This window comes from Lycium ferocissimum, chromosome 6, assembly GCF_029784015.1.
Source record: "Lycium ferocissimum isolate CSIRO_LF1 chromosome 6, AGI_CSIRO_Lferr_CH_V1, whole genome shotgun sequence".
NCBI lineage: Eukaryota > Viridiplantae > Streptophyta > Magnoliopsida > Solanales > Solanaceae > Lycium > Lycium ferocissimum.
The window spans coordinates 55972436-56044524 of NC_081347.1; the positions used below are offsets into that span (position 1 = coordinate 55972436).

Here is a 72089-nt window from a genome sequence, read left to right on the forward strand (position 1 = left end):
GGCCGCGTTGATGCGAGAAGGCAAGTTTATCACTTATGCTTCTAGGAAGCTGAAGCTTCATGAGAAGAACTACCCTACTCATGATTTGGAGTTGGCAGCGGTAGTCTTCGCTTTAGAGATTTGGAGGCATTACTTCTATGGGGTTCGATGTGAGGTATTCACCGATCAACGCAGTCTACAGTATGTGTTCACCCAGAGGGATCTCAATTCTAGAAAGCGTAGATGGATGGAGCTGCTTAAGGATTATAATATCACCATTCTATACCACCCGGGCAAAGCTAGTGTGGTAGCTGATGCATTGAGCCGAAAGGCAGTAAGTACGGGCATTTTAGCTCAGTTGATTACTACGGAGCGTCCTTTAGTCATGGAGGTTCAAACTCTGGCTAACAGTTTCATGCGACTCGATATTTCGGATCCAGGTAGGGTTTTAGCTTGTGTGGAGGTGAGGTCATCTCTGTTGGACCAGATCAAGGCACAAAAGTTTTATGATGCTAAGTTGTGTAGGATTTGAGATAAAATGTTGAGTGGTAAGGCCAAAGAGGCTATGCTTGATGATGAGGGAATCTTGAGGATAATGGGACGCGTGTGCGTTCCTCGTGTGGGTGGTCTCATTCGTTTGATATTGGAGGAGGCTCATAGTTCCATATATTCTATTTATTCGGGTACGACTAAGAAGTATCGTGATTTGAGACAGCACTACTGGTGGGGTAGGATGAAGAGAGACATTGCAGGTTCCATTGGTCTGTGTTTAAATTGTCAACAAGTTAAGTATGAGCACCAGAGACCTGGCAGTATGCTTCAGATGATGTCTATTCCCGAGTAGAAGTGGAAGAGCATAGTCATGGATTTCGTTGTGGGTCTTTCGAAGACTTTGGGCAAGTATGATTCGATTTGGGTCATTGTGGATAGGTTGACTAAGTCTGCACATTTCATTCCAGTCCAGATTACTTATAATGTAGAGAAGTTGGCCGGGATTACATACGAGAGATTGTACGATTACATGGGGTTTCTATTTCCATTATTTCAGACCGAGTCAGTTTACCTCCCATTTCTGGAAGACTTTGCAGAAAGAGTTGAGTACTCAGTTGGATCTTAGCACCGCGTTTCATCCATAGACCGATTGTCAGTCTGAGAGGGCTATTCAAGTGCTTGAGGATATGTTGAGGACTTGTGTTATTGATTTTGATGGTCATTGGGACCAATTCTTACCATTGGTAGAGTTTTCGTATAACAACAGCTACATTCGAATATTGATATGGCGTCGTTCGAGGCTTTATATAGTAGGAGATCTTTGTTCTCCGGTAAGGTGGTTTGATGTTTTCGCGGTGAGACCTTGCGGTATGGATTTACTAAAAGAGTCCTTGGACAAGGTGAAGCTGATTCAAGAGAAGCTTCTGGCAGCTCAGAGCAGGCAAAAGGTGTATGCGGACCGGAAGGTTCGAGATTTGGAGTTTATGAAGGGTGAGCAGGTTTTAACTATTTCACCCATGAAGGGTGTTATGCAATTTGGGAAGAAGGGAAAGTTGAGCCCGAGGTACATTGGCCTATATGAGACTCTCTGTCGTGTGAGTGCAATGGCTTATAAGTTAGCTTTACCACCAGGCTTGTTCGGTGTTCATCTGATATTTCATGTTTCCATGCTGAAGAGGTACCATTCAGACGATTCTTTTATCATTCGTTAGGACTCCGTGTTGATTGATGAGAATCTTCCTTATGAGGAAGAGCCTATAGCGATCTTGGATAGGCAAGTCAGAAAGTTGAGATCAAAAGAGATAGCTTCAGTTAAAGTGCAATGGAAGCACCGTCCAGTTGAGGAGCTCACATGGGAGACCGAGTCTGATATGCGTACCAGATATCCCCAGTTGTCTACTCATTCAGCTACTTTTCCTCCGTTCCTTCCTTTTGTCGTTCGAGGACGAACGATTGTTTAATTGGTATCTAATGTAATGATCTATTTTGTTGTTATTGCACTTTTGACCCATCCCCGTTGACCATCCCTGATTCTTGTTAGTATAATTTTGACCCGCGAGGATAGGCAACACATTTCCCGAGGTAATCGGGCGAGTTTTATTGTGAGTTATGAGAATTAGAGCCTTAAAGTGAAAAACCTTTGACCGATAGTTGACTTTTGGGTATATGGACCTTTTTCAGAAATCCTTCGATTTCATGAGGTCCAGAGGGTCGGTTATGACTTGGTGGGGTATACAATTCGGTCCTCGGGACATTCTGGAGCTTTTTGTACTAATGGTTGAAAAGTTGGTTTTTGGCCGTTGAGGATTGACCAGATCAAATAGACCTCCAATGGGAATTCTGAGACCATGAGTGAGTTCATAGCGTATTTTTACATATGTGTGCATATTTGTTTTGTATCTGAGAGGTCTTGGGTGGATGTCGAGATTTGGGGTGAACTTGGTGAAAAACGTAATTATACTGGTTTCTGGCCCCAGCGAGACTGGGTGTGTAACGATCTGTTTAGTCATTATCGTAAAAATTCTGAAATATTCATAACCGTGTCATCCTGGACATTTTCGTTCGCTAAGTAATTCCGACAGACATCTAGACTAGCGGGACGCATTGTGCAGGAAGGAATCAATCATCGAAATTCGGGTCGGGGACCCAGTTAGACCGCCCCAGCGTTGGGCTGAGCGCTACAGTGGTCACGCTCCATCGTCCATGACCCCGCTGAAGCGCTGGTGTTGTGGTGGCATCAGGCCGCTGAAGCGGCTATGTGAGCGCTGAAGCGGCAGGTCAACCGCTGAAGCATTGACGTGCAGTTAAATTCTCTATTTAAAAAATCATTTTGAGAATTGGTCCCATTTTCTCACAACCCTAAATTCCAGCCGCCCCCATGTTTTTTTGGGAAGCCTAAAATCAAATTTGTTGGACATGAAAATCCTTTTAACACCTTCTAACTTCTTCTTTCACCTAGTAAGTGACTCCTAAAAGTCTTCACCTAGAGAACCATCAAATGGGTATTGCAAATCCCTAGAGTTGGAGGAATGTTGGGTTAGCTTATCTTTCACATGGATTCCATTAATTAATCTTCCATGTTCTTCACTTAGATGGGTTAATAACCTAGATTCTTACCTTCTTCTTTCTTAAAAATGAGTTTTTCCATGAATCTTGGAAATGGGTCTTTTTCAAGGATAAGCTTAAAAATGGTAACTTTACCTAGTTAATGGCTTAAATAGTTGACCTTATTCATGGAAGGAGATTGATAAATCACCTAGTGTTGTTATGAATGAAATCTAGAGGTAGGTTAAGTTCCCAAACCTTTCTTATTAATTCGAAATCTCTTATAAGGGTTCTAATGATGAATTCTATTCTTGGGCTTGTTTTTCTCAAGTTCCTTCGTGCGGATTACGACGTGATGATCGAATTGAAGAATCAATGGATGTTCGTGGCACCCACTCGGCTTTGAGATAGGTTACGGCTTTCCTTTTGGTAGACTCCAGTTAGTTTCCCATATTCATGTATTAGAAGGAACGGAGAATGCATGTATAGGAATTGGAGATTTGGGATGGAACCATAGGATGGTATTGTTGTGTGATTTGTATGTTCGGGCTTGTGGCTTGTAGATTACCTAGGATTCTTGAATTGGTTTTCTTGAGTATCAGTGGATTTTATGCGATTTGGAAGTAATGGGTGGTACCTATTTTTCTATGCCTCATGATGAGAGCTTCCGTAAGATGCAACTAATTGTGCTATGCCATTAATAGTGAATTCATTTGATAATTGGGTGAATGAAATGTACCAATGATTGTGAATTTGTTCTAGACTGAGTAGTAGTGAATGTCTTGTGATTAGTAGGTGAAGTTACTTGTATTAAGCTAGATAGGCTAATAAAGGGAGAGCGGTAATAATGGGTTGTGACTTGATTGGTGTATTGTGTTGGTTTGATGCCACGTGTTGTTAATAGATATTGAGAACTGTTGTCACATCTTGATTGTGATACAGTGGTATCTTACTTTGACGTTGATACCAGGATAGAGTTCTATATGACTTGTGTAGTCTTTCATAATATTATTAGCGTACCATTTGTTGGTACTTGTGTTATTGACCTGATTATTACTGTTGATACATGCATTGCACGCACTCTCATCCTTCATGGTATACTGTTGAGACACTGTTGGTACTTGATGAAACACTGTGATAAGCTGGGCTCGGTTCTTAAATGAGAGTGACATGAGAGTCCGATATCCGATGTTAGTTCCGAAATCATGGATTGAGTGAGTGCATGGACTCCGCGGGTCCCCCAGGGTGGTGCCGGTGAGAACCCCCGTGGGCAAAGATCTGGGGTCTCGTCTATTTGTTGGGCAAAGATCCGGGACGAGTGGCACTTAGACTTCGCGAGTCACCTTGGGTTGTGCTACCGAGATGTCGATATTTTCGTCTGTAGTACATGTGTACACAACATTTGCATGGCATTGCATTGCATTCATACATTATTGCATTGCATTGCATTATGGCTTATTCTGTGATGACTTGATGCTTACTTGTGGTATTGGTTTCGGATTGGGTACTTTGGAACATTGGCATATTTAGGTTTAGACGTACTACCTAGGCGATGACGTGTACTTGGCTATGATTATGTTTGCCTTATACTTGCTAATTTATTTCTTAGATCGTTCGCGAGATCCGTTATATGTTTGGCTTATAAAAGGATGTAGGAAAGGAATACCCTAATGATGAGTGGACTCTTGTACGGAGGACGAATGGCATCATGATAGATTACTAGCGTAAAATTGTTGTGAAATGGAATGGTGGTCATTAGAGGAGAGTTTACATGATTTAAGAGTCTTGATGTTACAGCATGTGATAAATAGAGGTATGGCATTGATCTAGTTGCTTATCCTGCTTATTCGTGAATTCTTGTACTGATATGTGTTTCTAACCATTGTCGGCCTATGATACTTACTCAGTACGCGTTGATTGTACTGATACTGCTCTTGCTACACCCTCTTGGGGTGTAGAGTGTTTCAGGTGATTGATTTTGACATGTTCGGAAATGCGAAGTGCCTATCTTGAAGGCCTCCACCCACTTCATTTCAGGATGGAGGTTGGGTCTTAGAGTGTTGTTGTAATCTGTATCATTTAGTCGCTCTTGTACTAGTCTAGACCAGGTCGTAGGAAGTCGGAATGAGTCTTGCAATTATTTAATTGTTGTAATCATTTTGAAATCTTGGGTTAATAAAAAAATTAATTGATTCCGCTGTTAATATTCCGCTGTTAATCATACATCCATCAGATTTAATGAATTGTCTTCATTGATTGACATGTTATTTAATCGAGGGTTCGCCTACCAAGAAAGGAAAGGTAGGTGCCCGCACGATCCTAAATTGGGTCGTGACAGGGTGCGCCTCAGCGGACCCGCCTCAGCGAGGCTTGGTCCAGAGGCGCAAAAGTCCTGCTATTGTGCTGAGATCCGCTGAGGCGAGTCCGCGAAAGCGGAAATCGCTGAACCAGAATCATTAAATGCCCTAATTCGAACCATTCATTTCTCATTCCCAAAATTAATTCTCCAAGTAACTCTAGGGTGATTTGAAGTGTATCCAAAGTTGATTCATCTTAGGGTAAGTCTTCTTCACCTTGTTCTTATTATTTACCTTCCTAAACTAGAAATCTATGGTGGAATCTAGAAAAACGAGTTGGAGAAGATGAGTCTTAACCTTAAGTTTGTTAATTGAATTTTAGGCTATGAAAGTGAGTTTAATTGATGGATTTGGCTAATCTAAGCATGTAATTTCATTAATAAGCTTGAATCTCCAATTTGTGGTTAATGATTTGATTATGGAAATACTAAGGTTTATGCCTAATTTGGGGGTTTTGTTTTGAATGATGGAATTGATCAACAATTGAGCTTCATTATCAATTAGAGAGTAAAATTGAACTTCTAGAACGTTGGCTTACCAATTCCACTCTTGAAATACCCGTCTTACCCTTGTGGGTCTGATTTCCCTCTTTTCTAAGTTGATTTTCGATTCGAACGAATGTATAGCAATATGGGTACGATAATCCCTATTTCTAACTTAGATTTCGATAATGACTAGACTTTGATTATTTGGAGGCTCTTCGGAAAGGCAAGGCTCACGCTTGACGGTTCGTGGCACCAACTCGGCATCGAGGTAGGTTACGGCTTACCTTTCGATTAGGCTGCAGTTAGCGAAGCATATGTAGAAGTTAATTATTGACGAAGAAAGCATGTTAAGCCTTCGGGTATGAACTTGGGATGCATATTCTTAGGTTGGTATTGTTGATGACTTTGTGAGCTTGTCGCCTCATTTATTGTGATTTGGGATGTTTCCATGTGTGTGGTGTTGGGCTTGTTGCTCATTTGCTATGTTTTGGCTCTAATACGTTCGTCTCTCACTTATCTTTTCATTTATCATGTTGATACCAAATTTTTGACCTCCCATAATTTATTTAATTACCCAGAGTCCTTGAATAGCTAACGGAGTGAAATGTACATTTTTTTTGAAAGCCAAAATGATTTTATAATTTACTTAGATAATATTTTAGTCATTATGTTTGGTAAAATGTTTTCTATAATATTATAAATAATTTAGAAATTCATTTGCATATTTTATCACTAATATGAAACATTTTACTAAATTGCAATCAAGAAGATGATTTAAAACAATTATTTATTTAATCGTCAAATTACCAAAAAATCAATTAGCAAGCATTTTACTCCGTTAAATTCGAGAAATCTGATTAATTAAATGAATTAATAATTTTACCCCTCAACTCTTAATTTTGCATATTTAATGTGCATTAGTACAATTTATTAGAGTTAACCATAATTAATTAAATGTGTAATTGTGGTTAATTCCATAAATTGTTTATTACGTGGCTAATAGTGGTTACAATTGAAATAATAAATTGTTGGCTAATTCTGGCCTTAGTTGAAATAGCCAATTCCCATGGTTTAAAACAATGGGGTTCATTTTCGCAAAGTTAGTTTTTAATTAGTCGATTAAATCAAATATGACCATAATTGAAACAATCAAATTCATTGGTTTAAATCAGTTAAGGCCATTGTTGCAAATTAGTTTTAATTGTTCTAATTGGGCCAAAAATGGCCATAATTGGAACAACCAATTTCATGGTTTAAAGTCAAAAGAGGCTATATTTGCAACTTGAGTCCCTTTGCTTAATTAATCATTGTTTAATTGGTTTGTTAGCCTTGTTTGACCATGATTAAGGGGTTTAAATTAATTGATTTTTTTCTTACTTATGGTCATTTATTAAAATGGGTGTCAAATTCTCATGTATATATACATATATATACACGGATATACATGTATATCACGTGTATATACATGTATATAGTGGCCAACCCCTTTTATTTCTTTTAAGTTTGGCCGAGCCCAGTCCAACAGGACCAAGACCCGGCCCACTTCGGTGATTAAAGGGGTAATACCCCATTTTCTCTTCATTTACGCACCAAACGAACCCTTAAGGGTTCTCTCCCAAAGAAGAGGTAAACCCTAGCGCCGCCTCACTTTGTTTTTCTCTCTCCTGCATCAAGCAACGTCGGAAATGGCAAAGATAAGGGCCCGCTTGGTTTCTTTTTGCTGTGGCATGGCCGAGAATGGCAAGAGCATTAATTGCTCTGCCAATTCTCAACCATTTCCGCCCAATACCCACCCCAAACACGGTATACTTCTCCTTTATCTTCATTTTTCCTGCAAATCAAACAGTCCTGTATGGGTTATGTGTATACTAGTTTGTAGTTATGTTGTTTAGTTAAATGTTGTTGTTAATCCATATGTGATTAGTATATATTAGTCTGTTATCCTTCTTTAAGTATGAAATGTGATTATGTTCGGTCTATACCCCTGTATACTAGTTCACTGCTTTAAATTTGATTATATAAGCTATTAAGGGTACTATTAGTTTAGATTAAGTGTATACCTATTAAGTACTAGTCCTGTATGGGTTATGTGTTCTTATTTGATAGGATTAATCGTGATTAAAAATTCTTAATCACTGTTTATGTGTTCGTAGTTGGCTCAAGCTCTTTTTGGTCAAGATTCAGCATGTTAACTGGTAGTTTAATTGATACTATGCCTACTTTAGCTCTTGCTTAGTACATTGATTAGCTCAAATCCTGTGTGATTGCATCTTTGTGATATTTGTTTGGTGAATCTATCCCTACCATGTTAAGAACACAGCATCAATGACTCTTAAACCATGTTTTAGCTACTTGTCTTGATTAACTCTATTTGTGGTTATCATACATCTTAGTACAAACTATGTTGAATGCCTAATGATCAATAGTAGTGTATATATTGATGGTAACTTATGTAGAATGGATTAATGTTGATTGAAAGGGGTTATGAGTCATCATGTGATTAATGTAGGATTTGTTTTGCTAAGGGGGTTTGTGGGTCATGGGAAATGTGCAATGTTTTTGTTTGGTTTAAGCTCAACTTGAAGTTCTGTTGGTTGGCAGTGGTACATAGCATGCTTAAAAAAAACTGAGAACATGATCCCATAAACTCATATGTTAGTAGGTCCTAGGTCATCCAGATTTAGTCTGAATGTTGTACTATGTGCTATTTGAATCATGTGTGTGAATATCTAAGGCAGTTATGTGGTCATCTTGGAGTTTCAATGACCATTTGATTCTCAGTCATGTATGTTGATTGAGTATAAACCTGAAGTCTGTGGGTCATGTCTAAATGATTGATGAACGTTTAGGTCACATATGTGCTTAATCTTAATCAAACTTGAATCTATGATAGGTCTGTTGATCTTAAATGACACTTTGTTTACCTTACATGCTAAGTCATATGTTTGAACAAATCTACCTGTCAACTGCATGTTAAAATATGTATACCCTGATGAATTTGAACCTTTTACTAGCCTATTCGATTGTCTTTATTTTGGGCCAGCCTTTGTGTTGTATTGACTTATATGGTTAAGTATGTGATTGCATATATGTGTATATATAATTATGATCAGTTTCTCATTTTAGTTTAGCATACAAATCTTGAACATCTCCTAATCCTTATCTTCTTTATGTCCTATGTGATTGCATATCGAGCCATTTTCGGCCACTCCTTTGCATTTGAAACTTGTTGGGCCTGAGGCTCAACCTCGCTATTCTTGATCAAGTCCGTTTATAAGGGAAGCTAATATTTGCATTTGAAGGCCCAGTCATCGGTGAAATGATTTGTGCACTTGAAGGCCCAACTATGGATGAAAATAGTAACTGGTGGGCTTAGGTAGGCCCACCAGCCTAACTCTTCCTCATTTTTCTTACAATATGTACAATGTATTTGTGAAAAACATGTATAAACATTGAAACCCCTATGTATGCTTAGAATCTAGGAAAACTTAGTATTATTAGGAGAGTCGTCAAAACTAGGCTAATTCTTAACTTTGCATGAAATTGGTACTTAACTCAATTTTTAGAAACTTAAAACCAAAAATGGGCTAAGTATAGATTTTTGGGCCCTCCGTCCTTTAACGAAATCTGTAAATAAATGACTTAAAAGATTTGGGCCTCAAGTCCGCTGAGGAAACCATTTCTATGAAAAATATGCCACTTGTTTTATCTTTTTGGGCGTCAACATGAGACTGGACAGATTTAAAAACTGATGAAAAAATGATTTTTGGACTATTTTTTAGATTCTTTTAAAACTTGGACTAAATTTTGGCAATAAGAGATCAAAGACTAAGAAAAGATTTCCAGAAAATCAAAAGGATTTTATGGTCTGGACTTGGATTCCTTTTCGGAAAAGAAATTGGGAGTGTTGGGCCAAAAGCCCAAACTTTATGGAACAAAACAAAGAGAATTATACCTGGACAGAATTCAAGGATAAGATGGCTTTGGATATGAATATGAGTTGACTTATATGAGCTTCAAGATGGACAAAAATGGACTTAGGCCGTTTGGATGAACATAAGTTTCATAAAAAACTTTTTTTTGAACTTTTTGAATTTTGGCCAAATTTAAAAACATTTATTGTCTTAAAATAAACTCAAAAAATTAATTGGGTTTGTTTGTTTAATTTATCTAAAGTAGTTTATAAATTTGAAAACAACTACAAGCCAAAAAAAAAAAAAAAATTGAACTACATCAACTTTTTTTTTTTTTTTTTTTTTACTTAAATGTTTTAACATAATGTTCGTTTTTTAAGCCCATCCAAACAGGTTCTTAAATAAACTTTCATTTCTTATATATATATATATATAAAAGTACTAAATTCATTTTATTATGACTAAAATAGTAGCGACTTCTGGGGGGAGAAATCCCGAATGTGTCTTAGTCCGGTAATAAAGTGAGTTGAACACTTATACGGATTTTTTGAAATTAAAACCCCCTTATTTTAAGAGAGATATTTTGCCGAAATTTTGAATTTTATGATAAAAGAAATGACAATTTTGTGGAAAATTAGACTTAAGCAAATAAATACAATAATCACACATTCGTTTCGTACGTCAACCGTATGTTACCGATCCTAAACACTAGGGTGCTTAAAACCTTCTCTAGGGGATCACCAGAACCCTTACCTCGAACTCTGGTCCAAAAAGGATTTTCCTCCTGTTTGATAAATCCTTGTAAACCCGATTTTCCTAATTTCCCTTGGTTGGTACTGGTGATGATAAGTGAGAAAGGAACATCCGAGATTATGGACAGACTTGATATGAAAGCCATCTCTTGGCGGTGTACGATGTTTAGTGTTGTGAAAATCATAGCGGGCTGGGTGCGGGGATCGATACATGGACTTCGTGGGTCCTCTATGGGTCATGACTATCGAGATGTGGAGGATATCCGTCTGTAGCATGTGTGTACGGAGACGGATGGTTGGCCAGTGCATCTCATTGCGTTGCATATTGCACTCATTTACTTCATTCGTCTATATCATTGATTCTGCCTTGGTATTTATATCACGTGTGTTGTTTTGATCTTGGATTGTGTTGTGATTGTACTTGACTGCTTGTATGCCTATCTTGCAGTTTCTTTCTTATATATATGTGTTGACACCTGATTTTTGACCTCCCGTAATTTGCTTTATTTACTCAGGGTCCTTGGATAACAAAAAAGACAATTTTGCACACCCGCAGAGGTTTCAGAATAATTTTAAACAATTATTCGGGTTAACATTTTTCTTCCGTAAATTAATGATGACACTTTCAAAGCTTTATTAATTTCAAAAATTTAACTGCATTTTACAATACTTTCTATAATTTCCCCGGCAGCCAATGTGATTTCAAATAATTGTTCCTTTAATTCAGCAAAAAAAATTTAGAAAAAAGTAAGGTAAAAGGCATCTTCATTTATTTTATCCAAGGGACTTGAGTAATTAAGAGAATTCGCTACTTTTACCTCTCGAGCTTGAATTATTGTTGTATAGGTATATTTGGGCCACTTGTAGCAAAATTATTTTTTAATTATGATTTTTAGCCCAGTTACTATTATTGTGCATTAGTGACCGCCTCGTGGTTAACCAACTCATGGTTCAATACAGCTGGGGTCATTTTGCAAATTTTTGAATTCCGGATGGCCTTAATTGAAATGTCCAAGTCATGGGCGGATTAATTAAGGACGTTGATGCAAATTAGTCTTAATTGGTTAAATTTAAATACCAAAATAAGGCTACGCTTGCAAATAATTGATTGCAAGGACGTTTGTGCAGTTAATTACAACGATTGACCGTAATTGCAATCTTTATTACTAAAAGACCAATTTAAGGTTATCGTCTACAAAATGGGTTTCAAAACTCTTTTTAATTTCGTTACGTCTTCAGTCGCCCTCATTTTAATTATTTCTTTTTATGATTGCATACTTTAAGTAGCAACCTATTTTATTGGACTATTTGTTTTTTTCTTACGAGTGTGTATACACTCGATATATGCGCGTATACGTGCGTAATATACGAAAGGGTTCAGTTTTAAGAAAAAACAAATAGGGCCAGGTCCAGCCCACAAAGGGGCTGACCCGGCCCAAGCAGTGATACAATACTCCCTCTGTATAACGATCAGCAAGAGGGGGGGCCTATATGTTATTTTCAACGAAGCGGCTAGGGATAAACCCTAGCCGCCTCCCTACTCCCCACCCCTTCTACCCCTCTCGTCTGGTCAAATCGCTGCTACTGTGCGCCACCAGTGCTGTTAGAACTTTGAATCTGAGCCCTTCCTTTGCGATTTGGGCTTGAATTTATGGCTTCCCACACCGTTGTTGTAAGTTTGATATGCATCAACCCCCCTTCCACGAGTAAGAGGTCGGGACTTGAAAAGAGTTAAGAAATTTGAGATTTGAAAGTTCTCAAAAGTTGAAATTTTAGTTTCTCTTAAGGTTATTTCGATTTGCTCGAACACCTAGTCTAAATCCTTGTTCTTTATTTTGTTTTTCTTTGCTAGGCTTGTGTTTGGAGAGGGAATTCCTTTCAAATCCCCATTTGGTCTTGGCCATGCCCAAGAAAGGTAATACTCTTTTTATTTATTACTTTTCCTTTTAATTCCTGTCAAATTTGCTTGCATTTCCTTATTGTTGAATGATTTCTTGTTAGTGATAAGTAGTTATTTTCCAGCTTTCTTTTGATTATTATGGCAATTTTTAGTTCATGTTTGGTGATAGATATAAACAAAATCTGAATGCTGTTGGTTCTACTAGAACATGCTCTCATTTGGTCTTGAATGGTCTGTTGTTAACACTTGAATGGTTTCCTTTAGTGGTTATGGTAATGGCCTTGGGCTGAATCCTTGGTAATGATGAGTGTAAACAGGCTTTGTTGTTGTTGTTTTGACTGAGTCAAGTCACTACTAAAAAACTGCTAAAAATCGACGGATCAAAAATCGACGCACCGGGGTCGTTTAAAAAAACCGACGGAAACCGACTCACGAGTCGGTTTTTTGTATTTTTAATTATTTTAAATTATTTTTTAAAACCGACGGACAACATCGGTTTTTTTGCGAAATTTTGAAAATATAATTCGCTTAAAATAAACCGACGTCCCGCGTCGGTTTAATTAAAAAAAAAATTAATATAAACCGACGTCGTACGTCGGTTTTATTTTTAAAAAATATTATAAATAATATACAATTCATTTTGTTTTTTAAAAAAATAATAAACATTTTTTTTTGAAGAAACAGAACGGACTTAATGTCGGTTTCGTTTTTTTTTTTAAATTTTTGGGGTCAAAATCCGGTCAAATGTGCGGAAAAAATCGACGGACGAGTCGGTTTTGTCCGTCGGTTTTCCTATATATTGGCGTAGCGATGATTCTTTCCCATTTCAGCTATCCTCTTCAAAATTAAACCCGCCCTCCCCAAACCCTAGCCGCCGCCCCCCTCCCCCGACGCCGCCTCCCATTTCGCCGCCGCCCAACGCCGGCTGCTCGCGTGGCTCCTTCCCCCTACCCCAAACCCATTTTGAAGGTTAGTTTCTCTTAAATTAGGTAAGATTAAAATTCTTTTAATCTTAGTTTTATTTGTAGATTTTAGGCCTAATGCTCGTCTATTTAGCTTTGTTCAACATCATTTGCAATGTTATTAATGTTGAATTTGTGAAAAAAAAAAAAAGTAAACTTTATTTGCCTAGTTTAATTTACTTGTCATTTTTTTTTTTTTTTGGGTTGAGATTGTGCTATATTTCATATTCTTTGTCAATGTATTTGTGTTAGCTTAGTTATCATTCTTTGTAATATTGTTGATGTTGAATATGTGCAAAAATATATACTTTAATTATTTGACTAGTTTTTTTGTTGTTGTTGGATTGTGCTTTTTGTTAGAAACCCATAAGTTATTAGAATTGTTATTGATCATTCTAAATTAGAATGGATTGAGATTGTGCTTTTCAAAGTTAGAATTGTTAAGTTATAGTATTTCTATAACCTCAATACTAAAATGTAGATTTTATTTCTCTAGATTTACTTTTCAATTTTTAGAATTGGTTGGAATTGTGCTTTTCAAATTAAGTTAGAATTATTAAGTTATGTTAGAATTATTAAGTTATAATATTTCTATAACCTCAAAACTAAAATGTAGATTTTATTTGACTAGATTTACTTTTCAATTTTTAGAATTAAAGTTAGAATCCATAAGTTATTAAAGTTAGAATTGTTATTGAGAATTCAAAGTTAGAATTAGTTGGGATTGTGCTTTTCAAAATTATATTAAAGTTAGAATTTATAAATTATTAAAGTTAAAATTTATAAATTATTAAAGTTAGAATTGTTATTGAGAATCCAAAGTTAGAAATGGTTGGGATTGTTTTCTTAAGTTATATTTTAAGTCAGAATTCTTAAGTTATAATATATTTCTATAACCTCAATAATTTGTGGGTATATTTTTGTAGATGGATCGTATGTGGATGTATAATATGAATAATAGTAATCGTGTGGGTGTACATGATGAATTTGTTGAAGGTATTGATGGGTTTATCAAACATGCAATGACACTTTACCCTTTTCAAAATGAAGGGGTAATTAGGTGTCCTTGTTCATTCATAGGTGTATGAAGTATTTGAAACGGAAGCGGTTAGGGTTCATTTATATAGTCGTGGGTTTAGCGAAATATTATGTTTGGACCGATCATGGAGAGACCGATGGGGTCAATGGTATATTTTACAATATTGTTGTCGGTGAAAGTAGTGTGTCGCGCAGAATATAGTCACGTCCAATATGATAGAGTTAATGATATGGTTAATGATGCGTTTGGCGTACGATCGGGTTTGAACCTGAGCAAAATTTTGAGGAACCTCCTAATGAAGAAGCAATGCGCTTCTATCAAGAATTAGAAGAGGCTAGTCATCCACTTTGGGTAGGGAGTCAGCATCCACTTTGATGTGTTTTATTATTACTTAGGATGATTTTATGTGTTGTAGCTCTTTTAGAATTGATTTGGAGCATTTTAATCTAGTTTTGAGCAGCTTTTGTTATTGGTTTCTGAGCAGATTTTGGTACTGGTTTTTGTGCAGTGTGGTTGCAGAAAATGCATGATTTGCATGCGAAAATTTTCCGTAAAACCGACGGAAAATCGACTCGTCCGTCGGTTTTTCGGAAATTAATTTTGCGATTTTCCAGAAAACCGACTACGTCCGTCGGTTTTGCGGAATTAATGCTTATATTTTACAAAAAAACCGACTCGCTGTGTCGGTTTTATAATTAAAAATAAAAAAATTATATAAAAAAACCGATGAGGCGTCGTTTTTTCATAAAATATATTATTTATATATAAGATAAAAAATCCGAATTTAATAAAACCGACCCCCGTCCGTCGGTTTTTTAATTTTTTTTTAATTTTTAAAAATATTTGAATAAAACCCGACGGACAACGTAACCGATCTTGTCCGTCGGTAAAAACCGACGTTGTCCGTCATTTTTCTGAAAGCGAGGCTATTAAAACCGACGGACGTTAAAATGTCGGTTTCCCGTCGGTTTGGTTAAAAAAACCGACGCTAGACGTCGGTTTTTGTCAACGATTTTTTTTCGTTTTTTTAGTAGTGAGTCAAGATTTGTTCTGCCTTAATAAAGTCCAACTATGTGGTTAGAAAGGGTCTGTTTTGTTGAACTTAGGATCAAATAATGAATTGGCTTGGCTTGAGATAGTGGCTGAGTCTTTGTTTGATAATGGTATGGGTAGGTAACACAATAGTTAAGAGGAGGAAAAGAGTGGCTAGTGTGAACACCTAATTTTTGACCGAACATAAGTTTTTACACCATTTTTAGCGTTTAAATATTTCTTTTAGGTTTAATTAAATATTTTAATTTTTAATTCATTTTTAGTAAGTCTTACTTTTAAAAGATCAAAAGCTACAAATATAGAGTCACATTTTAGGATAAGTTTTGTTTTAAAAAAAGAAAGAAAGTTTACAAAATATGTTTTCTTATAATTTAAGTTTTGATAAATAAGCTAGTGGTTTTAGTATTTCGCTTAGTTACATTTTCTTTATTTTGGACTAGCTATTTAACTATTCTATATTTTTATTACTCTAAAAGTGATTAGTTAGCTTTTTTATCTTTTAAAAAAAGTATCCATACTCACCTAAACAAACTAATCTGTTACAAATTCAAATCCTCCTAAGTCCCATTTCCTTTCCGTCTTTCTACCATAATCCTTATTCTACCATAATCCTTATCCCAAAACCAATCCTCCCAATTCTTTTAAACCCCTCACCCCTTTAAACTCTCTCCAAACATTATCCTCTAACCTTCCACTCCCACACGTCCCTTTAATTATGCAGAACACCCACACACATACACTATAAATAAGGCAACACACGCACAGTCAAAGACGAACATACACAGTAAAAAAATTACACAGAGCACAAAAACACACAGAAAGAGAAAGAGAGAAATACAAAAGCAACAAACAGCAAACAAAAAACAAAGGTTTTTTTTTTTTGAAAATTAAGTTCGAGTTCGAGGTTTTCGTTCGCGGTTTCGGGTTTGTGGACCTGAAAGTTAGCTTTTGTTAACTTTGGAAATCAGTAGATTGTAGTCGTTTCCTAGTTGTGAATTAATCTTCGCAAAAGGTAACACTCAACCTTTCATGTATAGTTTTAATGTCACGATTATATGAGACCTGATTCAAATATTACATAGTTCACTTGCAGATCGTATGTTCATGAAAGTGTGTTTAATGGCTGAAAGTTAAATGTTTAGTGATTAATATTTCGTTGGATTTATCTGCATATGTTTGTTTGGTTTGCCATTTTAATAATGAGGATAAACTAATGTATAAACTGATATAAATCTTTTAATCATTACTATTTAAATGTTTCAAAAGTGAGTTGAGAACTCTAACTGCTAGTACACTTTTAGTTATGAAATTAAGAAAGAGAAGTTTATGTTTGATAAGTTATATGATACAGACAACTGAAACAGTTAAATGGAGGTCTGATTTTTATTACTAATGTGTTAAAGGAAACAAATAATTTATGTATTTTAAGTGCTTTGTTGCGGTGCTCCATTTCAATACTAAAAAGTAAAAATCTAAATTTATTTGTCTTTAATCATTATTATCATAACATGGAAATGCCCTTCATATTTTGGGTTTTGGATCTCTATCGTTGAAATAATTTGCATGAGTATGAATATTTTATTTAATGCTCAAATATTGAATCTTTGTAGGTCGAGTCCAGTTCTTGCATCTTTTCTTTAAAAATTTATTTTACTCGTCTCTTTATCTCAAATTATTAGGGAGCACTCTTAGGTTGATAACATTTTTTAAATGGCAAAATATTAGTCTAAGCATAACCGTGCTTAAATTATTAATGATGTGTTCGGTTACAATATTATCAAAGAGTGAAAAGGGGACAAAATAATTGTTTTGGATTAGTTACACGTTTTGTACTAAGAATTTAAACAAAGATAGTCATCACTGTTTAAGTAATGCGAGTATGCTCAAAATTCTAGGTACGATACACAAGCTGAGGTCGCGTTTACGCGTCTTGACCGATGTATGTCGAGGTTGAGGTCGCAACTACGCGTCTTAGGTAAGACTAATAAAAGTTCAACAATATTTTAAGTGAATCATAGGCATAGCTAATAAATACATTTTATCCAAAATAATTTAAGCCAAACATATAAGTTGATAAAGCGACCCTACTAGAACCACGGGACTCGAGGGGTGCCTCACACCTTCCCCTCGGTCAATAGAATTCCTTACCCGGACTTTTGTTTTCGCAAACCAATAATAAATAAGAGTCAACTTTCCTTTTGATTAGGGATTCAATAAGGTGACTTGGAACACCAAAACTCAATTCCAAATGGCGACTCTGTAACAAATAAAATAATCCCTTTTCAAAACGTCACTTCAATTGGAAAAAACTCTTTTTAAATCCTCTTAAGCAGGGTGAAAAAAAAGGGTGTGACAGCTAGTTTCTTGTTTTGGATAAATGGAAGGAAAAATGAAGTTAATAAGATTTAAATGGTCAGGGAAGGGTGTATGTTTCAATCTGATGTTGGTATGTGTCTTTAGTGTATGTCCTACTTGCCATTGCCAGGGGAAGTGTTATTTGAATGAGGGTGATCCTGGAAAGCAAGGTGTGGCATATCCCATCTGGTTTGTTTTATCTATTTTTGTGTGAATCATGTGAGTCTTTCTCCTCAAAAATTTGATCACTTGCATCTATGTGTTACCCCCCCCCCCCACCCCGATCTGGAAATTTCTGCTTGTTTGCTTGAGTTGTCCTCATCCTGTATATCATGGTTGCCTGTTTGATCCCTTATGAGAGTGTAGACCAGACCTCCTCTTCTCCTTCTGAGCAAGTGTGTTTGGCCTAGAGTAGTTCACCTTCCTTGTGATGAATGAACCCTGCATATTCTCCCTTTTTTTTCTCTTCCTGTGTCGTTGCTTGTTTTCTCTCAACTTGTTCTCTCTCTCTCTCTGAATTTGTGTGAACTAGAGTAGGTCACATACTTTGGCACTCCCTATGTTGGACTTAAATCACATACATGTATAACCCTGCTTCAAACTCTGAATTGTCTCTTAACCCGGACCCTGTTTGATTGATGCCTTGAATGCCATTTCTTAAGAGGATAAAACTGTAATAGTTCCTTCTTTTCATTACAACTTGGAACATGAATGAACTAGGACCCATGAGACCTTTCCTATCCTTCTAGTCACCCATCTATTCCAAATAGACCAATATAGCTAACTTAGCATGCCAACTTGCCTCCCTAGTGTTACCTGTACACCATGACTCATATTCCTTGCTTGGCTGATTGTACTCTTGCCCTGTGAGGATCTGTATTGCCCTGCTAATCTCAAGATCAGCCCATAGTTGAACTTTAGGATCCACGCTCATGTATTTTAGCCCTGCCATGCATTTGTAGGTCATACTATCATTAGCATTTCCTCCACATATTTGGTCTCCACCTGCACTAGCTTATTAGTTCATCACCCATGTCTGTTCTCAGCAGCATCATGACTAGTCTATCCTCCTTAATCACCATGAAAGCGATATTTGCATCCCATGCATACCCCTCCTGCTTGAAATCAGTTCTGCCGTCTCCTTGAACTGCCACCTTACTTGTAGGATTTTTGTATATCTGGCTTACTTATTGCTGCATTAAGTGTGTGATCATCCATGTCTTGTGTGTCTCTCCATGTCTCTGTCACTTGTCAATAGAAACATCCATACCTCAAGACCATTGAGTGATTGCCCAGGCAGCTTAAGTATATAATCTCCCTCCTGCCACTTCACCATAGAGCCTTGCCCACCACATCTCTGCCTACCTCACCTTGTTTAGTGTATGCCCATGTTAGTCCAGGCCTGCCTGTTTCTCTTTTTCTCTCTTTGCTTGTTCTTTTCCTTTTATTTCCTTGCTTGGTGTTGACATCTAGGGACCTTCCTGTTTCTCTTAACATGCTTGTTCCCTACCCCTGCTTCTTTTGCTTGGCTACACCATTTTGTTGGCTTTGCCTCACCTAGTCATGAAGTCCTAGGTGCCAACTTTACCCACTCCTTGTACATTGCTAAAATCTGCTCCCAATTATGTGCTATAAATATAGAGTTCAGTCCTTGCAGCATTTATATGTCTTATGATGAACTTAGGATCATGTTGCATCCCTTTGTTAGCACTGAACCTGTCTGCTAAGCTTTCTTATATTGCCTTGTCTTGTTCTATGGCCTCCCCCATCTCTGTTCATACATGTCTTGTCCAGCTTGCCCTGATAATATGATCATTAACTTCTTTGTCTGAGTATGCTTGACGTTGCTTGGCCGCGTGGGCTAATCGCCAAAGAATAGTCCTGCATACTCCTTAATTCTATAAGGACTTGACCTAAAAAATGGGCCTAGTTAACTCTTCTTCTTGGACTGATCTTGCTTCAGTTGTGTTTACTATATTGTTAATAACCTTTGCTCTCCTTCAAACTTGATATAAAATGCTGATAATACTCTCATGCTATATCTCGACCAAGCTGCTGAACCTCATCAAATTATTTCATAATCTTACTTGCTTTCCTTGTTCCTGGGGAGTGTTGTTGTTTTGGTATATGTAAGCTTAATTGATTTTATTTAATCTCATAGTCTTATGCTCTCTACTGTCCCTTTTGGGATTTATTAGTTTTGAAACAAGTTATGGTAGTTAGGGTTGTCCAAACCTTTCCCAGTGTTAGCCATGCCTAGGGTCCTTAGATACCTCTTGGAACTTGTGCGACATCGCGTATATAGGGGCAAAGACCTAGTCCCCATACCATGTCAAGTTTCAAACAAATAAAATCCCATTTTGGGATTAGTACGGGGTAAGCATAAAACTTCATATGTCTTGTTTGATATGTATGTAGATACATAAGTATAGTTTATTATTATTATAGTAATAAGTTCAGCGATTATAAACTAACCGGGGTTTTCCCCCCCCCCCCCCCCCCTCTCTCCTATTAAGTGGTCGGGGTCAAAAATGCATAAACCACCCTCTTGGGCCTAAGCCCCAAGTAGGAATGCTACTTCAAAAAATAGAGTCCAAGAGACAAAGAAGATAGTGAGGGGCGCAAAAGGCCCAGCCATGGGTGAAACTGGCCAACTAGGGGCTTGATACGCCCCTAGTCTAACCTAATCTCTTTACACTTCGTTCAAAATTTGTTTCTATTTTGATGTGCTTGTACAAATGTATTCAAAACTCATAATTATAGTGGAAATCCTTATGATTGGAATTAGACGTCTTAGGGCAACGGTTCTGGATTATCTTTGTTTAGTCGACTTTAGGTCCCCGTACGCGATTTTTCTAAAAAACCACGGACTTAGCATAATTTCTATTTTTTTGTATATATATATATAACCAATTACCAAAGCAAGGCTTTAAATTACTTTCCCCCCAAAAAACAGATGGCCATTTTCGGGTTTAAAGTAAACAAATCATGTCTTATAATAAAAAATGAGCTTATCAATAGAATTCCTACTCCCAAATCAAATTTCAAAAAAAAATCAGTTGTAATTGGGCAGACTTAATAAAATGGACTTAATCTATATATGACCGATCTTTGATTAAATATTGGGCCGATTTTTTAGACAAAGGTCAGACTTTGTCAAAGCCATAAAATTTGTCTTTGAAAGAATAATGAACAAAATTGGAAGTTTTAGTGTGAACGTTGTTTTTTGGCCCAAAGTTGGCCCAAATTAACTTCTCATTTTAGACGGGATATACTTGTTAAAACGTAAAATACCTTTACAAAAGATCGTAAGAACCTCCGCATAATATAGAGTTCCGGATAAGACTGAAACGTATCAATACGAGTCAACTCGGGCCTTGGTGTATGAGTATAAAAATAAACAAAACTTCTTTATAGCTCACATTCTTTATAAAGGGAAACTATTTACACACGGATAATATAAATCTGAAACTATGATACCCCTATAAATAAAGGGAAATGTACTCTTTTCAAAACATATGATATGCATGACAGTTCACTTTTGCGGGAAAATAAACACAAAATAAGCAATTCAAACAAATACTCATACACCGGGATTCGAAGGTCAACCGTATAGTACGGATCCTTAATACTAGGGTGCCTAACATCTTCCTCAGGGCATCATCAGAACCCTTACCTAGAACTCTGGATTACGAAGGTTTTTTCACAGCGTTTGAATAAACCCTTCAAAACTGGTTTTCCTAATTTCCTAAAAAATTAGGTGGCGACTGTTTTTCAAACAAGTCCGAAAGAGCACCAACGATTTCGAAGTAGCTTTTTCGAGCGCTAACCCCGCCCGCGAAAATGCGAACCGTTACAATATGTTATCTAATTGTTGTCGACCTATGATACCTACCGGTATATGGTGTTTGTACTGATACTACCTTGTTATACTCTTTTTTCTGAGTGCAGAGTTCGTACTAAGTTCCTCCTCCGCACCTCGTGAGTGATCCCAAGGCTCAGCTTATAGAGTGTCCAGGGTTAGCTTCTGATGGATCCCGCTGCCCGGAGACTCCTCTATCCTATTATCTTTATTTCATATTCCGAGACAGATTTGTTATTTCAGACTTGTATTTCCAGACTTATGTATTAGTAGCTCTTGTACTATTCAGACCAGATTCCGAGGATTTATGTATTAGTATTCTGCATGTTTAGTTATTTATGATTTGAGACTATTCTATTCTTTTATTTACTTTCTTATGTTTTGAATTGGTCGATGAATAAGGAAAGAATTCCCCCACCAGAGGGGTTAGTGTGGGTGCCCGCTCGACCCACGAGTTGGGTCATGACAAAAATTTTACCTATGACAACTACAAGATCAATTTATTAGTGTGCTATTCTGGGTTTTTTTAAAAAAAAAAAAAAAACATTTTAATTCTTTTTTGGTTTCTCTAGTTTAATATGGGGACTAACATTCACAGATCTTCCTTATGAAGTATTTGATTTATAGGTGGAGCCAAATTGTGTCTTATGAAATTCATTTGAGATAAAGGTCAAAACCCAAACCTAAACTATCACTTTTTTTTTTCGAGTTTCACACCCAAAATATCAATTGTTCCCTTTTTTCCTACCTGAACTATCACTATCTATGTATTAAAACACGCGTGGGTGATAATTTAGGTAGGAAAAGGGAACAACTGATAGTTGGCCTAACCAGCTTCGAGGTGTTTTAATACATAGATAGTGATAGTTCAGATAGGAAGAGGGAACAACTAATAATTGGGGTGTGAAATTCGCGAAAAAATAATAGTTTAGGTGTGTTTTTGACGATGAAAAAAAAAATGGTGTTTTTTTTTTTCCATTAACTCAATTCATTTTACCACCATCTTCGGAAAATTCTACCTATATTGTTAGTGAATATCATGAGAGACTTAGAAGGCAGTTGTATTACCTTTTCCATGTAAAATCGTTAAATTAGTAGTTTTCAAAGAGAGAAAAAATAGAAGGAAAAACGAGAACGATATTTTCCCTCAGGAAGAGCTTTAAATTGGGAACCTCAAGTGCTAGATACAAGAGTTATCCCTGTACATTATATCCGTTTGAATTACAAACTAGTTTAGACCCCGTTCATTTTTATTTTTTTTGCGCGGATTGTCCTTCTTTTGGGGTGGTCTTTAATTTTTTCCCCAAATTGCTGATCTTTAATTTTTATCCTTCGCTTAAAAAAGTAGCCAAAACTACCCCGAGGTTCTGGGTTCGAACCCCACTCAGTCAAAAAAAAAAAATGTAAGAAAGGCTTTGGGAAAAGTCTGCCTTATGCGGCATAGGTTGCCTTAAGGCATAACTAAAGTTATGCCGGATCCGGCATAGGTTGCCTTATAAGGCAGACTTTTAGTTATGCCTTAAGGCAACCTATGTCGTCTCCAGCAGAGGTTGCCTTGACATAACTAAAAGTCTGCCTTATAAGGCAACTTCTGCCGGATCCAGCAGAACTTTTAATTATGCCTTAAGGCAACCTATGCCGCATAAGGCAGACTTTTTCCAAAAGTCTTGCCTTGCGAATTTTTTTTTTAATTTTATGCCTGAATCGGGATTCGAACCCAGAACCTCAAGATATTCTAGGCGAAGGGCAAAAATTTAAGACCAGCAATTTGAGGAGCAAAAATTAAAGACCACCTCGAACAAGGTGTATTCCTCCGAATTGCCCGACTACGTTTAAATATTAGTGTACTCTATCCTATTTGTTGGAAACTATATGTATATATAGGAGTTTTCATCCCCTCCATATATTATAAAATTCTATTCTAGTCCACCTCCAGCTATAACTCTTATATGGTATCACAATAATCCCATTAGGGTGTCATAGGAAAATGAGAAGAAAATAAGAAATTTTTGGTCCCTCATTTATTGATTTTGATTTATATATATATAAGCTAAGCACATTAAGCATTCGATTAATTAAATTGTGCATTGTTTTATCCCTTCGCTTGTGAACATTCACAAATATTTTTGTCTTCGTTTTCCTACTATGTACGCTCTAGAGTAGTTTCTCGATTTCTATAGTGAGGGTTAAAATATAAATCCGTAACTGGAATTTGATAGTTTAAGTTATGTAGCTTTTCAGAAAGAGCACAATGATCTACTATGAAGGATTACACCCGTTTGTATTAGGGGTGTACATGGACCGGGTTAGTTCGAATTTTTTAAAGACCAAACCAAACCAATTGCATCGGGTTTTTAAATCTATACACCAAACCAAACCAACAAAAGTCAGGTTTTTCAACCTCGGGTTTTCTCGGTTTTTTCGGGTTGCTCGGGTTTTTCGGGTTTTTCCTGGTAAAGTCTTCATACAAAACATATAACTTGTACTTCAAATATTTCTTTAGTCCTAGTAAGATACGACTATCTAATTAAGATATTTATTTAGAAAATAACACAAAACGTGATGAGAGATGACATTGTACTAAAATATTCAATGAAAAAAATTAATGAAATTGCATAAAATAAAATTTTCATAATCTAAAAGTATTAAGTCATGCTACAATAAATACAACTAATTTATAAGGCATATAGAAAATGATCATAATCTTAGGGGTCGTTTGGTTCAAAAACAAATTACGCTGGGATAAGTTATCTTTGGGATTAATTACGTTGGGAAAGTTATGCTAGGATTAGTTATTCTGGAGTTATTTTTTATTGACTGTTTGGTATGTTGGACTAAAAGTATTATACATTGGATAATTTCCAAAAAGAAGAAGTTTCTTTCTTATCCCGGGATAACTTATCCTGGGATAACTTATTCCACCCTGTGGCAGGTATAAGTTATCCCAACACTAATTTTACTCCTGGGATAACTTATCCCATGATTACTAACCAAACGAGGGATAAGAAATTGCTAAATTCTTATCCCAAAACTATTTATGTTTATCCTTCATACCAAACGACCCCTTAAAGTACTAAGTCATGCTAAAATAAGTATGGCTAATAAGTATTAATTACATGACTAGATATTAATGAAAAAATAAAATTAAGTTATGTATTTTCACTTTCTAAACTAATATAAAACTAAAGAATAGATATCAAAATTATTATCATTCCAGTGTTAGATATGAATTTCTTCTGTTAGCATTGGTATTGATTTGATTTTTGTTGAGTTTTATTTGAGTTACTAATATCATTGAGCTATAAAACTTATTAAACCATTCAAAATTCTAATTCCAAGCTTGAAATAATATGTTAAAAGACAAAAAACTATGAAAAAGTTAAAGAAACATTTATAAATTACATTATAAATAAATATTTCTATGTATAAAATATGTTTGAAATTTTATAAATGTAATGTGGGGTTGGTTTGATTCGGTTTGACTTTTTTTAGCTAAAATCAAACCAAACCAATAGTGTTCGGGTTTTTCTTTTTAAAACTAAACTAAGTCAAACCAACCACTAGTCGAGTTTTTTTCGCGGTTTGGTTCGAATTATCGGTTTGGTGCGGTTTGTCGGTTTGCTTTGTACACCCCTAGTTTGTATGAAAGGTTAGGTTGGGGCGCGAAAGGTTTTTTTTTATTTCTCCCTTTGTCCCAATTTATATGATACACTTTTCTTTTAAGTCTGTCTCAAAAAAAAATGATACATTTCTATATTTAGAGATAATGTAACTTGAAACTTCTCATTTTACCCTTGATGAAATGATTTACAACCATAAAAACATTTATGGCTTGTTTTAGACTATAAGTTTCAAAAGTCTTGTTTTCTTTCTTAAACTCCGTACTTAGTCAAACAATATCACATAAATTGAAACTGAGGGAGTAGTACACATATGTATGTGGGTGAGCAAAGTCATTTTCATTCTTTTATATCAATAAATTCACTTATTTTTTGTTATTTAACTCAAAAGATCAATTTTCTTTCCTTTTATATAAGATCACTTACATTTTGCTATTTCACTCAAAAGATCAATTTTCTTTTCTTTTATATAAGATCACTTACCTTTGCTATTTCACTCAAAAGGTAACTCAAGTTGGAAAGTGTTACATCCAGACACTTTTAAATGACGTGGCACCTGATTTTTAAGTCAAAAATAGAAAATATTACTATCTTAAAGATTGTTTAAGCCGAACCGAACTAGTTTGAAAGTGAGACGGAGTAGATCAATTACACAATGTCCAATACAATCAAATTGCCCCGCAATAGTGCATTGCTAGCAAAGGAGGAGATTAGTAGTTAATTGCCAAACATCCATTTACTCTTTGGCACATTCTTTTATCATACTAAGACATTCGTAATCCAGGATGTGCAATAACCAGAAGTTTAGATGACATTACAGGGTAGAACAAAGGTTTTGAGTTGAAGTGTTGATCAAAGAGATGCACTAGGTCCGTCATTCATTCCTTCCATTATTTAATTTTTAATAAAGAAGACGAGGTTAACTTTTTCTTAACATATTGGTTCTTCCTTTTCACTTTTCAATCAAGTAACAATAACTTATATCAAATCTAGAAATTCTAATTGCTGTAAGCAGCCATTTTAAGATCCCTTCTTGGATCCATACTTTGCATAAAAACATGCTATCAATAGATTTCTAAAGTTGCAAGTCTATATAAACTTATGCGGGGTCAAAACCAGTTGAACTTCAGCAGCGACAATCCATCAAAGAAGAGCATATGCAATAGAAGAGCAGAAACAATATCCCGCAACAATACAAAGTTAGACAACTCTTCATAAGATAAAATCTGAAGATACTGGCATTGAAACAGTAAATAAGCACAACATGCTAAGATACAGGCCAAGTAATAAGAAGGTGCAAATTGCTCATCTATACATGCATAACGAGTACCTCAAACTTCTATCTGATGAATGCCAAAAAAGGGAACCTGTTGCCATTGAAATGACTAACTAGCATTCTGTTTCAAAACCTCAGCTTCAGCCATTGCCATGGGGTCGTTTTTCGTCTCCGTTTCTTCATCCTTTTCACCTTCTCTATCCTCAGCCATCTTTTTTCTATGCAAGTCTTCTGCCACCTGCATTGCAGCCTTCTGCTCTTCTTGAAGCCGCTTCATTTCCTCTTCTTGCTGTTGCCTCTCGAACCATGTGTCAGCATCCGCCCAAACTGAAGTTTAAATAAAAACATTAGCAGTCAAAAGAACACAATCAACTCTAAATTATAACTGGCAAATAATTAACTCTTTTCTTCCTTATATCACCCATAAAGATAGTTGACAAAAGACATCAAGAGAAGTATCATGTGGCTCTCTGAGAATTAATCTGTGACATAGCTGGAAAATATAATATACGAAAGGAAAGAAGACAAACTATAAGCATGCTACTTCCAAGGACACGTGATGACACACAGGAAGTCTTGACAAGTGCCCAACAAAAGAATACACCTAACATGATAATACATTTATTTATTTATGGTGAAACAGTCAAGGTTCGAACTCGTTACATGCACCCTACCACACATCACGTGCTGTACTATATTCGTCACTGAACAAAGGCCCTGGGCTAGAAGACAATACACTTATCCTGGGCATAATGTATTATCATGTATCAGAGGGTTCAAACTAAGCAACTGATTTTAAGTTGCACAAACAGAAGATCAGAAGAATAACCAAATATAAGCAGCAAATTACTCAAAGAGCAAATGGAAAGGCCTAAATGAGACACCAACCACAACGCAAAAATCAAGTCTTAAAGACTTAAACCAACTAGATAATTCATGTAGGAGGGCATAAGATATGGCTACCAGGCAGATTGATATTGCCTAGTCTCTGCTAAATGACAGGTAATGAAAAGCTTCCCTACTACTATCTCAACCCGGCAGCTCCTTTGCGATGCCAAAAGTTGACCGACTGAGTACTAGTGCAAACAAGCTCTATTAAGTAATCAGATTTCCTTTAGCATTTATCCATGGTGTTGAGAATCAGACACCACACATATTAAGAAGATAGAGAATTTTCATCAAAGTAATCAGATTAAATTTCTTTTAGCACTTCTGCATGACTTTGATGATGAATCAGACAGCATGCATAAGGAGAATGAGAGCCCGTTTGGATTGGCTTATAGCTTAAAGCTGTTTGCAGCTTATAAGCTGAAAAAAATAAGTTAGGGTAGTCCAACTTATTTTTTTTGGCTTATAAGCTGTTTTCAACTTATAAGCTGCTTTAGATAAACTAAGTTAAATGGGTCCAATTATTTTTTGAGCTTATTTTAAGCACAAAATGACTTTAAGCTGGCCAGCCAAACACTCAAAAAAGCTGAAAACAGCTTATAAGCCAACTTATAAGCCAATCCAAACGGGCTCTGACTCAATTTAACTTGCCATGCAGATGACCACTATGAAAAGGTTTCTGCCTCAAATTCAGATTTTAATCCTTATTCCAACGGTACGTAAATTCAGGCATGGTTTGAGAGGGAATGCCAGCTTATGGCTAAGGCAGTAAAGGAGGTTTCCTCACCAGAAAATATCACAAGCATGATTTAGGTATTTTCACTGATATTTATTTTTCCCCTTAGGAAAACACCTTTCAGGGAAATTTGAAGGAGGAATGTGAAGAGAGACGAGATACCCCCCAAAAAATTATCAAAATTAAGGATCTTTAGCTCCTTAATCTTGCTCCCAATATTCTTAAGGAGACCAACTAAGGAGAAGACAAGCTTTGTTCACTAACACATTTTAAAATGGACACATTTGCATACTATAAAGGCGAAATAAGAATACAGATAGCTTACAGATATACTAGGTTGGGGTAAAACTTACTTTAAACAGTACTGCCATTATGTTTTACAGACTTCAACAGAAGAGAGATGTAATTAACAAAAAGAGCTTTTCACCTATATAACAGATCATTCACAAAATCAGGATAGTAGAATACCTCTCTTCACATCACATTGACAAAACTACAGTAGTAGTAGGGTACTTAGTGCATATAGAAACTTCACTTTCTCGGGAGAGAAAAAGAAGGGTAGAGGGGCAGGCCCATTATCCCTGAATTTCAAAGGCTGTGGTTGGTCCTAAAGGTTGTCCCCAGAGGGATTTTTAGGTCTTTAAGAAAAACAAAAGAAACATCTAACATTTTGTCTTCTAGTTCTTTTTCCAATTTTTTTCTAAAAGCTTTAGCGGATAGACTTGAGTAGTGGCATAGAAGTCACCAATTTTGGATTCCAACTGCTGAGCACCTTCTTTTCAGGATGGACATTACAATTAGGAATCGGCATGTTTAAATGTCCAATGATAGCTTTGGAATAAGTGACACATAGTTTCTCATATATCCAACTCAGTGCCCAATCTCTCTTTAAACTACACTCTTGATTCAGAAACGGAAGCCCGTGATATTTCTGCATTACTTTTTTTTTTTTTTTTTTTACAAGAATAAACAGCACTCCCACTAAAAGAGGAAAACGAAAAGGAACAGAAAAAAGGAAACCTTTATCCACTATCATCTAACCAATGTCTTTAGCATCTGACATCAAGCCTATAAATCCATCTGCAAGTGAAACCTCGTAGGGGCAAAATGATTTGCGCTTGTCCTCTAAGAGCACCAGAAAAGATGCCTTTGATATATCTTATCAAAGTTGTCTTGCATCTATCAAATTTACACATATTATACTAGATTATTCAATTTAACCAATATAAGTATAACCACCCACCCAATAAACCCATGTTTGAGCAGGTGGGATTGAAATAAATTTTGATGGGACAATCTGGGCACAAACCAGACCCGAGTCAACCAATCTAAAAGATAGGGTCAAATTGTGCTACCATCATAAGAAAATTTTGTTGAAAGTAGAAACAAAATATCTGTTGGTTTGATTTGTATTTATGTACTATCTCTCCGTAAGAAAGAAAAGTTATATTGAGAATTAAACAAATTAAGAAAATAAAAATGAACAAATGAAAAATGGTTTTTAATTTGGTTAAGTTGGGTTATCACTCTTTGTTTAGCCCTAACTTGGCCCTACCCTTCTTAAACTAAGAAACTTTGAGCGAATTGAACCATGATCAGTTCATTCCCTCAAACCATTTCAACCCGTCCAAATTTAATCCAACCCACCCTTTCGACAGCCATATATCATAGCAGGTGCCTTGTACAAGGGCCAGCTATGGAGACAGGCACCCTAAAGGGATAAGAGGAACAACAGAAATATAGGATTGGCAATCCAATATGGAGATCAAGAGCTTTCTTCTTCTTTTTTTTTGGGGGGGGGATAGTTTTTCCCTTTTTAAAAAAGTTGTTTTATCTGCAGAAGTAACACCTTAATGTATTGCACTTATTTGTGGAACTATCTACGTGCATAATAAACTACATTGGCATGTCACAAGGGAAGGATAAATACTAAACAGAAGTTTTGGAACAGGTTATCGTGCTATTGTTCATCAGCAAGTCAGTTAAATTATTCCATAAACCCCACAACCCCTCATAATCAGTAAAAACCAGTTTAAAAGCCAATTCTTCAATCAATCAATCTATTAACTATGCCTCAATCCCATATTAATTGGGTTCAGATATAAACCCTCTGTATACTCCTCTCTATTCAGATCCATTTCATTCCAGAAGTAAGTAATTTGTTTTTAAAAAATAAAATAGGGGTTTTCAGCTCTTTAAGTTGCATGCTTCTTCAGCTGTCAAAATCAGCTCCCAGAGTGTGTTTGGTACGTTGTAAAACATTTTCCACATTTTCCAGAAAATGTTTTCCAATTTTCCCATGTTTGGCTGGTCAAAATATTTTCCCAAAAACAAGTTTCGTAAGTGACATTCCAAGTTCATTGTCTCTTAGACCGACTACGTTGTAAGAGTCGAAGTGTTGGCCAGTTAAGAAAGGTCATGCTCAGAAGAGGAAGGCAGCAGAGATGCGGATGGTGAGATGGATGTGCAGGCATACCAAGAGAGATATGATTCAGAATGAAGTGATTCAGGAGAAGGTGGGAATGGCCCCCGCGGTGGACAAGATGCGGGAAGGAAGGTTAAGATAGTAAAGTCATGTGCAGAGGCGTCATGTGCAGAGGAGATCCGCTGATGCTCCAGTGAGGAGGTGTGGGAGGTTGGCAGTGGAGTGGTGGGCTTGAGGAGAGGGAAAGGCAGGTCAAAGAAGTCTTGCGAGAGGTGATTAGGCAGGATATGGAGCAGCTTCAGCTTATCGAGGACATGATCCTTGATAGAAGGGTATGGAGGTCAAGTATCAGGGTAGATGGCTAGTAGGTTGCCACGAGGATTTCTTTTCCGTACTAGGTGTATTATTATCTTTGTGCATTTGCTTTTTTTTTTTTTTTTTAGATCTCTAATACAACTTGATTGTATCTTTCACTTCATTTATCTTATTATATTGTTGCTAGTACTGCCTAATATTATTGTTGTATTGTTTTCCTTGCATCTTTTCTTGAGCCGAGGATATATCGGAAACAGCCTCCTTACCTTCACAAGGTAGGGGTAAAGTCTGCGTACACTCTACCCTCCCAGACCCCCACCTAATGGGATTATACTGGGTATATTGTTGTTGTTGTACTCTTGGGACAATATTTTTTTTGCTTACTTAACAAACACTAGAAAATAAGTAAGAAACTCACATGTTTTCCACGGAAAACATTTTCTTCATATCAAACATAACCTAAACAGAATTCCCATAACTATGTTGGCAATCATTGGGCCCAAAATAACAAGAACAGAGACGAAGAACCCTAATTTCTTTTTTAGCTTAAACTTTTAGGGTAAGAGCAAGGAACTTACTTGGCTGAGCAGCCCAACCCTGTTCACCACCCTTAATCTTCTCAGGCAAAGCATAATTAACAGTTAAGACACGTCCATAAAGCTCAGCACCGTCCATATTATCCATGGCTGCAGAAGCATCTTCTCTTTCAAGAAAGGTAACAAACCCGAAAGAACGATGTTTTTGGGTGGCATGATCCAATGGGGTCTTCACATCCTTAATATCTCCGAAAGGTATGAATGCAGCATGTAGTATTGATTCATTCACCTCCTCTGCTAATCCACCTGTTAATAATGGTAAATAACATTGATTGAAAACATAAAGATGTACAAATAATGTTTGGGTTTTGGGGGGTTTAAGGATTTACCTACGTACAGAGTGTTTTTCTGTACTGGTTGGTTCATAGCAGCTTCTTGATTATTGATTCTTGATTCTTCTCAAGGTTTTGGCCCTTATTTGTTAATGCTCTGTTGTTAGTGAAGGGGGAAAAAATGGCGTAAGTTTTGAAGTGCTTATTGGACTGGATATTAGTCTGCCGTCATAGAGGCCCAGTCTTCCTGGGTTCAGGGCGCACAGAAATTTTGGTGGGCTATTTCTTCTTGGGGAAAGGACATAATTGGCCGGCCAGGTGAAACTAACTCCACCTGGTGACCAAAGTTCATCAACCCAAATGATACCCACTAAACTAATCCCATCCATTAGTCAATACTTTATAAACTGTATCATTCTTATATATAAATATCATACGTCTAGACAATGTATCATACATATACAATATATAAACTGTATCATTCTTGTATAGAAACTGTATATATAATTCCAGCATATGTATATAAATTGTATCATTCTTGTATAGAAAGTGTATCATACATATACGTATAGAAACCTTATCATTTTTGTATATAACATGTATCACTACTGTATATGTGTAGAAAATATATCATATGTATAGAAACTGTATCATTATTGTATAATATGTGTATAATTAATGTATAATTTATGTATAATAAATGTATAATTAACTCCAGCATATGTAGATAAAGTGTATCATTCTCGTATAGAAAGTATATATATAATTCCAGCATATGTATATATCGTATCATTCTTGTATATACTTAATAAATATACACATATTATACATGTTTTGGGATTATTTGAATAAAAAGCCCAAAACACAAGGAAAGGGGAAGAGGCAGAAAATCTGGTTGTTGCCTGAAGCTGGGCTGGCCAGCGCTTGGCATTATTTTCGACCGGCCAGCCGGCTGGCGATATTAGGCTCAAATGTTGGCCAAATGTGGCATTACTTTGGGCCGTTGGACACATAGTGTCCTTTTCCCTTTTCGACAACTGTTTAATAAATGATTTTTTATTTTATTTTCTTTTTGTAATTTATGAACCTTGTAAACACAATCTAAAATTTTATTTTGAGCATTCTGAAAAATTCTATGAAAAACCGCTAAACCACGATCTAAAGTATTATAGACGTTAGATGACAGTATAATAGTTTATCAGTTTCAATGGATGTATTGCACAACTTTTAAATTTAAAGACAAAATCAAAATGATAGCCTAAAAAGGACATTTCCTATAATAATCATGCGTAGATAGCAAACTTTTGGACCTAATTAAGGCATAACTGAAGTTTATAAAATTTTGTAAATATAGTCGCTTAAAAATCAATTTCAAACCTATGAAACTGAAGTTTAAAATTAACTTCAAAACCATGAGACTAAAATTCAAATTCAAATTTAACTTCAGGATAGTATCTTGGAATTTCTTGTTAGAGACTTGATTGTTACATAAGCAAAGAAAATCACATCTATTAAGAAGAACAAGAAAGATAGAATTGAGGATCAACTATAACATATGATTGTTTGGGTGACTTTTCGAAGTCCGGCATTTTTACTGGAGTCTCCGATATTTTTTTCTTAATTTTTAGTATTTTTTTAACTCCAACATATTTTCATGAACTCCAACACAATGTATTAGTTTTACTTTTAAAAAATTCAAACTCCGGTACATTATGCTGAAGTTTTTCTACATTTTAGTGAGGGTAACTTTATCCAGATATTCTGCATTAATAACTATTTATTAATTACTTTACAAACTCAGGGTATTTTCCAATTACATGCCCGAAAAAATGTGTAGTCCACCCCATTTTTACCTCTAACTTTTTAATCTCATTAATTAAATTAATGGAATTTAATTTAATTCCATTATGTCTGTTTCTAGCATCTAAACAGATTTAAGTCATCGACAAGGCGTTATTGATTTACACAGATAATCACCATACATATACAGTCAAACCTCTCTATAACAGCATCGTTGAGTTCGAAATTTTTTTGTTGTAATAGAGAATTGTTGTTATACACCTATAATAGCATTGACGTTTAAATAATATTTCGTTGTTATAGGCAAAAATATGGTATATAATTTAGTTTTTCATTTTTAATTGCCAAATTCTAAGTTTAATCACATTTGTATAACCAAGAAAAATCTTTTAATGATAAAAATATATATATATTCATTTGATATTTTTTTTTGTCATAAATAGTGTATTAAATGATTAAATATTTGGTCAAAATCTCTACACTTGTTATTGGTAATCATAGATATTCTATTTTTATAAAGATGGTTAATTATTATATTACCAAAAAAAAAAAAAAGATAGTTGTTATATGGGGGTAATTTTACAAAGAGTGTATTGTTATAAAGTTGGTTGTTGCTGTTATAGGTGAAATGCTGTTATAGAGAAGTAAAATATAACATAAAAAATCGGTTCCGAAAAAACTTAGCTGTTATAGAGAGATGTTATTATATGTGGATGCCGATATAGAGAGGTCTGACTGTATAGCAAATAATGCACAAAAATAGCATTCAAGTAATCTCATTAGCCAATCGGTGCTCATCACTCCATATATACGTTATCCTTGCACATACTATACACTCAGAACATTATTAATTTGGAAAAAAAATTCCTATAGAGGTTAAGGTCTCAATTGGTCTGATTACAAGTAAACGCTTTAACACTGCTTGTCCACGCTCCAAAAGCATCTAAACGGCTTAACTCTAGCCAAAAGAATACTTAACGAAGTCAAACAATGCTATTGAACTCAAGTATATAATTTAATATGTGATCTTAGTCAAGGTCAATCACAAGTCAATCCAAAAACCATGCATTTTTTTGTGCAGATTGCCCTTCAAAGGCACTAGTCTTTAATTTTTGCCCTTTGCCTAATACTATGAGGTTTGAGGTTCGAACCTCGGCTTAGTAAAAAAAAAAAAAACATCGCAAGGCAAAGTTTCGTAGAAAAATTAGGCGTTAAGGCAGAGTTTTACAAAATTCCAACTAAGTAAAAAAAAAAAAAAAAAAATTGCCTTAATGCAAACCTCTACCTTAAGGTAGAGTTTTGACTTATGCCAATGCCTGAAGGCAACACTCGACCTTAAGTAGAGTTTGCAGTCAAACTCTACCTGATCAAGCAAAGTTTGACACTGCAAACTCTATTTAAGGCAGAGTTTCCTTGGGAATCCAAACTTTACCTTGTGAATTTTTTTAAATTTTTGACTGAGCGGGGTTCAAACCCAGAACCGAGGAGTTTTTACCGAAGGGCAAAAATTAAAGACCACCAATTTGAGAGGCAAAAATTAAAGAGCACCCCCGAATAAGGACAATCGTGCAAATTTTGCCAAAACCATGAGCACGCATGGTCAAACTTCGAAATAATATGTACATTTTTCAATAACCCATAACCCCATGAGTCCAAATCTATAATTTGAGTTTATTTACATGCTTAAACATCAATTTATCAATTCTATGGCGTAATCCAAGTATCTCCAAATTTCACTTCTAAATTCATGCTTAATGGCTAAAATTCATAGGTAATCAAGATATAATTATAGGAGAGTGTTTAAATCACTTACCCCCAACTTATGTTCGAATTTCTTATAAAATAACCTTAGACCGAGCTCAAAATATCCAAAATGATGAAATAACGATAACAATCCAGAAAATCAATATTTTTACACCGCAGATGATTGTCGCATTTCGAACCGGACCGGACCGGTAACCGGTTAACAAACCGGCCGGTTTCCGGTTTAAAAACCGGCCGGCCCTGCAGTTCCGCTTAACCGATTCGGTTCCGGTTAAATAACCGAAACCGCACCTCATCCGTTCAAAAGTGTCCAAAACCTCTTTTTTTTTTTTTTTTTTGTATAGTATATATATATTATAGTATTTATTAGTATATTGTAGGTATATTTACATATGTTATATAAGTTTATAAGTAAAGTTTATATATTTACTGACTAACAACAATACAGCATATACGTATATATATATATATTAAGTTATATGCTTAAGTTATATATATATACCTAAAATATACTAAGAATATACTTATATATATCAATATACTTAGGTTTATATATATATATATATATATATATATATATATATATATGTTTAAGTTATATGTATACTATATATACTTATATATTATAACTTAAGTTATTTATAGCTTAATTTTTTTCTAAGTTTATAAATTCGTATTTTATAAATTAAGTATATTTATATTATAAGTATATTCTTATATATTTTAGTTATTTTTCAAGTATATAACTTTCTAGTTTTTAATTTAAGTAGATGTATATTATAAGTATATTCTTAGTATATTTTTAGGTATATTCCTAACTTAATATAAGTAAAAATATGAACACAAGTAAATAGAAGAAAGCTCAATAGCCACATATTTTATTCATTGGATAACATTTATTTGCAAGTTAGTTTTTTTTAACTTGCAAATAATACATGAGTTGCAAAGAAATAGTAGAATAATAAAATCACCAATTCTCAATCATTTGGTTAATTTCCCCCATATCATATTCGGCCATGGAGATATCTTCAAAGTCTTTCATTTGGTCCGCTCCACTTGCTATCAAATCTTCAATCTCTTCGCCTTCCACCGCTTCTAAATTTTGGTTGCGTCGCTCCGATCTAATCCAATCGCGAATGCACACTAGTACTTGCAAGCTAAATCCGATAATAGTGTCTATTCTCCAATTTGTTGTCTTTCTTGGCTAAATGCACTCTCCGAAGCCCGATTGATACTTCGAACCGTAAGGATATCTCGAGCCTATTCTCGAGAGTATCGATGACTTGCCTTATATTTCTTCCACCATGCTGACGTCCAAATCATCTAGTTCCTTGATATCCACATTTGGTCGCATCAAATAAAAGTGATATTCATCAAAGTTTGCATTATAAGAAGGAGTTGGATGTGAATGTAAAACGCCTCTCTAACTTTTTGAATAGAATCGTCAAAACACACAAGACCATCTTTAACAATTAAGTTTAAAATGTGACAACTACATCTCACATGAAAAATATTTTTTAGCGGAGGGTTTAATTCTCTTTTTAAAAGACCAATTGCCTTTGTATTATTAGAAGCATTATCTAAAGCAATACAAAGTGTTTTTCTATAAATGTTAAAAAATCTCATAATAGTAGACATTGAATCCGCTAAAAAATTCCATCGTGACGACCTTTCCTTCATCATATAAAAACTATAATTCTTTTTTTGCATAACCCAATTATCATCAACCCAATGACATGTAATAGCAAAAAATCTAACTTGTTAAGACTAAGATCCAAATCAAATGAAGAGAAACATTACAATTTAAAGAATTACATGACGCAAATAAAATTTATATTTTTTATACAAATCTATAACATCCGCTCTACAAGTACTTCTAGGAATACCCTCAAATAACGGATTGTAACAACGTTGAATGTAAGTACCAAACCCGAAGGAAAGGAAAATGGTAAACAATCATAAGCTACCATTATAGCTATTTCTACACGCTCTTTTTTCTTGTCATACTTAAAATTTTTACCGGTTCGTGAGTCTATCATCATTTGAATACCCCCCACGTTTGAACCCCTTGTTTCCCCCAAACATCCGTATGTTTCTTTCTCATACGACCATTTGGTGTACCCGTTCCACCATCCTTACTAGTTCGTCCAAAAGCAAATACTTGTCCATATATGTTACATTTATCGTTTTGGCTTTCCTTATCCTTAGTCATATGTTTTCAAATTTTAGCGGTTGGCTTATGAGTTCTAGGCGTTTGTCTTCAGGTACGCGATCGGGACATACGTATCTCTATGGGATTTTCGGGCTTGTGTTTCATCATCATCATCATCAATTTCATTAAAAGTGTCATATAATGTTGTTGCATTGCCTCATGATCTAAAAGTGGATTATTTCCACCAACATCAATACCTAAATTAGGTGTTTCTTCCACAAATGTTTCCTCATTAAACCCACCCCTAACAATACCACTACTACCGCACCACGTCTAAATCTCTTCGCCATTATTAAATAGAATTAATTTAAATCACACTCAAATAAATCACAAGAAAATAAATTGCAACAAATTAAATTGCGTAAATTAAATTGCAAAAAATAAAGATAGAGTCGAACGAAGGTACCAAATTGCCGGACTAATTTCCAACAAAGTGGCGCTAGAATTGCAAATCCACCAAAGCTACTTCTTTTGATTGTTGTAAAATCACCAACTCCACCAACAATATTATAATTGCAAAATTAATAATTCGAAACTATAATAAGACTTTATAATATTTAATTGAGAGAAATTTAAAGTGGCTAATTGTTGCAAAAAGTAACTATAATTGAGAGATTGAGAGAAAGAGAGAGAGTGAATTGGTGTGGATTAAAATGGAAATGGAGGGTTTATATAGGGGTGGAGGATGGGTTAAAGTGTTAAAAAAAAAAAGTTTGGGAGGTTGGGGCCAAAATATGGGTTTGGGACTGGTTTGGCAATGGCTATTTTTGCAAATGAATGGTTCAACGCGGTTAAACCAAGCGACCAATCGACCACATTTAAAAAAAAAAAAAATTAATTCGACGGTTTCTTGCATTATTGAACCGGTCGGGTTCCCGATTTTACCGATTTAACCGATTAGGTTGAAAAAAAATCAAACCGGATCGGTATTTAATAAGCAGTTAGCACCCGGAACAGGTCTTTGCCCTTGCTCCGATTTTACCGGTCCCATTCATCGGTTTTAACCGGTTGACGGGCTTATGAGACACCATCACCGTAATGCGGCAAACACTCTGCAAATGTGAACCTAGATATAGCCTAGCCCATTGCAAAGGTAAGACAATCACACTTGCAACCGCTCAATCGCAAAAGGACACTTACTGCCAGCTCAGCTTCCACAAATGCGACTTGGGTCCAGCATTTCTGACGTACCAGGTTCAGAATTATAACAACAACGATTTTTAAGTTTAAAATGTGTTAAAACGCATTGAGTTCCCTCACCATGATTATAAGTCCCAAATGATACTATTGGCCCATACCATGTCTCAAAGCATGAAATGGGGTGTTAAAACTCAAAATGAAGGTTGAGTTTCTGCATTAATATACCAATAGACACATAAAAGAGTAAAGGCTATATGTTCACACGCTCAATATATGTGACATTTATGTTACATGTCATGTCAACAACATGTACTTAATAAACATAATTAGAACACATATCAAGCGTTTAATAAGTCATAATTATACTTTAGGTGGCTAGGTGTAGTGTCAGAGCTAGTTTGTACATATTAAGGGGTTTAAATAAATCATGTTCGCCAGAAAATTATATTATATATATAAGGTTAGATATTTATTTATGAAAAGGGGTCAAATATACCCCTGTACTATCAGAATAGTTTAGATAATACTTTCGGTCTAAATATATTTCTCCCGTTATATTTTCGATATATTTTGGCACAAATTTTCCCTTAATTTTAATGGAGGACACACGTGTCAAGCTCAAAACTAAATGACCCACCCCAATTTTAAATATCTTATTCCTTTGAGAAACTCCCCTTTATTAAAGTCTTTCTTAAACATATTATTTCTTTATTTAATAATATGTATTTTGTAAAATGAACCTTAGTACGTCTTTTTCATAATTTGACACGGGAAAGCACTTTTTCAAAAGATTAGTCAAACACAATCATTTTATCAAATACTAGAAAAAGTATTTCTCAAATGAATTACCCAAACACAAACTGCTTCTCTCTAAAAATATTTTCCAGAAAATTATTTTGACAAAGTCTGTGAAAATATGGAACAAGTTCATATCACCAAAGGAGATTGTTGCTATGAATACCAAGTCAATGCTTGAATGGCTTGATGATATTATACACAATGTCTGGCAACCCTCCTGTAGTGCTACACTTTTTTTTTTTCTTTCCAATTATGTGTTATGTATTGAAAGAACAATAGAAATTAATTTAATTGAAATGAATTGTCTATATCTGTTGAACTTATATGCAAACAAATTAGTGATTATGCCCCGGAAATCGATGGTGCATTTCCTCGTCAGACTTTTCTATCTAAACAAGTCAAACTAATAACTCAGTTTTCCCCTTGTGTAGGAAAGATTATACTCCATCCATCACAATTTATGTAATATAGTTTGACTAGGCACTGAGTTTAAGAAAAAAAGGAAGACTTTTGAAATTTGTGGTCTAAAACAAGTCATAGATATTTATGTGGCTGTAAATCATTTCATTAACGGTAAAAGGGGAAGTTTCAAGTTAAATTATTTCTAAATATAGAAATGTATCACTCTTTTTGGGACAGATTAAAAAAAAAGTGTATCACATAATAAATTGGGACAAAGAGAGTACTAAATATTTATGACAGTGTATCAGTGTCAACCCTCAAACTTGAGATGTTGTTTTTGAAAGGATCTTTCGAGATGATCAAGGTAAGTTGTTGCTGGGGTAGTAGCCTACTTCAAACCTCATTACAAAATTATGGAGTATCAGACAAGAACTCAGATTAGTAAAAGACAAAGGTTATAAAGAACTGAAAGTTTAAATCGATCGTTATTTGTTGTCAAGCTTATCACCGGGGAGGACATGCAATTTCATTCTCTCAAAGCTTTTATTGAATATTGCAAATATCTGTTGGAAACTAACCAAACCATTATTACACATATTTTAAGGGAGGCAATCAATGTGCAGATTTTCTCGCAAATGAAGATCACCCACATGTTGAAGATTTACTAATTTAGGAAGATGCATTTAAGGACATGGAGTTTTTTCTCCTGACAAATTTGAATCATGTAGCTTATGAAAGAATTTAAGATGTTTATGTATTAATCTTTTTCAATGTACAGAAAAGCAATTTTAAAATGCTTGGCCTTAGTGACAAAAATGTACAAAAATTGCTTTGGGTTACATATCAAATTCTATGTATGACATGTTAGTGCGTTCGCGAATCCCTTTATATAAATCTATGGCTCTATCATTGGCTAGGTGTAAGATCTGAACAAGTTTAAATGTTTATTTATGTACTCCGTCCGTTCAGTTTTATTTGTTCATTTTTGACTATGCACATTCTTAAAAAATAATAAATGAAGTGCATAATTTATCAATGTACCCATATTAATTGGTGCATATTTTTATTGGATTTAAAAAACGATTTGAAGAGAGTATTTAATACTATGGATAAAAAAGGAAAAAAGAAATTGCCTTATTTGGATATTGTAAAAGTGACAAGCAAAAGTAAAAATCTATTTTTAAAATAATGAACAAGTAAAAGTGAAGAGAGAGTATATGCCTTTAGACAATAAATATCCTTTCCCTCCTATCTCAAAAAATCCAGTCTATGGCAGATGACTTTATAAATACAATGTATATTTGATATTTTTACCATTTATTGTAACAAGTCTGTGATCTCCAACCCTAAAATGAAATCACGACAGATATTAATAAATCCAAGATTTTTTTTTTTTTTTTTTAAACCGTCCTATTCTATATTTGGCTTTCCCTCTATATATGATCCAAACGACTTGTAAAGCACTTCATGGCATGTGAGTGCATGTTACGACGACCAGGCAGAAGATGCGCAATTAGCTGTGGAATGAACATGGGTAATACTCCTCTAATATTTAAAATTTAACATTTAACATTTCATTTTTCCATTTACAAATGAGATATTTCTACATTTGTTGTGAAGCCACGTTATCTTGGATTTGCTTATTCTTGCCCCACCCATACTCCAAAGGCTTTCAATTACTTCGATAGTGTAAACAAAGAATTTCCCTATCAATATAGTTTAATCCATGTAGTTGGTTAGTTACGATTTTAATAGGTTACAGATTACAGCATAAAATTTTACATGTAATTATCTTAACCTGACAATGTAATCGTCTTTGTTTGCTATACTTCAACCAATATCTGTATATGTAAAAATTAAAGAAGAGCTATGAGTATGAAGTATGAACACAGTAATGGGTACTGTTTATGAACTATACTCTAAAATCTTCAAAAAGTTACTATCTGAAATGTAATAGAGCAAATAAAAATACGAGCATATATGCACATGACAGTGCGATGAACTGATGACATTCTTGCATACTTGTGAAATGTACCATAAAGTCGTTAAAAATTAGTACTAGCATTATTGCTTACTAGTCGAAGTAGTTTCTTTTTATGCTAGGTAATTGTTTATTACAACGAAGAGTGTGATGTACTATGATTACTGCTTTAATTCAAATCTGATAGTCCCACATGTCACTTGTAAATTCAAAGAGAGTGATATATAAATGCATGACAGTGGTGTATCGACTGTCTAGACTGTGTCTCCTACGAAAATGCCACACATATCTTGGAATCTTCTCATTATTATCTCTTTTTCCTTGTTTCTTCCCTGTCTCATTTTGTTTTTTTTATAGTTCCTCCAATTACCAAGTTACTTCTTATGTCTTTTTTTAATTTAATTTATTGTGTCTACTAACTACTCTTGGAATTGCAATAAACCATTTTGTTTTCTTTTCTTTCTAGTTAGGGACTTTAATTTTCAGCTTATAACAAAAGTAAGTGATTTCTGGGAGATAACAGTTGCCGCTCAAACACACATACTAACAGCAAATCACTTTCAATGTAACTCAACTTTGTTGGTAGGATCGTAATAACGGGACGTCATGCGGAAACTAACCAAAAAAATCTTAAAAGGCTATAAATCAGATATAAAGAAAAGTATGCTAAAATATGCATTAAAACATGATTTGACCAATTGACCTACATATAATAAAACTAATATAAATGAAAGTGTAAGAACTTTTGATAGAAAAATCTCTCCCTAACTAAGACTTTCTAATAACTACATTGTAGATGCTATTATTTTATTTTTATCTCAAAAAAATAATTTTTTATTTATAAAAGTCCAAAACTTCTCATACAAATAAAAGAATAGATATGATAGAGTCCTTTTTCCACAAAAAAAAAAACTTTTTCTATTGGGAAATCTTAACAAATCTTGGAATCTTCTCATTATCTCTTTCCCCTTATTTCTTCGTGTCTCATTTTGTTTTTTATAGTTCCTCCAATTACCAAGTTACCTCTTATGTCTTTTTTTAATTTAATTTATGGTGTCTACTAACTACTCTTGGAATTGCAATAAACCATTTTTCTTTTCTTTTCTTTCTAGTTAGGGACTTTAATTTTCAGCTTATAACAAAAGTAAGTGATTTCTGGGAGATAACAGTTGCCGCTGAAACACACACACTAAAAGCTAATCACTTTAAATGTAACTCAACATTTTTTGGGAAATTTTCAAAAATTATACAGCCCAACATAAAATATTACGCCACATGGCTATATTTTCAGTTTCTACAATATTATACAACACTATATATGAGAAAAGCATTATACATTATATATCAACCTTATTTGAAAGTGTATAATAGTATATAAAAGGTGTTTATATACAAATATGAACTAAACAAGCTCAAAATATGGACTACAGTCAAACCTCTCTATAATTGTCATTCGTTATAACAGCATTTCACTATAATGGCCTGATTTTCTCCGGAATCGATTTTTTAAGTTATATTTTACTTCTCTATAACAGTATTCTACCTATAACAACAATGACATTCATACTAGCTGTACACTCTTTGTAGAATTACCTCTCTATAACAGTCATACTCAAATATTGTGTAATCATATTTTGTAAGAAATATAATATTATGTATAAAAATAAAAAGATATTGTTAGAGTCAACTGTTACTTGAGGTGAGATAGAAAAATCGATTGAGATAGAAGAGTCAATTGTTAAGCTCTTAGACAGTCTTCAAGGGAAAGCTATTGAATTCCCTTTTACTGAAAGTTTGGACAAAATTTTTCGTCAATTCAAGCGTAATATTATCATTAGGAGACTGGAATTTACGAAATAACCTACAATTATAAAGTTCTTAAGTCAAACTTGAAATATTTAAATTCTCAATTAATTTCAAATGCATATGTTCCTTAGATTTTTTTTTTATCGGTATGGTACAAGTATGATTTATGAGTAATTTATTAGTGTTTTTAATTTTTTAATTAATGTGATATGAAAATCAGTGGGATTTTAAAATTAACAAATATATTATTTTCGTTTATATGTAACACATAAAGTACATAAAAATAATTATTTGCATACTTTTGTTTATAACAGCTAAATGAGATATAAACATCAAATGTCAGTATACATACATAACAGCACATCCCTATAGCAGTCATGAAATTTGCAGACAAACGCTGTCATTATAGAGAGATTTGACTGTGTATGGCGTAAATATTTTCTCTCAGTAGGCATAGAGCGTAATTTCCCCAACTTTATTGTTTCTCCTCTCATTTTTTAAACAAAATCAAAGAAAATTAAAGGGCACCGCTAAACTTGGTAAGTGATGTCTCTACACGTGTCGCTTTTAGATTACTTGCACGCTGAAGGGATGACATTATTAGGGTTAAATGGAAACATACCCTATTATTTTGAGTTGGTGAATGAGAAATTCAATTGCACTTAATAATAGTACTAGTATACTCGATATCTTAAATGTTTACACTATATTCATAGCTCCGAGTTAAAGGTAGTCGGTGCCAGATCTGTTTTCTAAAACCTGAGAATTGAATTTGCGTTAATGAAAGTATAATCGAAATTTTATCTGTCTCGTTTGGTATGATGAATAAGAAAAAATAGTCCTGGGATAAAATTTAGTGCCGCCTTATCTCACGTTTGGTTTGAATAAAAACTCGGGATAACTAATACCGGGATTATAGTATTTTTTTTTATTCCACCTTGAGGGTGGAATAAATAATCCCGGGATAAGTTGTTTCCAACCAAACGAGCCCTAAAAACTTAAAAGAACTTGGAAAACTTCTAAACATGTTTTCCAAACTGCAAATTTCATATTTTATAATAAAGCTAAAATTATGGCAAATTTGATAAACATACACCTATTTGAAATAACCACTAATTAAGGGTCACTCAGTTTGAGAGATAAGGGATTACAATCTCGACCTTGAATTGAACATTAGTTTATCTTGCGATTAGTTGGATTTTCAGTTTCGAAATTAACAATTTCGGGATTAGTTGTATCACAATTAATTATTTTTAATCCATGTTGAGGCTGGAATAATAATTCCGAAATTATTAATCCCAGGATAAAAGAACAAAATGCTCATTTGCTTTTCTCCAAAGCTTTTCTCCCAAACTTTTTAAACAAATGCAAGGTTAATACTATTAGTAGTAATAGTGATGTATACTCCTTATCTTAAATGTTTACACTATATTCATAACTCCGAGTTAAAGGGAGTCGGTGCCAGATCTGTTTCCTAAAACCTGAGAATTGACTTTGCGTTTAAGAAAGTATAACTGAAAATATCTATGTGAAAACTTAAGGGCCTGTTTGGAAAGCCACCAGATAATTGGAATTGGATGTAATACACAGTTTGGCCTGAATTACTTGGTTAGGTGGGAATTGGGAGTAATTGAGAGGAGGTAATTACACTCTTCAATTCTCAAGGGGGCAGAGAATTGGGTGTAACTACACCCTGTAATTACAGGGTTCCTTTTTTCTTTTTTAATTCATTTTTATTTCTATTATTTAATTTCTTTTTTGTTTTCACTTTTTTATTATTTGTATTTTTAAAAATATATTTTTCTTTCATTTCCTTTCTTCTCATTCACAGCGTTTACTTCTTGTGGTTCCATGTAATTGCTCGTATTTTTTTTTTATTCTTTTAGCATAAATGTGTTATTATTCTAATTTTTGAAACTACACCTCTTAGTATTAGAAAGAATGAATCATTAACAACTTGACATATAATAGGTGATGTTATTAAAGTAGAATTTCGTTGTGAATGAGGTTATAGACTTATATTTTCCCTTTCTTTTGAAATATATTTACTTAAGTTATGTTGGAATTACTTATGTTATGTTGGAATTTCACATAAGAGTATTATGTTAAACTTTTTCTTTTTCTTTTGAATTTAGTTTATATTTTTATTTTTATTTATTTACTTTAGTATTATTGACTTGTTATTTCACATTCCATGCTGTTAATTGATAAATTTTTTTGGTCAAACATTTAAATAATGTTATGGCATTATATTTATAAATATTAATTTTTTTTGTCAAACATCCCATCCATGATGTTCTCACAAAAAAGTCTGCATTTAATTTTTATAATTAATTAAAATTAAAATATTATTAATTTAATAAAAATATATATCAATTATTTTTTTACAATATTAGTTACAAATATAGGATTATTAATTAATATATTTTCAAGAAACAATATGTTGTTAAATATCTAATCTAATATCATTTATAAAGGCAAATATTTTTCAAATGTTAATTTTTAATTTTTGATTATTAAAATTTTATTTTTAAATTAAATTAACTGTGTAATTATACTTGTGCAACCAAACAGCACGCTTGTAATCACACAGTAATTACATTATGACAAACAGACCGTTATAATTACAATACTGTATAATTACTAGGCTGTGTAATTACTACCCTGGTAATTACACCAATTCCAATTACCAGGTGGCTTTCCAAACAGACTAAAAGAACTTGGAAAACTTCTAAACATGTTTTCCAAACTGCAAATTTCATATTTTAAAATTAAAGTTAAAATTATGGATGAATTTGATAAACATGCACTTATTTGAAATAATCTCTAAGGGGTCGTCTGGTTGAGCGATAAGGGATTAGAATCATGGGATTAAGTACGAGGTTAGTTTATCTCATGTTTGTTTAAAATTTTTATTGCGGGGACTAACAATCCCGGAATTAGTTATACCATAATTTTGTATTATTTTTATCCCAAATTAAGAGAGCGAAATTACAATTTTGGTATTACTAATCCCGGGATAAAAGAACAAAATATCATATTCGCACTTCTCCAAAGTTTTTCTCTCAAACTTTTTACACAAAAACGAGGTTAAAACTGAAAATAAAAGTTTATCCCAATTTATTTACTTTAAATCAAACACATGTTTTATATTATATCCTATATATTTCATTTTTAGTATGATCAACTAAATATTTACCAATAAAAATATATCAATTAAACAATCTCGATATTACAATCAGGGGCGGATCTAGCCTATTAAGTGGGGGTTCAATTGAAACCCCAACTTTCGACACGGAATATAATTTTATGTGTAAAAAATTATTAAAATTATATATATAGTAGATATAAACCCATAACTTTTAAAATATAATTAGTTCAATACTAAAATTTTTAAGATTGAACCCACAGAATCTAAATCCTGAATCCGCCTCTGATTACAATCCTACTATTATTATTCCCGAAATAACTTATTTTCCAACCAAAGGAACCCTAAATACTATTTCAAAGTTTTGAAGCGAGATCTACGGACAATGTTTCTCCAATCTGTTGAATGGCAAAACATGCCAAAATAAGAAGAAGAGGTCCATAATAGAAGTCTACTTTACCCCTTTTGTAAGTCGTTGGCAGCTGTAGAAATTTCAATGAAAAATGAAGAAATTAAACGCGTTGTCCAAAAATGTCTGACCAAGTCAAAACCTTCTATTTTTCTTTGGTGGCTCATCACTCATACTCCCTCCCAATAAAAAAGAATGTCGTACTTAATTATTTGTGTAATCCTTAAAAAATACTAATTCTTAAAAAAAAAAAAGGTAATTTGACTAAATTATTCTAATTAAATAGATATTGAGATTTGATCACATAACTCTTGTATCCCAAGATAAAAAAAAAGTTAATTTTTCTCGATTTGATAATTGACACTCTTTTGGACCCAAAAAAAATTAAGTAGAACTTTCTTTTTGATCGGAGGGAGTATTTTGCAAAAAAAATCGGCTGATTCTACTTCCTTAGTTCTATTTTTATTACAATAACAGTATCTTAACTTGTTTGGGATTAAGATCATAGTAATAAATGCCGTTTACATGAATTTATATGATTATTTTTGAGTAAATCGCTCAAATATTTTGTGGTACAACACTTCTGTCTTACTACTTAACTTAATATGAACTAGCAAATTGTAGAAACTTTAGCAAATTAGGTTAACACAAAGTCACACAAGCTTCAACATATTATTCGTCACATAATGACCCATGGAAGAGTAATAATATATCATGTTAAGTAAATTCCATATAAAGGGCTCCTAATATTAAATTTTGGGGAAACTTCTTAGATATGTTCTCTTAGATTTCAAATTCAAATACTTAGCTTTTCTACGTAACGACAAATGTATACATATTTATAGCGTGTGGTATTTTCAGGTGCAGTATAAAAGATTTTGGAATAAATCAATCAAATCTATAATTAGTCATATCAGAGGAGTGTTTATCATAATCAGATCTTCAATTTTTCAAAAGCAAAATTTTATTTTTTGAAAAATAATATTCCGTATTCTGAATTTATTTATTTCTAATGACATAACACTACCCGAAACAAGACATTAAAGAGCCCAATTTGAAGTTCCAAAATATTTCTCTTAAAAAGTAGATAATTTTTCTTTCTTTCTTTTATTATATAAATTTTACACTTCTTTTCACAATCTTCAATATTGTTTAAAAGAAAATAAAATAATAAAATTCATTCTTAAAAGTTTTGGGGGCTCAAAAATTTGGGAGCCTAAACCGATAGCTTTACTGGCCTAACACTTGAACCAACCCTGACCCATAATTAGAAACTTTATTATCAGTTTCAACACTTTCATTTAAACATATATAAGCTTCCTCCTTTCGTTTCAAAATAAGTGTCGTCTTAGTTTTTTTCACGTCCACTAAGAAAAATAATAAATACAAGATGTAATTTACTAAATTACCCTTATTCATTAGATTTTTTTTTATTTTTTTAGAATTGAACAATATTAAAGAGGACTACTTTTTTTTAATGTTAAGGGCATAGTTAAAAAATACATGCCAACTTTCGTCTTTAATTTCTAAAGTGATTTATATTTTGAGATAAATTTTTTAAGCTAAAACGACACCTATTTGAGACAGATGGAGTATTTAAAATTAACTAATCAAAACGAATTTTATAAGTAGTCATATTATAGGAGTGTTTAACTGTTTATCATAATCAAGTCTTTAAATTTTCAAAAATAACTTTAGTTTAAATTTTTGAAAAGGTATTTGAAAAAAATACACATACTCCGTATTTTGTCTGTCGGTAGAAGATTGTTGTACTAATATTCTCTTAACAGTTGACACGTTTCTATGGTAATAAAACACTGAAATCTCGCCAAAATATTAGGCATTACACAGTGTGAAGTCAACAATACTACAAGCTCTCTTTCTATATAAACTACAACAAATCTCCACAATTTCATTACCACTTCAAAGAACCTTATTTTTCTCATACTTTCTTCAGATCCAATAGTAACAATGGCAGCAGCAACACCATTGTTGAAAGATGAGCTAGATATAGTCATACCAACAATTAGAAACCTTGATTTCTTGGAGATGTGGAGACCATTTTTTCAACCATATCATCTTATTATTGTTCAAGATGGTGACCCTTCTAAGAAAATTCATGTACCTGAAGGATTTGATTATGAGTTATATAATAGGAATGATATTAACAGGATTCTTGGTCCTAAAGCTTCTTGTATATCATTTAAGGATTCTGCTTGTAGGTGTTTTGGTTATATGGTGTCTAAGAAGAAGTATATCTACACCATTGATGATGATTGCTTCGTAAGTATATTGTAAATTTTTTACCTTTTTTTGTTTGTCATTACTTAGTTTTGTTTTGTGGGGGTCAATAAAAATTGGATCTTGGTGAATATTTTTTGTGAGTACTCAGTTTTAATTTGTGGGTGTCAAGAAAAACTGGATCTTGGTGAGTTTTTGGGGGTTTTAAGTGTCAATTTTTGTGTGCTGTTTGGTACTCACTTGGGGTTTTGACTAGAGTGTTATTGTTAAATCCTCTTAGCTGAATTTTACCCCCTTTTTTTTTTATTGTGATTGAAAAATTGGATCTTGGTGAATTTTTTGGGGGGTTTCAAGTGTAAACCTTTGTGTTTTACTTGGTGAATTTTACCTTTCTTCTTTGTGATTAATCAGTTTTTGTTTTGTGGGTGTCAAGAAAAATTGGATCTTGCTGAGTTTTTGGGAGTTTCAAGTGTCAATTTTTGTGTTTTGTTTGATACTCACTTAGGGTTTTGACTAGGGGTTTGAAAGAAAGTGTTAAATTATCTGAGCAGCTTTATAATTTATATGGATCTCTTCAATAAAGTTAGGTTTGGGCATTATTTTATTTGGACCTAGGAGATCTAATTAAAAACCTGCTGATCTGCAAGTATATGGTGTTTGCAAATCCCTTGACAGCATAAATCTCTTCTTTTGGTTAATTTTTATGTGGTTGTACATTTTATGCTACTCTCTCTCTATATGGAAATTTTGGTGAAGTTAACTGGACTAGCATTGTAGTTTATAATACAATTAATTTAATTTTTTGTACTATTAAGGCTATTTTTTTTTGGTTGCATAGTTTTAAAAATAGAGGTACCAACTTGATCTTGGTGTATTTGAGCCAGATCTACTAAAGGCTTCATGTTTTCTTTTTGCTTTCTTTCTCCTCCCTGTTTTGATACATGGCTTATTGGCTGATTTGAGATTTGAAGTTACCTATAATGTAATTATGTAGATTACTTTATGATACCTCCTTTTGGAATTGAGTGTTTTGACTGTTTGTATGTGACTTGGGCCCATGCAATAATGAGATCTATTTTCAAATAATGACTTCATATCTAAGGGCTGCTTTAGACTTTTGTAGTAAAGAGGAAGCCTTTCCATCTTAGGCCCATATATTAGGCAATTGTGTCACACTTTTGACCAATTTTCCCAATCACAAGTACTTCTTTAATAGGAGAATCCTATTAGATTGCTCTGCTCCTATTAATAGTGGAGCCCGGGATCTACTCTACAATGGGATTAGAAAAATGTAAGAATGCCACATCAGCCTTTTGAACTTGCTACCTAAAGCAAATTTTTGAACTGTCTTTACTGCTTCTCTAGAAGCTTTTCATATGTCAAGGTGATTCAACAATTTATACATATAAGAAAACATTGTCTTACCTACTTGCTTAGTATAATTTTGTTATGAAGGGACTTCACCCTTGGCTCTAATACCCTTGATCTGATAGTTGATTTTGTCTGTTATTTAATTGATCACGTGCTGAAGTCTTGTTGCTTGCTGATGTGTAGGTGGCCAAAGATCCATCTGGCAAAGACATCAATGCACTTGAGCAGCACATAAAGAACCTCCTGTGTCCTTCCACTCCGCATTTCTTCAACACTCTGTATGATCCATACAGAGAAGGTGCAGATTTCGTTCGTGGATACCCTTTCAGTATGCGTGAGGGTGCTCAAACAGCTGTTTCTCACGGCCTTTGGCTCAACATCCCTGACTATGATGCACCTACTCAACTTGTTAAGCCACGTGAGAGGAACACGAGGTAATATTTCCCATAAATCCATTCTTAGAGCTTATTGAATTACTCATTGTGGTTAGATTTGGTAAACTAGTTAACATTAACATCTATACGATTTCCAGGTATGTAGATGCAGTCATGACAATTCCTAAGGGCACTTTGTTCCCCATGTGTGGAATGAATTTGGCATTCGACCGTGAGCTTATTGGACCTGCAATGTACTTTGGCCTCATGGGTGATGGTCAGCCAATTGGTCGTTACGACGATATGTGGGCTGGCTGGTGCATCAAGGTAATATTATCTATTTTTTCTGTAGATGCAGCAATGATTTCTACATTAACCTGAGAAATGATTAAGAGCCTGTTTGGATGGGCTTAAAAAAAGCAGCTTATAAGCTGAAAACAGCTTATAAGCTAAAACAAAATAAGTTGGGCTACCCCAACTTATTTTTTTTGGCTCAGCTTACAGCTTATAAGCTGCTTTAGATAAGCTAAGCCAAACGGGCCCAATTATTTTTTTAGCTTATTTTAAGCACAAAATGGCTTTAAGCTGGCCAGCCAAACACTCAAAAAAGCTGAAAACAGCTTATAAGCAACTTATAAGTCAATCCAAACGGGCTCTAAGCAACATTAACTAGAAGAACTATTATAAGACCAAGAATGTGATATTGTTTTTGCCCTCCATTAAATTTTGGTCTAGTATTACTCTTGCTGTTAGGAAAAAAACTCTTGTTTGACCTTGACTCTTAATAGAGCTCCAACCTAAGGGTAATTTTAAACCATAGTCAAAAGTTGAGGGGCAAATTTGGACATCTTTTTCTCTAAAAAATGAGCACTTCGTTAAGGGCAAAGATCAGATGCGAGACGATTTGCTAACAACAAATGTATGAATAATTTGAAATTATAACAAAGGAGAAAATTGAACAATTTCAAATAATACAAGGATAAATTTTGGACATTTGTTGTTTTATATTTTTAGCTTGTGTTAAGATAAAAAGCTACTTAGAGTATGATAATTGATACCCTTTAAGATGTCTCATCCAGAGTAAACCCCAATACTACCTTTCATGACATATTTTGTGTATTGAAGCATCTTGGTTGAATGACAGAATCCTAACATAGAATCATCTATTTTATAGGTTATATGTGATCATTTGGGACTGGGTGTCAAGACTGGTCTGCCTTACATATGGCACAGCAAGGCAAGCAACCCTTTTGTTAACCTCAAAAAGGAGTACAAAGGCATCTACTGGCAAGAAGAGATCATTCCATTTTTCCAATCTGCAACTCTTCCTAAAGAGTGCACAAGTGTTCAGCAGTGCTATCTTGAACTGTCGAAACAGGTCAAGGACAAACTTTCCAATCTAGACCCTTATTTTGCCAAGCTAGCAGATGCCATGGTCACATGGATTGAAGCCTGGGATGAGCTTAACCCTACCGGTGAAGGTTTGGCTAAGCCTTCCGTCGCGAATGGCCCGGCAAAGTAGGTTATGGTCCTTCCTTTTACAGATTGAGTCGAGTTGAGCTGGATTACAGTATTTATCTATTTACTTGTTTAATTTTGGTCTAGGATGTACTTCATTGTAGACTCTAGCTTTTGCTACTCTTGCAGAGATTGTATTATTTATTTGTTGAATTTAATTCCAAACTTGAGAGTTGAGGCTTTTGAGGTTATCCATTTTATCTATCCCTCTTAGTATAGATGTGGTATAATTGCCTGCCTTTCCTATATCCCTCATGCTACATTGTTCATCATGGATGACGTCAGTTATGGAAAATGGATCTTTTCATGCAAATTGCTGAGCTTATATGATGCTTCTCTATTTCTGTTTTATTATTGTTCTATCTTTCAGATTGTGCATGCAGATACTGTTGTACTGGTGATAATTTAGTTGCTCATTACTCGTATCGCCAGTTCTTGGGGTTATGTCATTTCTGCACTACAACACTTTATAACTCCGTTTTTTATTTAATGTCTTTTATAAAAGCTTGCTACGGTTCACCTACCGAGTTGGGGCTAGGCACGTCATGGCTTAGGTAAAATTGGTCGTGACAAATTTAGGGTGCAGTTTGGAGCACGACATTAGTTCCAATCCTAAATTAGTATACGTTGTCTAGGTTGGGCAGAAGATTTTGATTTCGAGGATTCAATATTGTGTGATGGCTATCAACTTAGTGTTTTTATTCAGATTTGAGATTGGGTATACTTAAGATTGATTATGTTTTGTGAGAGTCGCATATTATTGGCTATTGCTGAGTAACCGCATCATAGTAAACTATAGATGTATACACATTGGTATCAAGATTATGAGTTAGGTGTGGATTGGTATCAATATCAATAGTGACCTTTTGGAATCAAGATTTCCAGATGTAGTACATGAGGTTCGCGGACCATTTGTATATGAATTTGGAACTTTATCTTACCATTGAACTTAGTTTTAACATATGACTCCTATTTAAGATTCAATAGATTTGAGCTAAGAAAAAAGCAATCATACATAATCTAATGCTTAAAGTATAGATATGTATAGTAGCAGAGTGGAAGGGCCATGCAAAAGTGAGAAGCAACATAAGGAAAATGCCCGATTTTGTAAATGACATGAATCATGATAATCTATTGTGTCGCCTTCTTGAAATACATTCTACCAAGTTGTATCCAAGATCAATAAGAGTGCTTTTCTCAACTTATTTACAGTTGCTTTATTGAAAGCTTGTTGGTTTAGTCATTTCAATAAAAAAAGTAATTAAAAACCACCTTATCTCCAGATAAAAGAAGTTAAAGGTTTCGTCGTCTCTTAGGTATAGCAGAGAAAGAAAAGAGCTCGTCAACGAGCTCTGAATTCTTGCTATTATGTCAACTTAAATAACAAAAACAAAGAAGGAAAAAAATGAAAAAATCTTGCAAGTTGCACTTCAATCCCTAAGATTTAAGTTATATACGCTGAGCAAAAATATTTCTTTACACTAGCGTAAACTGCAAAGACTTTTGACTTGTAGGATTTCCTTGTGAGCTTTAAACGCATTTGGCCGCTCGGTAAAAAATAGGGAAAACAACACAAAATACCTCTAAAATGTAAATTATTTACCCGTCAATGCCCCCTTCTAAACTAATTACCCTACCGGCCGAATATTTACCCAAGTACCCCCTCGCCCAAAACCCTTCTTACATGATACAGTCGCACTATATTTATATATCATGATGTTATGATGGAGGACTAGAAGGATTGAAGCAGTCCTCCATTATATTGTCTCAGCATATTTATGTACCGCGGTGGTATCACAGAGGAATAAGGAGTGTCTCATCGACGAACTGAAGCATTCCTCCATGATACTATCACAATATATGTATATAAGATGATAGTATCATAGAGTTATTTTTTTTTTGGAGAAAAGTGCCTTTTGAATAAATGAACTGATACCATCTCAGTATATTTATATACCATGTTGATATCATAATTTTGGGGGCATTTCGGATAAATAGTTTCAGGGGTATGAAAGTAAGAGGGGTACGGGCGGATACTTACTTTGTTTTCAGGAGGCAGCGATGTTCTTTCCCCTGCACAACAATGATGATAGCCGATATACAAAAAATACACAGAAACTAATTATGTATAAAATATGTATGTTTGTAAAAAAATCCTTTTTGGGTTCTCACAAAACCAGGCTGTTTTTTGGGCTATGAAGGCCCACTGTTGGACCACATTAGCCCACTTCACTTTCTTGTTTTTCTGGACATTATAACTCACTATTGTTGGAAAAATTTAAAAATAAAAATGGCCCATGCAGGTCTCGAACCTGCGACCTTCGCGTTATTAGCACGACGCTCTAACCAACTGAGCTAATGGGCCGCACGCCTCAATGTTAGCAGTTAGTGTATTTAATAACTCATTATACTAATTCAGCACAGCTAATCTAACTTCACATCAGAAGCATCATTCTTTTCCTAATTATGATTTTACTGGGATATTCTATTAGTGTTAATTTTAGATTTGATTTGGATAATCTAAAACATATACTGTCTTCTAATTATTCATTAGTTCAGATATTCTTATTAATCACTCCCTCTTTAAGAGGGTAAATTTCACATATGGTCAGTTAACTATCATTTTTTCCCACAAAAGTCACTTAACTATCGTTTCTAACACAAAGTCACTTAATTTTGGGTATACTAATACAAAAGTCACTAAACCACTTTCTAGTGCCCCTAAACCACTTTATATTGAAAAGCTCATTTTTTTACTCTATTTTTTAAAAAACAAAATTGGATAAATTAAAAAATTAACTAAAAGGCTCAACCCGACCCGACCCGAACCGAACCCAAAACCCATATAAGTAAAATAAATATTAAAGGAACTGAATCCACACTTCCTTCGAGAATACAATATTATTTTTTACTCTTTTTTTAAAAAAAACTAATAAATAAAAGATTAATTAAAAGGGTTCAACCCGACCCGATCCAAAACCCATATGAAGAAGGTATATAACATTTCCACATGAATGCTCTAAAAAACAAGACTTGATCTGAATAGTTGGATCAGTCTTACTCACTGCAGTAGCATACACTTTAAAAGGACACCTAACGTGCTTGCATTTGCAAAGCTGAAACCTGCTCTTAATACCATAATTCCTACAAGCATCTTTAACCCTGCTCAAAGATTCTAAATTTCAGTCCAAGTTCCAAAATTGGATTATTTTTATGCTTTCTTCATATGGGTTTTGGATCGGGTCGGGTTGAACCCTTTTAATTAATCTTTTATTTATTAGTTTTTTTTAAAAAAAGAGTAAAAAATAATATTGTATTCTCGAAGGAAGTGTGGATTCAGTTCCTTTAATATTTATTTTACTTATATGGGTTTTGGGTTCGGGTCAGGTCGGGTTGAGCCTTTTAGTTAATTTTTTATTTATCCAATTTTGTTTTAAAAAAATAGAGTAAAAAAATGAGTTTTTTACTATATAAAGTGGTTTAAGGGCACCGGAAAGTGGTTTAGGGACACCGGAAAGTTGTTTAGGGACTTTTGTATTAGTATACCCAAAGTTAAGTGACTTTTGTGTTAGAAACGATAGTTAAATGACTTTAGCGAAAAAAAGTGATAGTTAAGTGACCACATGTGAAATTTACTGCAAAAATAATAATATGTTTATGGCATATTATAGACTCAAATATGTGTTGTATGAGTAGAGAGCATGCTGTGATTGTAAGCAGAAAATTAGTTAGTACTCCGATTTCCTATCTCATAGTGGCATTTTTTGCTTTTCAAAATTTAAATTACGTGAGTATTGACTAACATTTTAAAAGTTATTTTTGTATCATATTGACATGAGAAGAATTGCAACTTATAGTACTTTTTTTATAGTTATTGAACATCGAAATTTTAATATCGAGTTGACGTAATTCAGTTTAGCTTCAAAGATTAATCAAATTAACTCGCAAAAAGCGAAAAGTGTCACACAAATTGCGGCGGAGGGAGTAATAACGTACGTACATCTAAAAGATAGTGGTGGTACTACTTCACTCTAGCATTACTCTAATCAATTAACTACTTAATATCAAACTAATTAGGTTGGCTATATGAATATTTGTATCTAGAGGAATTATCAGAGTTCAACTATATTCTTTTATGATTTTTTAATTTATCGCAATCATCTTTGTTTATCTGAGTTTGCAACCGACTTCATTTTTAAATTGATTTGAATTTTGTTTAGTATAATATATCTAAACTTTTCAGAATGTTGATTTGATTTATAAAAGTATACCACTTGAACGAAACAAGAAAAGACAATAAGAAGAAAGAGGGCTGCTACTATTGTCAAGATGAGACTGCATTAATAATAACCAAGAAATTTACGCTCTGATTCTATTTAGGGATAATAGCAACTCCAGTTATGGTCCTTCAGTTATTAATTCTAGTAAATTTTAATTTCAATCCTGGTAATATATAATTAAACATATTTGATTTTCCATTAACTAGAAAATGTGCTTTTGGTGCATGACAAGTTGAGAGTGGTCCCATAGTCTATCTTTGATCTCAAATTGTTCCAGTCCAGCTCAGCTAAGGTGAGTCACCATGAGTCCGTGGAGGCCATTCCAGATATATCTTTTCTTTCTAATGTTTATATACTTGGGTTATGCCCAAATAATCATATTATTTCCTCTGAATTAAAAAAAGAGTCCACTTAGCTATTTACACACTCTTTAAGAAAATATTAATTCCTAGAAGAATTTTTTTTTGATTAAACTACCCCTAATTAAATAGGTATTGAGAGTTGATCATATAACACTTAATAAGGGCAAAGGCAAACCTGGAAAAACAGGATTAATTCTTTATTTATTTGATAAGTGGACACTTTGTTTGACCCGAAAAAAAAGGTTAAGTGGACACTTTTTTTTATCCGAAGGAGTAGTATTCTAGAGTCGCTTCATCAAGTGTTTACGAATTTTGTATTGAACTTATATTTTCGCTCTTCCCCGCATTTGTATTATGAGATTGTCTAGCTACTAATATATACGTATTGTTTAAATCGTATTCTAGCAAGCTTAGATAGAGGGTTTGCCTGGTAAAAGTAGTGGCTTGTTGGTACCTAAGTTCCAGATTTGGATTGTGACGCAGGTCCCTCTTCTAAATCTGGAGGCCAACCTTGGACAGTATAGAGCAAAGGACTGACTTTGATTGTTTAGCCAACCCTGCACACTACTACCGTGCTGGCTAAATTATGTTTACTTTTCAGCTTCTTACACTTTATCCATTTATGCCGGGATCTTCCTGTAACAGTGAGGAATTCGGAAATTCAAAAAGAATTTTTTATTTCAAGGAGATTCAACCATTTATATATACTCCTTTTATCCCATATTAGTTGTCTTGTTTCCTTTTTTAAGAGTCAAGTTGATTAATCTTCATAGCTAAATTAGATTCGATCAATTGAATATTTTAAAATTATAATTTAGATATCTAAAAACTACACGTAAAATACTACAAGTTGCTATTATTCTCATATGAATATGGTGCAAAAATATATCTCAAAATATTAGTCAAAATTATATAGTTTGACTTTAAAAAAAAAAAAGTAGACAAGTAATATGAGACAGAGAGAGTATTGAAAAAGAATCATTTTTACCCTATTTATATTGTAAGATTTTTTAACATAGGAGGTTCAATTAAGGCTCCGGAACCAAAATGCCCCAAAAAAAACATTTTCAACCAAAATACCCCAACAAAAAAAAATGTTACGAAAATACCTTTACGCATAATTTATCACGCTTAAAGAAGTTAACGAGACGGTTCCGTTAATTTATAGCGCAAAGAATTCCTTTATAGTGTTTATCTTTTTTTTTTTCTTTTTTTTTCCCGGGCCTCTTTTGGTTAACCCTTCTTTCGTTACACTTTTTAACGTATTTGACCATAGATTAATCATGCTTCGGGACCCGAAACTTCAATATTTTATATAACCCTACTTATTTTTGTGCGATTAATAAGGTAGGATCAATATATCAAGGATAAAAGTTCGGATGGCGCGTTTTAGAGGTTGAAAAGTACTCGAACGCCATTTTCGTTTTCAAGGCTCGGTGACATTAGCTTGAAGTTCTTTACGAATACTTAAACTTGTTCATTAATAATTAATCAAAAGTTAGTCAAAATGGCAGCATTCATACAAAAAAAAAAAAAATTAATTAAATTGCATCATTCATAACCTTGAGTAGATGAAAATACTTAACATACTAATATTCTTCAAAATAACAAGATAATGATATATTAAACTTAAAACTAAAAATCACAACATTCTTAATCATCATCGAGTACAAGTCTTCAATATCGTCCTCGAGAAAAATATTGGCGGTTTCTTAAGACACATCTTTTTCGGTAGCGATTGTTCTCTACCCGGTTGATGATGCTTTGTTCTTCTACCAACTTTAGCATGTAAAATCTACATCGTCTTGCCAACATCCTGTTGTTTTCTTTTCTAAATGATGCAACTTTAGTATGTTAAGTATTTTCATCTACTCAAGGTTATGAATGATACAATTTAATTAAGTTTTTTTTTTTTTTTTTTTTTTTTGTATGAATGCTGCCATTTTGACTAACTTTTGATTAATTATTAATTAACCAGTTTAAGTATTCATAAAGAACTTCAAGCTAATGTCACCGAGCCTTGAAACGAAAATGGCGTTCGAGCACTTTTCAACCTCTAAAACGGCCATCCGAACTTTTGTGGATCCTTGATGTGTTGATCTTACCTTATTAATCGCACAAAAATAAGTAGGGTTCTATATAAAATATTGAAATTTCGGGGTCCCGAAGCATGATTAATCTATGGTCAAAGTATGTTAAAAAGTACAACGAAAGAAGGGTTAACCAAAAGAGCGTTTTAAAAAAAGACGACACTATAGCGCAATAATTCTTTCGCATATAGCGTCCGGAATTCGTCTCCGTTAACTACTTTAGCGCATAGAATTACCGCGCTAGAGGTATTTTCGTAACTTTTTTTTTTGTTGGGATATTTTGGTTGAAAATGTTTTTTTTTGGGGCATTTTGGTTCCGGAGCCTTCAATTAAACCCCTTATATACCTCTGCCTCCGTTGTAGAGACTCTTGGGTGCTTTCATGACTAGTTATGTGGGGATGATTCATATATTATTCCCTGCGTCCATTTTTACTTATCCTGTATGGTTTGGTATATTCTTTAAGGAGCCATAAATAGAATGATAATTTGACTATATCACCCTAATTATTAGTAAGTGATCTAATGAATGAAATCAATAAAACATACTCCCTCCCAATTTATATAGCACCTTTTGAATTTCGAGATTGATCATAATTTTTTCATATATCTTTTTAATATTTTGAATTATCAATTATTGTGACTTATAGTACTTTTTACATTGTTTCCAAATATGTAAATTTTATTTCAAAAAGCTTAAAGATTTCACGCTCGAGTTGACGGTCAAAATTAAACTGCTTGACTCTCAAATCCGAACTGTGTCACATAAATTAGGAAAGAAAGAGTGCTTTAAAAGTTGTGCAGCCACTAAGAATTCCTTGAACTTTCCAACTCAATAATTAAAAATAACGGTAAAATATGAATGAAATGGTAAATTATCTCTTATTTTTTAAAATTAAACAAGTAAAAATAAATAATTATTTTCAGTATACAGGATAAATAAAAATGAACCGAGGGAGTATTATTTATCTTTATGTGATAAGAGACTTATTAAGATCCCACTGTTGATTATTCATTTGGTTAAAGAATTGAATTAGCTAAAGAATTGAATTAGCTAAGATGATTAGACTGGTTCCACCGACGAATTTTCAGCATTTGGGTCATGATATTCGTTGAAAATTTGTTGATAAATTTTTTGACGGTACCTCTCAAAAAGTTAAAAAAAAAAAAAAAAACAAAAAAAAAAAAAAAATGTCACCAACCAGTTCAAACACCTCAAGCAGCAGAAAAGTGGTCCAAAATTTTCGACAAGCTGAATTCCCAAAATTTCTTCACGATTAAAATGTTGTCGATCGAAAAAAAAAATTATTATTATTATTATTTTCACTGGACATTCAACGACTTCTTTTATCGAAATCACCTAATATGTTAGTAGAGCATTATGTTGATTTTCAATGGAGATGGACTCAAAATTTAAAATTTGTGAGTTCTTAAAATAATCTCAAGTAAGTATACAGTAATAATTGAATTTACCATTGATGATTTTGTGATTACAAATATAAAATTTGAACAAATTTAATGAGTCAACATGAATCCGTAAATTTAACGCTAGACTAGATCCGTCCCTGACTTCCAATGTCCAAAACCAAGCCAATAAGAAGTGGACAACCTCAAATTAAAGTTGATTTTGAATCTGGCCAAACACCTGATTAACAACTACGGTAATTTTCAGATGTCGTTTCAAAGTGCAAATTACTATTCTTCCGTCCCATTTTAAGTGTTTTACTTTCTTTTCTAATTTATCCCAAAAAAAGTATCTCTTATTATATTTAGCCCCCGTTTGGCCATAAAAATTATTCACTTTATTCTCGATTTTTTTTCACATTTTTCCGGAATCAGCGTTTGATCATAAAAATTCCGAATACAACTTGAAGTTGTATTCCGGAATATCAAAAACTCAAAAAACTTATTTTTCAATTTTTTTTCACTTTTTTCACTTTTCTACAACTACATTTCACCAAAAACTACAATTTCAAAAACTATGACCAAACACAAATACAACTCTAACTCTAATTCCAAAATTCCAAAAAAAAAAGTGAATTTTTTTTGGTATCCATGGACAAACGGGGCCTTACTAAGTTGACAATTCAAAATCATATATGAAAAGTTTATAATCACAAGATTTAAAGGATATTTTAGTACATTACATTCATCTTTAAATTAGGACTATAAAATTCAAATATCTCTTTTTATTTTTTAAAAATCGTATTTAGTCAAATTAAAACACTTAAATTGAGACTGAGGGAGTAGATTCTCAAATTACCCTCTGGAAAATAATTAAAGAGTTTAACTGCTGGACGTCCAAAAAGGTAGGAATTTAAGTTTGAAGTAATGATGACTGTGTCTCTGTTACATGTTCTTAAAGACAGGTAACGCCGTTGTTAGTGGTTAAAGAGATCTACCCATGCTTCTAGTACAAAAACGTGTCGCTGTTTTGTTTGCTTGATTTATTATATACTTTAGGTTTTCACAGAGTGTTCTTTTTCGAGAAAATGACAAAAATATTATGTTATGTTCGAGGTAAGTTTAAAATAGTGCTCCCTCCCGTTTAAAAAAGGGAAAAGAGTCAAATATATCCCTCTATTTTATTTTATTAGTTAAATTAGTATACGTACTCGCGTGATGCGCAGTGAGTATTAACTATTTGAGTTTATACTCAATCTTTTTATATATACATAAGTCTTATTTCTCTATATTTCTACATTAAAATTTTGACGTTTGTATTCTTTGTTTATCATTATAGGGATTATATTCATTACTTGGTATCATTACATTATTAAGGCTTGAAATTCTTTTGTTCTTCAATATTTTTTATCTTTAACTTTGTCTGTTATGGTTTGAGTTCGAATAATCTTATCCAAACATATCTACACTATCAAAAATAATTTTAGAAAAATTCTCTTTTCTACGATTTTGTCTATTGTCATTGCATTATCTATTACTTAATATCGTTTCATTGACATGTGACTTCATACTAAATTGACTTTTATTCACTTCTGTCTATTTAATAAAATGTATAACATAGATTTTCTTACTCTTGAAATAATTGTTTATTATAATCTCAAAAATAATTATTATTTATAATTTTGCATTTATTTTTATAATAATATTATGTAGATTTATTAATTATATTATCTAAGTTAATTCAAAGTATACTTTAAACAAATGATAGGCTCAAAAGTGAGCTAAGGATGGAAATTGCACAGTAGTTCAGCTTCAGAAATATATTTTCATTATTTAAAAAAAAATTGAATTTTTCCTAAAATTTTAGCCAAGCATCTCAATTTCTAAAATCAACATAAATTTTTTTTTTTTAAAAAAAAAGATTTTTCATAAGCTTGGGTTAACAGGCTAAATTACCAAGTCCTCAATCTTCTTTTCTATGGGTAATCCATCCATACTTCTCTCAAATTTAGATTAATAGATAAATTATCACCATCATTAAACAATAATAAAAACACATACCATCAACCAAAAGATCAAATAATAGCTTGAAATTACGACAACAATTAAGTACTGCCAAATAACTAAACATGATGGATAGCAGAAAAATACATGTAACATGAAATAAATTACTTTCATCTAATAATTGTGACTATACCAATCTTATTTAAATATTAAATAAAAGAAAAAAAAATTAGAACCTTCATGACACCATTAATCGATGACAAACAAATTCTTCAATCAGATCACACAAAAAAATTACTATATCTTTATAATTTCCCATATATTTATAGCACTATAAAACACAATGAAATAAAAAAATAATTTGAAATAAATGGAGATTCTTTTAACCAATGTACATACATAATCTTTTTGAAAGGGAAAAAAAGGAAGAAAACATAATTTTGAAAGAAGTGGTGATTGGAGGAAGAGTAACTTTAAGGAGAAAACCTAATTTAATTTATGTGTTACTGGAAAGATATATATAGGAGGTTAAGCCTAGAACTATCAAAAGAAACTAATCGTAGCATATTGATATTTATATCTTATTATATTATCACATCAAAACTAATTTATTCAATATGATACTATTTTTCTTTTTGTTGAAGCCATTTGTTCCTCCCTTCATAAATCAATTTATTAAACGTCTACACATAAAAATAAATTAGATATTAAAGCAATCCTATACCCTCCCTATTCTTTCTCTGATTCTCTAAAATCTCCTTGTGTGCGAAAGATGCAAAATCATACAAATAATATATAATTGAAATTGTCAACTTTAAAACTCATAAAGAACCAGATATGCTCCTCCCTAAGTATGTAGAATATATTTTAAAAACAAAAAAAGAAGAAGTAAATTTAACTTACTTTGGCTTCAATATATAATAGGTTAAGCTTTGTCTTCTTCATTTGTGAACTCAATGAGAGCATTGACACTAAACAGCATGTTATTATTAACAATATGAAAATTGAATTGTCAAGTTTATACGAAAGAGACAAAGATAAATTCGTCAATAACTAAATTTCCTCAAATCAAGAAAAAAAAAAACATTAAAGCTCTTCAAAATATTTAACTATTGCAAAGGAAATACGAAATGACCATAAAAAATTCAAACATCAGTGTTTTAAGTTAAAACATTAATAACTCAAATTCCAAAAGTAAACATATAAGATGATCAAACATTTCATCTAGACCGTACCTCTTTTTCCACCAAAATCAGTACTTGAGTCTTTAAAACAAATATTTGCACAGCAGTCGAAAAAATCTAAAACAAAAGATATGAAAAGAAAATTAGCAAAGCAGGAAAAGGAAGGAGTACTACTCAACTTTGTTCATCACAACTTATTCTCAATTTATGATTACAAAAAAAGGGTAAAACTCTTATTATAATTGAAACTCTAATAAATTATTTGTTCAATTTGGATTTACTTATAAATCAAGGGCGGTATTTACTAACGTGATTTTCTTACATATTTAGATGATATAAAATTGATTGATTGTTAATTGATTAACTTTTTTCATATATGTTAATTGAATGCTAATTGATTAACTTTCCAACTCATTTTACACCATCTGAATATTCTCTGTCATATATAAGTATTCTTATGTCATTTCAAAATTCAAATACACAAATATTGAGCAACTTTATTATTATTATTATTATTATTATTATTATTATTATTATTATTATTATTATTATTATTATTATTATTATTATTATTATTGTTGTTGTTGTTGTTGTTGTTGTTGTTGTTGTTGTTGTTGTTGTTGTTGTTGTCGTCGTCTTTCCAACTCATTTTACACCATCTGAATATTCTCTGTCATATATAAGTATTCTTATGTCACTTCAAAATTCAAATACACAAATATTGAACAACTTTATTATTATTATTATTATTGTTGTTGTTGTTGTTGTTGTTGTTATTATTATTATCTCATCATCATCAACTAACTATAGTTCTCCAATCAAATACATCAAATTAGGTGACTATAAATAAGATGTCATGCATTTATTACTACTAAGTATTGTTATTGTATTGCCAAATTAGAACTATTGATTGTGCTAATTGATTAACTTTTTTCATATATGTTAATTGAATGCTAATTGATTAACTTTCCAACTCATTTTACACCATCTGAATATTCTCTGTCATATATAAGTATTCTATATCATTTCAAAATTCAAATACACAAATATTGAGCAACATTATTAATATTATTATTATTAGTAGTAATATTATTAACAACTCTACTACTATGTGTTGATAATATCGTATGAGTATATTAGGTGAGTTCATTATTATTAAAAACTACTACTACTATGTATTGGTAATATCGTATGACTATATTACGTGAGTTCTTTATTATTATTATTGTTGTTGTTGTTATTGTTATTATATTAACAACTCTTCTACTATGTGTTAATAATATCGCATAAGTATATTAGGTGAGTTCATTATTATTATTAACAACAACTACTTCTATGTGTTGATAATATCGTATGAGTACATTACGTGAGTTCATTATTACTCTCTCTGTTTCAATTTGTATGAACCTATTTCCTTTTTAGTCCGTATCAAAATGAATGACCTCTTTCCTTATTTGGAAATAAATTCACTTTATGAAATAATTTACAGCCACACAAATATTCAAGACTTATTTTGAACCACAAGTTTCAAAAGTCTTTACTCTTTCTTAAATGTCGTGCCCAGTCAAATGGGTTCACATAAATTGAAACGGAGGGAGTATTAATTATTATTATTATTATTAGTAGTAGATGATTATTAAATTAGGTAATATTTTGAACTACAATTAATAACTTCTTTTATAATTAATGCAAATAGAATTTGTTGCCAAGTGACTTATTTATATTACGCCACTTGGTTTAATATTAAGCTAGACTACTCTCCTTTTATATATATATATATATAGATATAGATTATTATTATTATTAGTAGTAGTGGATTATTAAATTAGGTAATATTTTGAATTACAATTAATAACTTCTTTTATAATTAATGCAAATAGAATTTGTTGCCAAGTGGCTTGTTCATATAATGCCACTTGGCTTAATATTAAGCTAGACTACTCTCCTTTTATATATATATATATATATATATATATATATATATATATATATATATATATATATATATTCCGTTAGTGAAAGTTAATAAAAATACCTCCGCATCTTCAAACTTCACACTTATGCCCCTATTTGGATGGAAATCCCAAATTCTCTCAAATTACCCAATTTAAAAAAAATTGCCCACTTTTTTTGTTGACCCGCCCCACCTATCATTATCATCAAGCTCGAGCTTCATCTTCTTTCATGAAGAAAAAAAGAAAAAATCAAGAACACACCCAAATGATAAAATCCCAAAACTCTCCTCAAATTTCGTCTTTAAATTCAACTCCAAATCTTCTCCAAATCCAATTCCAAGTACTGGCTGCACCAGCAGTACTTGCAGAAGTAACAGTAGGAGTAGCAGAGTAGGCGTTGAAAAACGATTGACCAATCGCTTTACAAATGAATATGCAATTTCAAACTGTAAAAACAGGACATTGAATGATAAAACAAAAAAAAAATAAAAAGATCAAAAATTTTCTTAATTGAGCAAAAAATAGAATATTCTCCATTTGGGATTTTATCATTTGGATGTGTTCTTGTTTTTTTCTTTTTTTTTCTCCATGAAAGAAGATGAAGCTAGAGCTTGATGATGATAATAGGCTAGGCGGGTCGGGCGGGGCGGGTCAACAAAAAAAGTGGGTAATTTGAGAGAATTTGGGGATTTTCATCCAAATAGGGGTATAAGTGTGAAGTTTGAAGACGCTAAGGGTATTTTTATTAACTTTCACTAACGGAGGGTATATTTAACTAATAAAACAAAGTAGAGGGGTATATTTGACTCTTTTCCCTTTAAAAAAAGTGTCCACTTAACATTTACTTTTTTATTTAAAAAGAGCGTTCACTCATCAAATCAAGAAAGAATTAATCTTACTTTTTTAGATTTGTCATTATTAAATGTTAAGTGACTAAATCCCCAATACCTATTTAATTAGAGACATTTTAGTCAAATTAACTATTTTTGTCGAAGAGTTAATATTTTCTTAAGGGGTGTGTAAATGGCTAAGTGGACACTCTTTTTGAATCGATGTGTGTAAATTTGTGTTAGTTAAATTTGATGAAAACAATGGCAAAAATGATTTTTTTTCATGCGGATTGCCCTTCATTTGAGGTGGTCTTTAAGTTTTACCCCTCGCCTAACACCTCGAGGTTGTGGGTTCGAACCTCAACTCAGTTAAAAAATAAATAAATTCGTAAGGCAGAATTTGAGCAGCACAGGCAGAGTTTCCTGCAAATTGCCCAAAAAGATTTAACACGCCAACAAAGTCCCATGCAATTCTAACATATCTAACACAAAAAATTGCACTAAACACTAAAAAAGATATAAGAAATAGAAGAAATTATACCTCAAAAAGCTGCACCTGACTCTAGAAATAAATATAAATTTATATCTCTAAATATGATTTTCCGCTAATTTCCTTTTTCTTCTAGTTCCGTCAAATCTAACAGACAGAGTTTGGTAAATATTTTACAAGGACTATAAGTGTTGACTTTTGGCAAATTTAAATGATCAAAATTGTACAATGCCTACTTAAAGGGCTATTTTGAACTTACCACAAACTTAAAGGACCTTGTTTGTCCTTTTCTCGTTCTTTCTCTGTTCTTTTTTTTTTCTTTCCCCCTACAGTAGACAAACAAAAGTCAAGGTTAATTGTTTACGTGGGTTGATCAGCTTATACACATAGGTAAATAGACTTTCTTTTGAAAAACTCAGTGTGATTTAACTTATTGTAATAGATTATTTGATGTATCTTTTAGGTTTTCAGATAATATTTGGTATTACAATCAGTAACCAATTATTATTGCATATAATTTAATTTAATGATGTAAAAAAATACCATATACTACTAGTGCAAGAACTTAAAATTCTATTTAATTGAGTTTAACATTTGTCCATTGTTAGTATCTAATTTTTTTTTTTTTATATCATAAGATTACAATTACCCACAATAACAGGTTCTATGTATAATCATCCTAATTTGATAATCTAAAAATGCAACAAATAGCATGTTATAAAGTTGTTACATCTCGGGCATTTCGAGTTGTTGCACTGTAAATAGACTAACGCAAGGTTAAGGTAAACATGAAGTCCTTATGAAGTTAAGGGGAGTATTGGATAGCTTTAAGTGCGTACTACAAGATTTTGAAGTCACAAGAATTGGTGAAACTAAGTTCGTCGAAGGAAGTGAAATGTAAGTTGTGTTTAGGAAGGTTTCGCATCAATCGAGCTAATGCTTATTTAGAAATGTCTTGAGGAGGAGCTATAGGGCTCCTTAGATGGGGCTCCTTAGATGGTTAATGAAGTGTTATACAAGTGCCAAGAAGGTTCCACAAGGATTGGAAGTCAAACGAATCGACGAGAGCAAGTTTTGGAAAAATGGGGATTTCACGGCCACTTATACGAACCGTATAATTTTATACGGCCCATACAATGATCCGTATAACCATTCCAGAGAAGGGTAATCCCTGGTGGGATTATATGACCACTTATACGGACCGTATAAGTGGCCGTATAATCGGGTCGGGTCAAATTTTTCTCTTTTTATATATAGATGGCGCTTGTCATATTTTTCATTTCCTACATTTTCCCCAAGTCTTGAAAGCTCTAGAACCTTCCCCCTACCATATTAACACAAACCCAAGAGAAATCAAAGATTAAATAGCAAGAATCAAGAAAACCAAGTGTGGGGAGATTCACTAGGGTTTGTGAAGCTCAAGATTTCTTTTGAAGTTGGAGTTACATTCAAGTGAAATACATCAATCCAAAGTTCATCCTTATCGTATAAAAGGTGAGTTTTACATCCATTTCATGTTATTAAGAGTATTTGGTTGTTGAATAACTTGTATAAGGGAAGAAAGTAGAAAATGAAGCTCAAATATGGATTATATTTAATGATATTTTTGAGTAGTAAATTAACTTGAGTCATGATTCTTCGTATGCTATGAGTATAATCTTGTTGAGGGGGTTACTAATGATGTTGAGGAAGTATTGTATGTAAGTGAATATGGTGTTGTGTTGTAGCTATTGTTATGAATGACCTTGAAAAGGAGTTTTGAGGATCGGACAATGCTAACTTGAAAGAAGCCTCTTGATTATGATATTATGGATGTTGTTATTGATGTTTGGGAGTTGTCTATTATATGGAGAAAGTCAATGAAACAAAGAAAATGTTGCCCAAATTCCGTCAGCTCTTAGTTGCTTTAGTTTAAACTTAATCATGCTTTCAATGACCTAACCTTAGTACGAATTCTCTTGAATGTAGAGTCGCGAGCTTGAGAGGAGAACGTTTAGTCGTTAAGGAGACGTGAAGGTATGTTAAGGTTAGTCCCTTTCTTTCAAAGGCATGATTCCTATGTTATGATTCTATCCATATTTTCCATAACTTCCTTATGCCCAACCGTTAGAAGTTCATGATTCTTAAAAGTTTCTTATGATACCAATGATGAGATGTTTTCTATGATGAGCATAATGATGATGATTTTAATGCTAGAAATTCCAAAGCTTATGGTTGCAAAGCTATTATGAGATGGTTGAGCTTATTCTATGATTTTTCTTGATTTCACTCATTGTTATGATCTCACCTTATGTTACTTCCTCTTTCAAGGTGAGATGTAGTGATGATGATTGTTCCATAAGATAATTGGAGGTCACCGACCTTACGCCACTCCGATAGAGTTGTAGCTTTTAATTGGGCTCTCATGCATGCTTATTTTTATGTATGATTACACCGGGCCTAGTTGGCCGGGCAGACACCACTACGGTAGACGTAGTGGGCTGCATGAGATGGTTACCCCGGACGCGGAAGGCCCGAACGCGGGCTAATGATGATTGCACCATACTTATATGGTTGGGCAGTTTATATAGATACATGTTATGATGTTGTTTTAAAAGTAAAAGTTAGCATGCATGGTTTCGCCTTGAGAGGCAGTCAGTTTCAGGTTATCGCTTTATCTCATGTTTCTTTATTTCTTTATTATGATCTTATTCATGCCTTACATACTCAGTACATCGTTCGTATTGACGTTTTTTTTTTTGTGGACGCTGCGTTCATGCCCGCAGGTAGACAGGGAGACAATCCAGGTCCCTAGCTTTATCAGTAAATATACAAGAGCACTCCACTACTCCAGAGTTACAGTTATTGGTATATTCTTTTGTGTGCATATTTGGGGCATGGCGGGGTCCTGTCCCGTCCTTATGATTTTCAGTACTCCAGTTAGAGTCTCGTAGACATGTGTGGATATTAGATGTTTCATGACCTTATTAGGGTATATTCTGTATATCATTTTGTAGCCTTGTAGGCTTATTCATATATATGTTTTGAGCAGGAATCGAAGATTGTTTCATAATGAGTTTTATTCTGAGAATTATGTATGTTCTGGTTGTGTTAATTGAGAAATAGCGATATGGTCCACCGAGACAGATTGGGAGAAATATGACAAGTGGTGCTCCGTAGGCTAGCTCCGGGTACCCGCCATGGCCCCTGGTTGGGTCGTGACAAAAGTACTCTAACACAGAGGCGAATCTAGGATTTCTGAAACATGGGTTCACCACTAAAAAAAAAAAAGAAGGAAAAAATGTATTAAGTGAGACTTGATCCCTAGACCTCTCGGTAAATAACTCAACTTTCAATCAAGTGCACCATTTAACTTTTTTGTAGCATGTGTTCATGTAGATAGTATTATACTAATTTTAGAAAATATATAAAAAAAATACCTAATTTTACGGAGAGACCATGTGTTCATGTGCTCCAATTTTAGCACTTAAATTCGGCCCTGCTCCAACAAGATAAAAAGTTATTTATACCGTTAATGTATAGAGTAAAAAAGTTATTTATACTGATCCATTTAGGTGTCGTTTGGTTGGGGAACAAGTTATCCCATGATTAATTATCCAGGATTAGTTACAACGACAATTAATACTGGGATTAGTTATACAACGATTTTATCTCAACCAAACATGAGATAAACTCATATCAAATTTAACTTCGAGATTAATTATCTCTCATCCCTTGTACCAAACGAACCCTTTAGGATTGAGATATTTCCTTTGGTTCTTGATAGGGACTGTACTAACTTTGGAGTCGAGTAGGGTTTCGGCCATTAACAGTCTCTTGGTCTTTGTTTGTAGGATGAGGACCATTATTTTTATTAGGTTCTTCACTTTGCTTCATAATTGCTTTAGAATTAACTTAAGGTAAGAAACACAAACACAAAACCTACATAAAGTGGAGGGAAGGTTGGGGTGCGGGGGTGGGGTGGGCGGGGGTGTGGGGTGAAATTTTATTGAAAGGAATATAATCATCTATAATTATTTGCTTAGTTAGGGGAGAAGTGGGTTTGTAGTCCTTAACGGATTTGATTTAGTTCTATGTCTTTTTTACAGGAGATCTTCATTTGTACTTATAATAGACCTAAAAAGGTCATTTTCTTATATTCAATTTGTAAGTGGCCATAAGAGATCATGGCCACTTACAAATTGAATATCTGAAATATATGTTTGGTTATATGAAAATTGGGACAGTTGCTCCATCGTTATTCGCGGTAGTGAAATGAGTTTGGTTATCAACAACATTTGTCATATCTGAAATATATGTTCTAACAAAAAAGACTCAAAGAATTAGTATAAGAAAGTGGGTCACAATGATACCACAATTGTCCTGGCCCCACGGTGGGCGCCAAACTGTTTACATGAAAAATCGTTACAGTTGAATTTGTGTATGTGGTTAAGGACACGTGGATCAATGTGACCGAATAATGAGATAATATGTAAAATTAAGCAAGATAATTATAAAGAAAGCTAAAGGATTTTAAAGCAATAGCCTGAGCCTTGGAGAAGCTTTTGAGCTAGAGTCTCCGGGCAAGCGAACAATCAGATCTTTGCTTAGTCGAACAAAAGCAATTAGGAACTAAGAGCAAAATCAGATCAAGGTAGTTCTTGTATATATTTTCAGATTATTCTTACAATGAGATGAGCACATTTATTTATACTAGAGCTATGGGG

The 72089-nt window shown here is 33.4% G+C and overlaps 2 protein-coding genes and 1 non-coding gene across 3 annotated transcripts; 1 reads left to right on the forward strand and 2 right to left on the reverse strand.

The window, feature by feature from the left end:
- Window positions 1-26496: 26496 nt before the first annotated feature.
- On the reverse strand, window positions 26497-32037 carry LOC132059847 (uncharacterized). Its single transcript, XM_059452657.1, has 3 exons — window positions 31880-32037; window positions 31533-31796; window positions 26497-26917 (listed from the first exon to the last, which is right to left on the reverse strand). Exons 1-3 carry the CDS (start codon window positions 31914-31916, stop codon window positions 26700-26702), a joined length of 519 nt encoding a protein of 172 aa, XP_059308640.1. The 5' UTR covers window positions 31917-32037; the 3' UTR covers window positions 26497-26699.
- A 17095-nt stretch (window positions 32038-49132) lies between these two features.
- Window positions 49133-52969, forward strand: LOC132059848 (probable UDP-arabinopyranose mutase 2). Its single transcript, XM_059452658.1, has 4 exons — window positions 49133-49565; window positions 51078-51328; window positions 51427-51595; window positions 52443-52969. Exons 1-4 carry the CDS (start codon window positions 49254-49256, stop codon window positions 52788-52790), a joined length of 1080 nt encoding a protein of 359 aa, XP_059308641.1. The 5' UTR covers window positions 49133-49253; the 3' UTR covers window positions 52791-52969.
- A 2108-nt stretch (window positions 52970-55077) lies between these two features.
- Window positions 55078-55151, reverse strand: TRNAI-AAU (transfer RNA isoleucine (anticodon AAU)). Its single transcript has one exon. It is a non-coding gene; the product is annotated as a tRNA-Ile (tRNA).
- Between the last annotated feature and the right edge of the window lie 16938 nt (window positions 55152-72089).

Coding starts and splice junctions, on each gene's coding strand:
- LOC132059847 (XM_059452657.1), bottom strand. CDS start 31,916: ATGAACCAACCAGTACAGAAAAACACTCTGTACGTAG. Junction 31,797..31,879: donor GAAAAACACTCTGTACGTAG/GTAAATCCTTAA, acceptor CATTATTAACAG/GTGGATTAGCAGAGGAGGTG. Junction 26,918..31,532: donor GGGTTGGGCTGCTCAGCCAA/GTAAGTTCCTTG, acceptor TTTAAACTTCAG/TTTGGGCGGATGCTGACACA.
- LOC132059848 (XM_059452658.1), top strand. CDS start 49,254: ATGGCAGCAGCAACACCATTGTTGAAAGATGAGCTAGATATAGTCATA. Junction 49,566..51,077: donor CCATTGATGATGATTGCTTC/GTAAGTATATTG, acceptor GCTGATGTGTAG/GTGGCCAAAGATCCATCTGG. Junction 51,596..52,442: donor GGGCTGGCTGGTGCATCAAG/GTAATATTATCT, acceptor TCTATTTTATAG/GTTATATGTGATCATTTGGG.